Raw genomic sequence first — 72,089 nt, forward strand, 5'->3', positions numbered from 1 at the left:
ATATAACTCAATAAAAGATAGATTTGACAAACTGGAAAAAGAAAAAAAAACTTACAGAAAAATGGAATTTGTGAAATGGGAAAAAAACTCCATAGAACAAAACAACTCATTCAAAAATTTAATTGAACAAATACAAAAAAGAAATTAAAAAAAAGTAAATGAAGAAAATAATTCACTAAAATTCAGAACTGAACAAATGGAAACAAATGACTCAACAAATCAACAAGAATCACTCAAGCAAAACCAAAAAATAAATTTTAAATAGAAAAAAAAATTAAAATACCTAATGGGGAAAACAACTGTCCTGGAAAATAGATCTAGGAGAGACAATCTAAGGATTATTGGACTCCCTGAAATAAATGATTGAAAAAAAGAGCCTAGACACTATTTTTCAGGAAATCATCAAAGAAAACTGCCCAGATGTCATTGAAAGAATTCATGGATCACCTACTGAAAGAGATCCCAAAATTAAAACTCAAAAAAATATTGTGGCTAAATTCCAGAACCATCAGACCAAGTAAAAAATATTACAACCATCCAGAATAAAACAATTCAAATACCGAGGAGCCACAATAAGGATCACTCAGGATCTAGCAGCTTCCACATTGAAGGATCAAATGGTCTGGAATCTGATATTCTGAAAGGCAAAGGAACTTGATATACAGTGAAGAATAACTTACACATACAAACAGAACATTTACTTCCAGGGAATATGGACATTCAATAAAATAGGTGAATTCCAATTATTTCTCACAAAAAATCCAGAGCTAAACATAAAGTTTGACCTCCAAATATAGGACTCAAGAGAAGCATAAAATAGTAAAAAGAACTCTGAGAACTGTAGTTCTATTATGAGTATACATAAAGAGCGCATGTATAATTTGGTTTACTGTTATAATATAAAAAATAAAATAGAGTTGGAAAGGAAATTGTACCAGAAAAAGGAAAAAGTGGAGGCAAAAGAGGGGAAACTACATCCCATGAAGAGGCAAAAGAAACCTATTATATCTGAGGAAAGGAAGGGAGAGGGATGATCATAGTGTGAATCTTACTCTCATCAGAATTGGCTCAAAGAAAAAATATTAGGCATATTCAGTTTACAGAGAAACTTCTCCCCTATCATTGAAGTGGAAAAGGGAAAAGGGAAGGGGAAAAAGGAAAAGGGAAGGAGTAGAATAAATAGAAGGGAATACAGAAAGGGAAATATTTAAGGAAAGGGGAGGGACTCTAAGAGGGAGGGAGGGATCCTAAAGTGGAGGGCTATGTGAGGCAAGTGGTGCTCATAACTTTAATACTGGGGAAAGGGGTAAGGGGAAAAGGAAAGAGAAAACCATTTTAACCATAAAAATGAATGGATAAACTCCCCCATAAACAAAGGCATAGTACAGACTGGATTAAAAGTCAGAATCCTACAATATGCTGTTTACAGGAAACACACTTGAAGCAGTACAATACATACAAAGTAAAGGTGAAAGGCTGGAGCAGAATCTACTATGCTTCAGGTGAAGTAAAAAAAAAAAAAAAAAAAAAAAAAAAAAACAGGGGTAGCCATCCTGATCTCAGATCAAGCAAAAGTTAAAATTGAGCTAATTAAAAGAGACAGGGAAGGACACTATAATCTTGCTAAAGGGCAATATAGATAATGAAGCAATATCAATACTAAACATATATGTACCAAGTGGCATAGCATCCAAATTCCTAAAGGAGAAGTTAAGAGAGCTGCAAGAAGAAATAGATAGCAAAACTATAATAATGGGAAATCTCAACCTTACATTCTCAGAACTAGATAAATCAAACCACAAAATAAATAAGAAAGAAGTTAAAGAGGTAAATAGTACACTAGATAAGTTAGGTATGATAGAGCTTTAGAGAAAACAAAATGGAAAAAGAAAGGAGTATACTTTCTTCACGGCAGTCCATGGAACTTATACAAAAACTGACCATATATTACCACATAAAGACCTCAAATTCAAATGCAGAAAGGCAGAAATATTAAATGCATCCTTCTCAGATCACAATGCAATGGAAATTACACTCAATAAAAAGCCAGGGGGGAAAATAGACCAAAAGGTAATTGGAAATGAAATAATATCTTCCTAAAGAAAGAATGGGTGAAACAGTAAATTATAGATCACAATTAGTAATTTCACCCAAGAGAATGACAATAATGAGATGACAGCCAATATACCAAAATGCGTGTGATGAGGTCAAAGTGGTAATAGGGGGAAATTTTATATCTCTAGAAGCCTACTTGCATAAAATAGAGAAAGAGAAAATCTGTGAATTAAGTTTGCAACTAAAAAATCTAGAAAAAAAGCAAATTAAAACCCCCCAATCAAACATTAAAATTGAAATTCTAAAAATAAAAGGAAAAATTCATAAACTTGAAAGTAAAAAAAAACTATTGAATTAATAAATAATACTAAAATTTGGTTCTATTAAAAAATAGATAAACCCTTGGTAAATTTGATTAGGAAAAGGAAAGAGGAAAATCAAAAAGTAGAATTTTCCACTAATGAAGAGGAAAATAGAGCAATAATTATGAGTTGCTTTGCCCACCTTTATGCCAATAAATTTGATAACTTAAATGAAATGAATACCTTCAAAAATATAGATTGCCCAGATTAACAGAAGAAGAAGTAAATGGGTTAACTATTCCCATTCAGAAAAAGAAATAGAACAAGCTGTTAATCACTTCCTAAGAAAAAATCCTCAGGAACAGATGTATTTACATGTGGATTCTACCAAACATTTAAAGAACAATTAACTCCAATGATATATAAATTATTTGAAAAAAATAGGGATTGAAGGAGTCCTAGCAAATTTCTTTTATGACACAGACATGGTACTGATACCTAAACTAGGTAAGACAAAAACAGAAAAAGAAAATTATGGACCAATCTCCCTAATGAACATTGATGCAAAAATCAGCAAAAACTTTGAACAAAGGATTTTGCAAGAATAAAAGTTGAAAACTCTCTTTACATGTATTTTGAAAATTAAAAGTCAGAAGTCGGGGGGCGGAGCCAAGATGGCGGAGAAGAAACACGCCACTGTGTAAGCTCCTTTCTTCCCTGACAACCAACTAGATTTAATCAGCCTCAGAAATAGGATTGGACTGATAGAATCCACAAGTACTGGAAGCACGACTTACCAGCTGAAGAGAATCTGGAGTTTCAGCAGGAAAGGTCAGCTCCCAGGGGAGGAAGAAGAGAGGCCAGCGCAGACAGTGGGGTAGTGGCACACTGCGCCAGTCGCGCTGGGGAGGGCTCTGGGATCAGAGAATCTACTGACATAAAAGAATCTGGCACAGGCTGTTAGCTCTTCTCTGCTTATAGTGCAGCAGTTCAGAAGAGAAATATAAGCCACTTTAAAATTTAAAACTAAATTGGATCTTCCCGGATCCGGGGGGTGACTCAGCAGATCGCGGCACCGGGGGTGTGGCCGATATAGGCAATCCAGGCTTTTACCTCTGGGTATTTAAGAGATTGAAGAGTGGGCGGGGCAGTAACTCATAGTGCCTGGCTCGGCTGGCTGGAGGCTGTGGAACGGAAGTCCCAGAGAAGCGGAACCTTTGAACTAGGGACCTCGGTTCCTGGCAGACACTTCCAGTTTGAGCGCAGGGGCTTTTCACATCACCTGCTGCAGACATCCATGCCCCACCGGGACGCATAGGCTAGGCTTTGAGTCACCTTTACTGTTCAGTCTCAACCTCAGGGAAACTGCTAAAACACAGTGCCCTCAGGGCACAGCAGTGCTGATCACCTCTGGAGCACTTCCAGGGAGGGGGTGGGGAACTCTCTCCCAGAGCTCTCTCTTAGCTCAGGCTCAGGGGCCGCTGCATCCATCCAGTCTGGGAGGAAACTGGTAAAGAAATAAATAAATAATTTCCTACCCCAGGGACAGACCCCAAAAGATTTTTTAAGTATGAGCAAGAAGCCCAAAAAACCCATAGATTCCTTTTACACAGAGAAAGAGCGGGTATCCAACCCCGAGGAAGTTAACAGCAGAGAGTCAGCAGATAACAACCTAAAGGGGAACGATTCCTGCCCCCCATCACATAACTCTCTCCATGAAGAGACTATTAAAAAGTTAAGAGAGTTTGAAGAAAAATGGGGAAAGGAAAGAGAAGCTATGATAGAGAATAACAACGTTCTGAAATTGGAGTTGGAAAAAATAAAGAATTCACAGGAGATTCAGGGAAACAAAATTAGTGAATTAGAAAAGGTAAAAAAATCACAGGAAAGTAGGATTTCTGAATTGGAGAAGATAAAAAAGTCCCAAGAAAATAGGATTTCTGAATTGGAAAAAGAAAATAATTCTCAAAAAAAAAATTAGGGAAATGGAAAAAAATTCAATAGAGCAAAATAATTCATTTAAAATCGAAATTGGGCATTTACAAAAAGAACTAAAAACTGTGAAAGAAGAAAATAACTCCTTAAAAGTCAGGATGGAACAAATAGAAATGAATGATTCACAGAGAACCCAAGAATCAGTCAAAGAAAACAAAAAAAAAAATGAGAAGTTGGAGAACAACGTCAAATACTTACTGGGAAAATCTATAGACCTGGAAAATAGATCTAGGAGAGATAATCTGCGGATCATTGGACTTCCCGAAAACTATGACCAAAAAAAGAGCCTAGATTCTATTTTACAGGAAATTATCAAAGAGAACTGTCCAGAGATAATAGAAACAGAGGGGAAAGTAGATGTTGAAAGAATTCATCGAACTCCTTCTGAAATAGACCCTAAAAAAAGAACACCACGGAATATTGTGGCTAAGCTGCAGAATTACCACACAAAGGAGAAAATCCTGCAAGCAGCTAGAAAAAAACAATTTAAATACCAAGGTGCCACAATAAGGGTCACCCAAGATCTGGCTGCCTCCACATTAAAAGATAGAAGGGCCTGGAACCTGATATTCCATAAGGCAAAAGATCAAGGATTGCAACCAAGAATAAACTACCCAGCTAAGTTTAGCATCTTTTTCCATGGAAGAAGATGGTCATTCAATGAAATAGAGGAATTCCATATGTTTCTAAGAAAAAAACCAGACTTAAACAAAAAATTTGATCTACATCCACAAGACTGAAGAGAAACAGAAAAAGGTACACCGAACCCGTGAGAACTATATCTCTGTTGTGGGTATATAGAAAGTACGCATGGATAATTTGATTTTACTGATATAAAAGAAAAGAAAAAGGAAGGGGTGTAGTAAAGGGAAGGGGGTAGTATCAGAAAAAGGGGAGGGTGTGATAAAAGAGGGAAACTACATCCCAGGAAGAGGCATAGAAAAATACACCATATCTGAGGGAATTTAGAGAGGAGGAGAATCATTGTGTAAATCTTACTCTCATCAGAAGAGGCTCAAAGAGTAAATAATTGTCATATTTGTTTTTCAGAGAATTCTCTCTCACCTCATTAAAAGGGGGGAGAGGAAAAGGGAAAAGGAAAAGGAGAATAAGGGAAGGGACGTGGAGAGAGGGGGAAGGGATACTAAAAAAAAAAAAGGGAGGGCTGTGCGTCACAAGGGGGGGTCTATAAATTAAATATTGGGGAAGGGGTTCAGGGGGTCAAGGGAAAAAGCACAATCTGGGGATAATATGATGGCAGGAAATACAGAATTAGTAATTTTAACTGTAAATGTGAATGGGATGAACGCTCCCATCAAACAGAGACGGATAGCAGACTGGATCAAAAATCAGAACCCTACAATATGTTGTTTACAGGAAACACACTTAAAGCAGGGAGGTACATATAGAGTAAAGGTAAAAGGTTGGAGCAGAATCTATTATGCTTCAGGTAAAGCCAAAAAAGCAGGGGTAGCTATCCTTATCTCAGATCAAGCAAAAGCAGAAGTTGATCTAATTAAAAGAGAAAAACTAGATATGATAGACCTTTGGAGAAAAATGAATGGCAATAGAAAGGAATATACTTTCTTCTCAGCAGTTCATGGATCCTATACAAAAATTGACCATATATTAGGACATAAAGATCTCAAAATTAAATGTAGGCAGAAATAATAAATGCCTTCTTCTCAGACCACAATGCAATAAAAGCTACATTCAGTAAAAAGTTAGGGATAAATAGACCAAAAAGTAATTGGAAACTGAATAATCTCATCTTAAAGAATGACTGGGTGAAAGAGCAAATTATAGAAACAATTATTAATTTCACCCAAGATAATGACAATGATGAGACATACCAAAATCTGTGGGATGCAGCTAAAGCAGTAATAAGGGGAAATTTTATATCTTTAGAGGCTTATTTGAAGAAAATAGAGAAAGAGAAGATTAACGAATTGAGCTTGCAACTTAAAAGGATAGAAAAAGACCAAATTAAAAACCCCCAACCAAATACTAAACTTGAAATACAAAAATTAAAAGGAGAAATCAATAATATTGAAAGTAAAAAAACTATTGAATTAATAAATAAAACCAAGAGTTGGTTTTATGAAAAAGCCAATAAAATAGATAAACCTTTGGTAAATCTGATCAGAAAAAAGAAAGAGGAAAATCAAATTGTTAGTCTTATAAATGAAAAGGGGGATCTTTCCACCAATGAAGAGGAAATTAGAGAAATAATAAGGAGTTACTTTGCCCAACTTTATGCCAATAAATTTGATAACTTAAGTGAAATGGATGACTTCCTCCAAAAATATAGGCTTCCTAGATTAACAGAGGAGGAAATAAATTGCTTAAATAGTCCCATTTCAGAAAAAGAAATAGAACAAGCTATTAATCAACTCCCCAGGAAAAAATCCCCAGGACCAGATGGATTCACATGTGAATTCTACCAAACATTTAAAGAACAATTAGCCCCAATGCTATATAAACTATTTGAAAAAATAGGGAATGAAGGAGTCCTACCAAACTCCTTTTATGACACAGACATGGTACTGATACCTAAACCAGGTCGATCAAAAACTGAGAAAGCAAATTATAGACCAATTTCCTTAATGAATATTGATGCTAAAATCTTAAATAAGATATTAGCAAAAAGACTTCAGAAAATCATGCCCAGGATAATACACTATGATCAAGTAGGATTCATACCAGGAATGCAGGGCTGGTTTAATATTAGGAAAACTATTAGTATAATTGACCATATTAATAATCAAATTAATAAAAACCATATGATCATCTCAATAGATGCAGAAAAAGCATTTGACAAAATCCAACATCCATTCCTTCTAAAAACTCTTGAGAGTATAGGAATAAATGGATTATTTCTTAGAATAATCAGGAGCATATATTAAGACCTTTAGTAAGCATAATATGCAACAGAAATAAACTGCAACCTTTCCCAGTAAGATCAGGAGTGAAACAAGGTTGCCCACTATCACCATTACTATTCAATATAGTACTAGAAACGCTAGCCTCAGCAATAAGAGCTGAGAAAGAGATTCAAGGAATTAGAGTAGGAAAAGATGAAATCAAACTATCACTCTTTGCAGATGACATGATGGTATACTTAGAGAACCCCAAAGACTCTGCTAAAAAGCTATTAGAAATAATTCAGAATTTTAGCAAAGTGGCAGGATACATAATAAATCCACATGAATCCTCAGCATTCTTATATATCACCAACAAAATGCAACAGCAAGAGATACAAAGAGAAATTCCATTCCAAACAAATGTTGACAGCATAAAATATTTGGGAATCTGTCTACCAATGAAAAGTCAGGAATTATATGAGCAAAATTACGAAACACTTGCCACAACAATAAAGTCAGATTTAAATAATTGGAAAGACATTCAGTGCTCTTGGATAGGCCAAGCAAATATAATAAAGATGACAATACTCCCCAAACTAATCTATTTATTTAATGCTATACCAATCAGACTCCCAAGAAACTATTTTAATGACCTAGAAAAAATAATAACAAAATTCATATGGAAGAATAAAAGGTCGAGAATTGCAAGGGAACTAATGAAAAAAAGTCAGATGAAGGTGGTCTAGGTGTACCTGATCTAAAGCTATATTATATAGCAGCAATCACCAAAAACATTTGGTATTGGTTAAGAAATAGAATGGTAGATCAGTGGAACAGATTAGATATGAAGGACAAAAAAGGGTACATCTACAGCAATCTAATCTTTGACAAACCCAAAGATACCAACATTAGGGACAAAAATTCATTATTTGGAAGAAACTGTTGGGAAAACTGGAAATTAGTATGGCAGAAATTAGATATGGATCCACACTTAACACCATATACCAAGATAAGATCAAAATGAATCCATGATTTAGGCATAAAGAATGACATCATAAACAGATTAGAGAAACAAAGAATAGTCTACCTCTCAGACCTGTGGAGGAGGAAGGATTTTATGACCAGAGGAAAATTAGAGATCATTATTGATCACAAAATAGAAGATTTTGATTACATCAAACTAAAAAGTTTCTGTACAAACAATACTAATGCAAACAAGATTTGAAGGGAAGTAACAAATTGGGAAAATATTTTTAAAAGGAAAGGTTCTGACAAAAGTCTCATTTCCAAAATATATAGAGAACTGACTCTAATTTATAAGAAATTAAACCATTCTCCAATTGATAAATGGTCAAAGGATATGAACAGACAATTCTCAGATGATGAAATTGAAACTATTTCCACTCATATGAAAGAGTGTTCCAAATCACTATGGATCAGAGAAATGCAAATTAAGACAACTCTGAGATACCACTATACACCTGTCAGATTAGCTATAATGACAGGAACAAATAATGATGAATGTTGGAGGGGATGTGGGAAAACTGGGACACTGATACATTGTTGGTGGAGTTGTGAAAGAATCCAGCCATTCTGGAGAGCAATTTGGAACTATGCCCAAAAAGTTGTCAAACTGTGCATACCCTTTGACCCAGCATTGCTGTTATTAGGATTATATCCTAAAGAAATACTAAAGAGGGGAAAGGGACCTGTATGTGCCAAAATGTTTGTGGCAGCTCTTTTTGTTGTAGCTAGAAACTTGAAGTTGAATGGATGTCCATCAATTGGAGAATGGTTGGGTAAATTGTGGTATATGAAGGTTATGGAATATTATTGCTCTGTAAGAAATGACCAGCAGGAGGAATACAGAGAGGCTTGGAGAGACTTACATCAACTGTTGCTGAGTGAAATGAGCAGAACCAGAAGATCACTATACACTTCAACAACAATACTGTATGAGGATGTATTCTGATGGAAGTGGAAATCTTCAACATAAAGAAGATCCAACTCACTTCCAGTTGATCAATGATGGACAGAAATAACTATACCCAGAGAAGGAACACTGGGAAGCGAATGTAAATTGTTAGTACTACTGTCTATCTACCCAGGTTACTTATACCTTCGGAAGCTAATAATTAATGTGCAACAAGAAAATGGTATTTACACACATATATTGTATCTAGGTTATATTTTAACTCATGTAAAATGTATGGGATTACCTGCCATCGGGGGGAGGGAGTGGAGGGAGGGAGGGGATAATTTGGAAAAATGAATAAAAAATAAAAAAAAGAAAATTAAAAGTTATTATTTAAAAATAAAGAAACTTAAAATTTAAAAATAAAATAAAATAAAATAACTGTAGACAATATAAAACTCTTGGGAATCTAATTGCTGTGGTAAACTCAGGAACTATGTGAACACAATTATAAAACACTTTCCACACTAATAAATTCATATTATTGTAACAATTGGAAAAACAATTGTTCTTGTGTGGATCAAGCTAATATAATAAAAAAAAATTCTACCTCAGTTTATTACTTATTCTATGCCATAGAAAGCAAACTACCAAAATTATTTTATAGACCTATAAAAGTAACATTTTTTTTGTTTTTGAAGTTTTAAAAGTAAATAACAAAATTCATCAAGAAGTTCAAAAATTCAAGATTATCAAAATAATTAATGAAAAAAGATAGGGAAAAGCGGTCAAGCTGTATTATAAAGCAGCAATAACCAAAACTACTTGATACTGGCAAAGAAACAAGTGATCTTCCGAATCTAATACTTAATGTGCAACAAGAAAATGATATTTACACACATATATTGTATCTAGGTTATATTGTAACACATGTAAAATGTATGGGATTGCCTGTCATCTAGGGGAGGGAGTAAAGAGAGGAAGGGGATAATTTGGAAAAATGAATACAAGGGATAATGTTATAAAAAAATTACTCATGCATATATACTGTCAAAATTTATTAAAAAAAAAAAGAAAAGAAACAGTGGTGGTCCAGCAAAATAGATTCAGTACCCAGGATGCACTAGTAAATGACGACAGCAATCTACTGTTTGATAAACCCAAAGATTCCATATTTTAGGGGAAGAGCTCACTGTTTGGTAAATATTTTAGAAATTGCCAGGAAAATGGGAAAACACTATGGCAAAAACTAGGTATAGAATAACATTTTAATTTATACCACTATAAAGTCAAAATTGGCACATGGTTTAGATATAAAGAGCAATATCATAAACAAATTAGGAACTCAAGGAATACTTCAGTTGTCAGATATCTGGATAAGGAAAAACCTATGACCACAGAAGAAATAGAGAACATTATAGGATAAAAATTGATAATTTTGATTATTTTAAATTAAATAATTTTACAAATAAAACCAATACAAAAAAGATTAGAAGAAAAGCAGAAATCAAGGACCCAATTTTTATTGAAAAAGTTTGTGATAAAAGCTTCATTTCTCAAATATATGGAGAGCTGAGGCAAATTTATGAGAACACAAATCATTCCCCACTTAATAAATGATAAAAGAATATGAATAAACAGTTTCCAGATAAAGATACCAAAGTTAAGCATAGTCATATGAAAAAATGCTCTAATTCACTAATAATTAAAGAAATGTAAATTAACACAACTGGGAGGAACTACCTCATACCTAACAGCTTTATGAATATGGCAGAAAAAGAAAAATAAGTGATTGAGGGGATGTGGAAAAGTTGGGACATTAATCAATTGTTGCTGGAGTTTTGAAATAATAAAACTATTCTGGAAAGAAATTTGAAACTGTTCCCAAAGGCTCATATAAAATGTTAACAAACTGTTTGAATACTACCATTACCAAATCTGTATCCAAAGAGATTCCTTTAAAGGAGAAAGAGTAAAAGAACCTATTCATAGAAAACATTTATAGTAACTCTTTTTTAGTGACAAAGGATTGGAAAATAAGGATCTATTCATTAGTTAAGGAATGGTTGAATATGTGGCAAAACATGATTTTGATGTAGTGCTATTGTGCTATAGAAATGATGAGCATTATGATTTTTTGAAAACCTGGATAAACACAAACTGATATAAAGTGAAGGTGAGCAAAACCAGGAAGACATTGAACAAAGTAAGAAATAATGTACAATGATCAACTGTGAATGTCTTAACTATTCCTAGCAATACAAAAATCAAAGACAATTTTAAAGAATTCATGGTGAACAATATTACCAACTTCCAATATTACCACAAAGAATTGAGAGTCTCAATGCAGATGGAAGAATACTATTTTTTACTTGTTTTCATTTTTGTATGACTAATATAGAAATATATTTTGCATAACAACTTATATAACCTATTCAAATTGTTTAACATCTCAGAAAGAGAATAAGTGAGGCACAAAGGGAATAAAAAATGTAGATCTAAACTTTTCAAAAATTAATGTTAATATATTGGATTACTTGCTCTTTAGGGAGGGGAATGGGAGGAAAGGAAGAAAGTTTTGTATGGGTGAACGTTGAAAACTACATTTGCATGTATTTTGATTTCTAATTTTATTCTTTGTGATAACTATATTAGCCATTGAGACAACACTGGCACTTGAGTTAGTACTCAGTAAAAAAAACATTAAAAAAAAATTTAAATCTCTCATTTATTGAATTACCAGCGTTATTGTGACAATTCTCCATGACCATATCATAATTATTGAGGATTTGTATATATACCTCCAAATAAAATTGCTAAGTATTTCAAATTCTAGGACTTGAGGATTAGATAATAAGATTTCCAATTTGATGTCCTTTAATTGTGTGTTTATTATCAGAAAGAACTATTAGGCTAATTTCTTCATTTTTTTCAATGAAATAGCATGTTTGTAGGAGGACAACTCATAAGACTTCTGAGGGACTGAGGTCAAAACTATTTTTTTTCTTTTTTTCTTTTTGCTAAGATAATTGTGGTTAAGTGACTTGCCAGGATCACACAGCTAGAATGCGTTAAGTATCTGAGACCAGATTTAAACCCAGGTTTAACTGACTTCAGCAGTGGTACTCCATCATCAAAACTAGCTAATAATAGTTAACAATTTTTATAAAACCTCCTATGTGTTAGGCACTCTGCTGAGCACTTTAAAATTATTTATCCTCAAAACAAATCTAGGAGGTGAGAGGCATTATTATCCCCATTTTACAGACTAACTAAATGAGGCAAACAGTGGTTATGTGAACTGTCCAGGATCACATAGCCTGTAAGTTTCCACAGTTAGATTTGAACTAAGATTTTCCTGACTGTAGAATTGGTGTTCTGTCTTCTAAATTAGCCCACTAACCATCTAAAATCAGGGTCATAATAATCAAAAGCTAACCAACTTTCTCAAAAGCAATAACACCAGGGAAAAAAAGATTGTATAAATCATTCTGGCTGGTATAGTGCCTGGGTGTATTATCATTCAATTCAGCATTTTAATTTTTGATCACCTACTATTCATCTGGGACTGTGCTGAGTGCCAGAAATGGACAGAAAATGATAAGGAAAGGGAATAGACCTTTAAAGAGAATCTATTAAATGCCAAACATTGTACTAAATGATTTACAAATATCTCATTTGATCTTTACAACAACCCTGGGACATAGGTGATATTACTATTCTCATTTTACAGTTGAGGAAATTGAGGCAGCTATTAAACTACTGGTCTTGGGTCACTGAGCTCCTCAAAATTAGTGAGCCTTAACAAAATGAATGTATTTAGTACAGAGTTACTCTTCATTTTCAAATGATAAACTTCAAGCATCCTACTAGTTGCAGTAGAGTAGATAATCTGAAAGAAATCATGAATATCCTTGTGTACATGGAATTAGAGAAAGAATACTATATGTCATAAAATTATGCTTTTGATTGAAAGTTTTAAAGACTCAGTACAAAAATGAAACCTTCCCCAAATCTCCAAATCTTCACAAGTTTTAGGTGTTGGGATCAAGAATAACTATGTACTAATACACAGTGCAATGGTATAAGAGTGTTATCACTGATTCATGTCATACAATACAAGGCTGAGTGCCCAGAGGCCACTTAAACTTATTTCACTCAAAGAGCATGGTTGAATCACTATGAAAGAAATGTTCAAATAGGGCCATAATCCACATAATTACAAGCCACTATTGACATGAAGCATGCATATGTGCACACATGCACACACATACATCATTGTGAATGAAGCCAAGGGATTTTTTTTTTTAAAGCTTCTGGAGCATTCCTTAGGCCATCTTGTTTCTACAATATGTGTTTTATTAGGCAATTAAAAAGGAGAAAATTCAGTCACTGTAAACATTTAATATATGTAGAAAGCAAAACATAACATCAGTCAACACATCTTTATAAGAATTTATTTATATATTTTGCTTTTATATTGCTTAGATTCCTACAAATATTCTTCTCCTCATAACCCCATTTCTTCCTGCAACCATCATTTAAATTTTAAAATTGGTGGAAAAAAGAAATAAAATGTTCTACATGTTGAAAATACAACTTCTATGTGATTCTAAATTTTTCTTATTCAATACATACTTTATGGCTCATGGTCATTCCATTTACTGCACTTGTTCCCCCCCTACCTCCCAATGGTCGTATATTCTATTTTAAATTTTATCCTGGATTTGTGACCCAGAACTTGATAGTTGCCAATTAACACCTTTTATGATCTTGTATATTATCAGACTTTTCTGTATGAATCTGGGACTTCTTCTTGATCAGTGCACAGCTTCAGCTCTTGTCTCCGTGGTTAAACTCAAGAAGGTAATTTCTTCCCTGTCCAATCCCTGGCTACCCATCAGCAAACCAGGATATTTCCCAGTTCTGATCACCTAGAAGAGCTACTCACTGTGATTTTTTCAAATGTCCTGATCAGAGAACTAAATCCAGTATATTCTAAATACATGTGAAGGAATTGTGGAGTAGATAAATTTTAATGGGTAATCTTGTCAAGGGCATGTCACACTTTGTTGAAAGAACATAATCTATAATTGAAGACAGTTTTCACTGGTATAGCAACAAAGATCTAGCCTGCATCCACAAGTGTATTGTCATCCATTTTTTTTTGTTTTTTGTTCATTTTTAATTTATTGTATTTGAAAAAACATAATAAGAGAAAAAGAAAAATAGAAAAGGAATACAAAACAAAATAAAGCAAGGCAAAAGAGAACATTGTCATGTGCCCAGCAGAACATCAGGGAAGATTCAAAACATAACAACAAATTACCAGATCAAGAAAGAAAGTGTATGTATATGTGTGTATGTGTGTGTGTGTGTGTGTGTGTGTGTGTGTGTGTGTGTGTGTGTATATATATATATATATATATATATATATATATATATATATATATATATATATATATATATATATATATATATATATATATATATATATATGTATTAGTAGAAGAAATAATATTCATGAATGTCCAGTTGTTCTTTACTTCTTTGTAGCTATTCTTTTGTTCTGTGCTGTGCATTTTATTTACTTTATTATTTTCCCCTTTTCATTCCCCTATCATCCCAAGCAAGCTATTGTTAAGATATATTTATGTATATGTAGATATATACACATATACACACATATACCGCATATACAAACATACATATCTTTCCTATTCCTGCTGACTTCCCTAATTTTCCTTGCTATTTCCTAAACATCCTTCACTCAAAGATCCTTCCCTTATCTTCTTCCCTCACCGTTGCTTCTCATCTGCCCATCCCTCTTCCTTTATTATTTTATAGATTTTGTAGGGTACTATACCCATCATGGTATATATATAGAATTACCTATTTAATCCATTCCTGATGTGAGTAAGTTTTCAGAACTCTGAGCCCTCCTCCCCCGCCTAATGCATCTGTATCTAATCATTCTCTGCAGCTCATTTGTATAATATTATCATTTTATCTTTAATCTGACAATATTTCTCTTGAGCTACCCTATTGTTGATGTGAATCTTAATAATATGGTATACATTTCCTATGTAAAAAAACCAAACAATTTGTCCATGTTGATTTCCTTCAAATTGATCTTTCATATTAACTTTTATATGTTAAATTTTCTATTAAGTTTGGGTTTAGTCAATAGAAAGTCCTGAAAATCTGCAAATTCATTGTATGTCCATTTTTTTCTCATTCAATTATAGATAATTTTGCTGGGTATGACTTTTTTGGCTGCAGGCTAGTTCTTTTGATTGTGAGTAAATAAGATTCCAGGACCTGTGTTCATTTATTGTAGCTGCCAAGTTCTGTACAATTCTAATGGTAGCTCCAGCATATTTGAATTTTTTTTTTTTGTTTCTTGAAAATTTTTTCCTTTGATTTGGGGGCTTCAAAATTCGGCAGTAATATTTTTATGTATTTTTCAGGTGGTGATTGATGGATGTTTTTCTATTAGTTCTTTCCCTTCATGTTCTATCACTCCAGGACAATTTTCTTAAACTATTTCTTGCATTATTTTGTCAAAGTTCTCTTTCTGGACACAACTTTCAGGCAGTCCAAATTATTCTTATATTTTATCTTCTTGATGTGTCCTATAGATTTGTTGTTGTTTTGATGAGGTGTTTCATATTCTGTTCTATTTTCTCATTCTTTATAAAGTATTTTTTAAATTGCTTCATCTTTCTGGCTTAACTGGCTTATCCTTGCTTAATTCTAATTTTCAAATAATCATTTTCATCTTTGAGACTGTATCTCCTTCCTAGTTGGTTAACTTTTTTTATATTATTGTATTTCTTGGATGATTTTAATGTTGTATTAGTTTATCCTCAATATCTCTCATTTGCTTTTTAAATTCTTTTTTGAATTCCTCTATAAATTCTTTCTAAACAGGGAACCATTTCATATCACTTTTTGGGATAGAACCTTTTTTATTTCAGTGTCTTCTTCTGAAGATGAACTTGGTCTTCCCTGTTTCCATAGTAAGTTTCTATGGTGGGGTTCTTTCTTCTTTGCTGATACATTTTTTTTTCCTTTTTAATGAGAAATATTAGTGTAAGCACCTCTAACCATGGGATAGGAGCTTCTTTACTCAAGCTTCCTTTCAGCTTTCCACTCTAACTAGGAACCCCAAACCAAGAACTCCACCCTCCTGCAAGTGCCCTCATCTAGTAGCATTACAGTCCCACTACTTCTGCACTCAGCAGGTGTATTGGTTTCTTCTTGCTGAGGGCCATGTCTCAGCAACAAAACTGGGCCTCACATTCCCAATCAATTGAGGTTAACTTTGACTTCCTGGATTCAAACACCAAATCCACAAACAATCTAGGAAGTGAAAGTCTCTGTGGTTCCTGGGGAGGTTCCAGCCACACCTAGCTAGCCCAAGGGGTCCCCACTTGGTGTTTCTGCAGAGTTAGCTAGAAGGTATTTGCACTACACATGCATATTCTGCCCTAAATCTTGATTTTTCACCAGTCTATGTTCACCCTGAGGCACAAATTTGTTCTATGTGTGAGGGAAATCTGGAGATGTTGGTAAAATTTACCAACATACTTTGCCATCTTCCAAGATTCCTCTCCTTATCATCCATTTTTTTAAAAAATTACAGACTCTAAATGTTTACAGGGTAATGTTGTGTATACTTGACAATATTTTAAATCCAGAAAATATCATCACTTAGCCATTAGATTGATTATCTAGAAATAAAATATGTACACCTTATCTTGGAAGAATAGAAACAAGAACACTACTATGTATCAGTCATATTCCAAGTACTTTATAATGTTACCTTATTTGGATACTCATAATAACAATTGGGTAGGTCCTGTTATTATCTCCATTTTACAATTGAAGAAATTGAAGTCAAATCAGTTGTTTAAGGTCACACAGTATCTGAGGTCTTTTTGACATTAGGACCTCTGCTCTATCCACTGTGGTACTACCTACCTGCCTACTGGCATTAAAAGACCATCACACTCTGATGTCCTAATGTTTAAATACTCCAACTCTGAGCAATGAATTAAGAGAAATAAGGATTTCAATTCATCAAGACACATTTGAGCTCCCCAGTTAACTGAGAATCAGAGAAACTATGTTAAAGACTAGAACATAACTCTGAAAGGTTATGCTTTATTCAGCAGGAATCTATCAATCCACAAGTATCTATGAAATATCTACTAACTGCCAAGTACCATGGTAGTCACTAAGGACACAATTATAATGAACAAAAGAAAACCTATTCTCAAGAAATATATTGTCTAAAAAGGAAACAGTCTATTAAAATATTGATATAGAAACACCACCTGTGATTTCTTGAATAGAGAGAATTTGAAGAAAAAGAAACTTCCAGTACCTTTGCAAGCTAAAACTTATTCTGAAATTTGGAGTTTTAAAATATTGCTCAGAGAACTTGAGGTCAAGTAACTTAGCTAATATCATACAATTAGTGAATGTCAAAAGTAGTCCTTGGAGCCCACACTTCTTTGCTTTGAAACTAGTTCTATATTCTTTATTCTATGTTGCTTCTGATACTTCTTTACTAGTAAATAAAAATAAATGTGAATAAATACTAGTACAACAGAGTTATGGAGGCAAGCGGGGCACTAGCAATTAATTAGTAGGCTCAAGGAAGGCTTTAAGTAGAAGTTAGCATGTAAGCTGAGACTTAAGGAAAGAGAAGGTACTGGCAAACAGTGAGTACATCCTGTGTCTAGGGGAACAAAACTGATGAAAAAACTAGTAATCTCTTTATATAAAACATATTAATAAGTGAGAAAAAGTAGGCATATGAGGGAAAATGATAGTGGAGAACACCTAAGTCAGAATCATTCACAGAAAAAATAAAGTGTCATTGCCATGTGGATATAAGGCAGATAAAAGTGAAAAGGAGAAATTGGATAAAGAGTCTAGAAAGTAGATCATAGCCCTGGTAAAGAGGTGTATTATTATAATGATAAATAAACTCAAATATCTAAACTTCTTCTGGAGATCCCCCTCTACCAAAATTGAAGTATCTGACAAATTTGTGACTTGTCTTATTGATAATTTAATCTTTCAAATAGCAGAAGAAATAACATAAGTAGCTGCTATTTGGATCCTGATTCTGAACAATATGGAGTGGCTGAAGTAGAGATGACAGATCCTTGAAAGAAATGGCAATGTCTTACTTTCCTATAATCATTTATGTGTTTCTCTTTTCATTTTGAGCAATAGGGTGGCAAAAGGCAATGTGCTGAATTTGGAACCATAATGTCCTGAATTCAAATTCTAACTATGCAAGTGACTATTTTTATAAGATTGGATAGATCTGTTTACTTCAATGAACTTCATAATCCTCATTTTGAAATGAAGAGGTTCAACTAAACAATTTCTAAAATACATTTTACTTTAACTCTATGGTGTAAAAAGCCTACTGTTTCTTGTCCCTTTAGATGAAGAAAATGTCAGAAAAAAAACTATTTTAAATAGCTTCTGAATCTACCTACAGAATAGAGAAGCATAAATAGTAGAGGAAAACTGGGCTTTAATCCTAGTATTTTAAGGGATATATTTTTTCCTTACTTTCTTCTCTTATTTATGTTTGATACTCTCCAACTGGCTTTATGCCATAGCTCACCCAATACTCAGAGTGCAGTTAAGTTTCTTTAGTTTGCTATTTTGCAAGTGTGCTGGTAAATAATTAGCAATTAACCCTGATGTTTGGGGAAATTATATACAAAACACATTTTTATGTTTAATCTACATTATTAAAATTTTCCCATCTCTTTTGCAAATCTAGATAATCAACCAAACAGTGAATAAAACCTAATTTAAAGATTTTGCTGATTTTCTAGGCATAAATCCTTAGACTAAATATTTAACAATCAGCTCTTGCCAGCCATTTTGAGCTGATTCTACCATGCAACTAGGATCCAATATCTTATCACCACATCTTCCACATATTCCAAAGGCAGTAAAACTTATTTGACAGGGGGGGAAATGGAGGAGGATTCTAAGAACCCAGGTCCAAATCACAGCTCTACCAATTATATGGACAAGTCATTCTTATAGTGCTAATGTCATTTAAATCCCAAGACAAAACAAAGTGACTATCAAAATGCTTTGCCCTTTGTCCATGCCTCAGGTTTTGTGGCACTACAGGAGTGTGATTGTACCTACCGAGCTAAGCATGAATAGAAACCCAAATTCCTTGTAGAAAGGATTGCTATGGAATAGTAATGAAAATGAAGGCTACTGTGAATGGCCTAAGGTGGACTCTTGGGCCTCTCTGCTCTGGTCTCATACTGATCTTTCCTTGGCAAAAACTCCCAAACAACAACCTGACAGTCTTTTGACAGAAATATCACCATTCTTTTTGTTTCCCCTTGCTATTTACCTCAACTTCTAAAATTCCTAGTTAGGGCCTTAGTATGACGGTTTTATCATTTAATAACCTATCATCTATCTATCTATGATAGATAGATAGATAGATAGATAGATAGATAGATAGATAAATAGAGATAGATGATAGATGATAGATAAATTGTACATAAAAATAGATATGCATGATAGATGATACACAGATGCTTTATAGGTGGTGTATTGATTAAATGATAAATAGATGACGAAGTTAGAAGATGGGAAGATAAATAGATGATAGACTGACAAATAATAAATAGATAAATAGATGGACATGGACATGGATCCAGTAACAACAATGTTTTTTGACACACATGTGTCTGTCTATTTGTGTCTAATGGTAACCATGTCTAGGATAGGAAGGGAGAGATAAGAAAAAATGGGGGGGGGAAGGAAGTTACATAATAACTTTGTTGTGAATTTAAAAGAAATAGCAGATTTTAAATGATAGATTTGAATTGTAATGTGCAATCATCTTCTTTTCTATTCTACCATGTTATGGAATGCTTGTTTTATTTCTTAACCTCAAAATAAAATACATTTTTTAAAAAGAGATAAATAGGTATCATTGTTGAAACAGGTCAAGTGAAACAAAGCACACTCTTGTGTATAACTAGTAAAAAAATGAGATTTGTATAGTTCCAAGTGTTGAAGCAAACCATAAGTAGATATTTCAAAAATGCGTCAAGAAGTGTTTGTCAAAATAGAATTTATTCCTGGAGCATCTTCCAAAATGCATGGAAAACATTTTAAATCTAGAGAGACTTTATTAGCAAGATCAATACACACACACACACACATACACACACACACACACTTGATAATTCTACATTATTAAATTAAAAAGCATCATCTCATAAGAATCACAACTATATATTATTCATAATATATGTGTATATATGTGTATATATTGTATATGTATATATATATGTATATGTATACACATACACAATTCATTCACATATATAGATAATTGTGTACATAAATTTTGCTTCTATAAATTATATACACACATTTTTTATGTTTCTAGGAATGCTTTTAGGTAAAATTATATACATATATGTATGTGTGTGTTTATAAATAAGTTTCCAGGCTCATATGCAAGAACAATCTGACCCATATGCCTCCAAAGTCATCCATGCCCTCTAAATTTCCAAGCTTTTAAAGGAGTTATCATACAATAAGCATGATTGATATACATGTGTTGATATGCTATGCATATTGTTATTTGGATATTGTTTCCTCTTTTAGAATGTGAGCTCACTGAGAACAGGGACTGTCATTTTTAAAAAGGGAAAAAAAAACATGTCTTATTTAAACCAGTAACTGACAAATAGTAAGAGTCAGCTAACTGCTTATTGATTGACTTACTAATGATCCTGCATTTATGGATAAAGTGAACAAAAGATGAAGATGGGAGTAGAAATCAAGATGTTCATTTCTTAAAGGGAATATATATTCTATTTTTATTTGGAAGAAGATTTTAAAAATTATTTTTATGTTTTTCATTTCTGAACCATTGGGAATGATTAATAAGAAGAAATCCACTAGTCTATTTCTAAAGATATTCTGAAATGTTTCATGGTTTCCTGTTTTCTCAGCATATATTAATCCTCACATCTTTCAATCTATTTTGTCCACCCTGTTTCATAAGTTTTCCCAAACTACAAATGCTGAGCTCTATAACTGGGAAATTTCCCTTATCATTAATGATTACTGTCTAATAAAAACTAAGAATCCTTAGTGACATTCATACTGGTATGCTGCAAGGTTGGGAAGGGATTCTGGAGTCTGAATTTTGTAACATCAATCTCTGTCCAAATATGGTCTTTGGAATTAGTCATAGCAAGAAAGTTGGATGATACTTTGACTCTGGTTGGTATGCCTTCATTGATTTCCTTTTTCTCTTGAGTGATCTGGCTCTGACACAATTTGACTATATTTTTGTTTTATGTTCCCTTCATTTTCAAATATAATTTACTCCATGCATAGTAACACAGAGCTGTTTATACCTTGGAAAAAATGTAGCAAAAAAGTAAATGTTCTATATCAGAATAAATGAATATATAGAGCAAATAATATATGAAATATTCTATTCCCGTTTAACATCACATCTTTACAAAGACAGGACAGATATATAATTTTTTCCTCTTTTCTTCATGTTCAGTCTTGGCCATTATAAGTACATTGCTAGTTAGAAACTATTTCATAGTGGATAACTATTACACGTCCCCCCAGGGGGCAATTGGCGTTAAGTGACTTGCCCAGTTTCACACAGCTAGAAAGTATTAAGTTTCTGAGACCAGCTAGTGCTCTATCTATTGCACCACTTTTCTGTCCCTATATAAGTGGTTTTAAGAAATATAAAACACAGCAAAACAGATAGATAATAAATTCGGGGTACTTAATATTCTCAAGAGACAGTAATAGTTGATTATAAAAAAGTTGATGTCATAGTAAAATATATGACTGCTAGATTCATTATAGACTTTAAAGGAAAATTAGAATAGATTGAGTATATTATCAAAATTTTCATCTTTATAGGGTTGAAGAAAGAAATATCCTGCTCTAAAATATCACTGTACCATTGACAATGGACTTTATTACCAACTAACATATTTTTATGCCTATGATTCTCCCATCCTTAAAATTCTCCCTTCACCTTATGTTTTCATGTTATTATTTTAATCTCATTTCTTTTTTATATCCATACTCCAAGGACAAGCTATTTACACTCCCTGTCTTCTTTTCCTCTTGTTTTTTTTCAACTTCTCAACACTTTGCATCTAGAATCTAAAGTCATCACTGAACTAAATAAAATTGTTCCCTCTAAAGTTACCATTGACTTATCAATTACTAAGTCTGAGACCTTTTCTAAAACTTCACCATTCTTTATGTGTCTGTTGCATAACATTGTTAACCATCCGATCTGTCCAGTTTATCTCTTTTTGACTGCTTCTTAGTTTTCTTTGCTGATTGGTTCACTCAACTAAAACTTATCACTCAACTTAAAATATCCCAAATCCATTGGATATGAGGAAAATTAGGATGGGTTCAAAATATTACAAACCTTTTGTAGTTTGCCACATGAAGGACAATTCAGCTTTTCCCTGAATGCTCTAAATGTTCTTTGGTACCAGAGATACTATAGCATTAATGTGGCATACCATTCATTTCTTATAGTTTTGTTTTCTACTTCTACTTTAAACTTACTCTTCTTCATAGGTTCAACAATCAATTTTGTTGAATTTACATAACTTTTATTACTTTAAAATTATGTAAAAGGACAAAACAAATACAATATATGGTTCAAATGCTGCTACAATGTTTTTATTAATTAGCTATAATTTGTTTATTCAGAAAGATATACAAAAATCTTATGCCAGTGGATTTATAACTATAATGATTGTGGCCTCCTGTTAGTATTGCCTTCTTGAAATTTGTCTGCATCCTTTGTATGAGTTGAAGTCAAATGACCCTGAAATTCTTTCCTCTGGACAGTTCAGCATGACTCAGTAACAAACAGCTACTATATCATTCTGTTTAAGCCTATATATAGAAAGCCTCTATCCCACCTCTTATCCTCTTTTTGACACATGCAGAATTCAATGGATAGCCTCTATTTTTGAAGAATTCTCCAAGAATTACAGAATTCATTTATTTCTCCTGTTGATAATAAAATTGTCAACCAGTTGTGTTTTAGGTTACAACAAAAGAAAATAAGATTTGAGGATGTAGAATAGAATAAGAAGTTAGAAATCACCTAGTCAAGGAAAATTTTTCAATTCAAAACTCCAAAATTGAATTAAATTTCAATTATTTCTTCATTTAAATGAAAAATATTCCAAAACAGACACAGAACCAAAAAAAATCCAAAATATTAATGATAGATGGTTTTGTGAGTAAAACATCTGTCTGTTCAAAATAGAAATATTTATAAATGAATTAAAATAATAATAGCTATTCTTAGAAGAAAGTTATCTTGGTTGTGATGTAAAACCTTTCGTTAACAGGAGGATTATTTTATAGTTTTCAGTCTTTGGCTGCCTGATGAAGTCTATGGAGAATTTCTCCTAATAATAATATTTTAAATAATTGAATTTAATTAGAAATTGGTGAAAATAAAATTTTACTTTATTTCCATACTTCCATCCAAAGTCATGGACTCCTCTGAAATCTATCCATAATTTCCTCAGAGATCTGTGGACTCCATGCAAAGAATCCTAGAGGGTAGGCCTAGAACTGATGTGCCTGTTCCTCAATCTAATCATTGCAGCCTTCATCTCCTGATTCCTCAGACTGTAGATAACTGGATTTAATAGAGGAGTGATAACAGAGAAAAACACTGAGAGAAATTTGTCCAACTCATAGCTACTAACTGGCCAAGCATATATTAAAATACTTGGCCCAAAAAAAAGAATCACCACTGTAATGTGAGCAGATAATGTGGACAGAGCCTTAGAAAGACCACTTGGGGAACGACGATGGACAGTGACCAAGATAACAATATAAGAGATAAGTAAAAGAACAAAGGAGATCAATGAGAGCAGCCCACTGTCAGCAATGACAAGAAGGTCTAGGATATAGGTATCAGTACAAGCAAGGCTCATCACCAGAGGAAGGTCACAAAAAACATCATCAATCACATTAGGACCACAGAAAGGCAAGGTTACAGCAAAGGCCATTTGGCTCATGGTGTGCACAAAACCAACAACCCATGAAAGCAAGACACTTCTTAATAAGATTCTCCAGTTCATGATAGTTGTATAGTGGAGGGGTTTACAAATTGCAACATAACGATCAACAGCCATGACTATGAGAAGAGCCATCTCACCACCCCCTAAGAGATGAACTAAAAATATCTGTGCCATGCAGCCCCATAAGGAGATGGTTTTTCTCTTCCTGAAGAAGTCTGTGATCATCTTGGGGACAGTAACAGTGGAAAGGGTCATGTCAAAAAAAGAAAGATTGGCAAGAAGAAAGTACATGGGGGTGGAATTCAAACGAGAGTCAAAGGTAACGATCAATATAATGAGACTGTTTCCAATCAAAATTGATGTATAGGCCAGGAAGAATATCACAAAGAAAAAAATTTCGAGTTCCCAAGAACTGGTGAGTCCTAACAAAATAAATTCATTTAATACAGAGTGATTCTTCAAATCCATCTAGTTGATTAAATGTCAATAATGCAGATCTCTGTAAAGATAAAAATCTAAATAAAGTCACAATTTTGGATGAATATTCTTGAATACATGATAATATGGAAAATATGCATATTAAAGAAAATATTAGAGGTTGAAATTTTTGAAACATCTCCAAACTGAATTAATTTAAGAAATTTTTAAAGGCAACATTAAAGAAATTAATTTAGCCTAAAAACAGAGAATTAAATTAAAATGCAATTTGAAGTCAAACCATGCTGTGATATCGTTGTGGATGAATAGAATAATCATAAATTATCTGCTCACTCTTCACTTCCAACTCACTCTCAGAACCAACATCCTACCCCCATTGGTCTATTGTACCTCCACAAAGGTGTTTTGTGTCTCCTTCTCCCCCCACCTTGAATGAGTATTGTCCTTCCTGTCTTCTCCTTTTTCATCTCTCACTTACGTTTTGTCTTCTCCTATTAGAATGTATGATCCTTGAGAGTATTTTCTTGGGGTTTTTTAAATCCCTAAGATTAAATACAATGCCTGAAACATAGTAAGCACCTTCAAAATACTCTATTATCAAATCCTGCTCCAAATACTTACCAGCAATGTTACTGTGGCCAAATCACTTAATTCAGCCTCAGTTTTCTCTTTAAAAATGGAAATAATCACTCTCTCTGTTATTATTTCCTTGCATTTTGTTTCTTTTTTCTCAGTTTTTCTTTTTCTTCCTTCTTGATCTGATTTTTCTTGCGCAACTGGATGGCTGTGTGAACACACATATTGGATCTGGTATGTATTTCAGCATATTTGGCATGTATTGGACTGCCTGCTGGGTGGGGGAAGGAATGGGAGGAAGAAGGGTAAATTTTGGGGCAAGGGGTTATGCAGGGATCAATGGTGGAAAAATTACCCATGCATATGCTTTGTGGATAAAAAGCTTTAATAAAAAAAATTAAAATGGAAATAATAATCCCTACCTCCCAGGATTTTCATGAAGATTAAATGAAGAAATATTGGTAAAACATTTCACAAACCTGACAGCATGTAAATTATAACTATGAGCTATCATTTTTAATATTTGTTCATTGGAGTTGTTCATCTTCTGTAAAAATGAGGGGGTGGCATGAAATAGCCTTGAATGTAGCATCTAGTTCCACCCCCATGATCCTAATTATTCTCTAAAGTTAACTGTTTTTTCAATTACATATTAAACCTAAACAGTTGTTCAGTAAAAATAACCAAACTAGTTTGAGACCTAGATTAGCAAATGTCTTAGACCAGTAGTTCTTAGCCTAGGAACTCAAGGCAATTGAGGTCCTAGATTATTGTTTCAGAACATTCATATAAATATAACAATCACCTTGATCTTCATTTTGCTCTGATGTGGGCTTTGAGAAATTTTATTTTTAATGTTCAGAAAGTATTTTCATACTTTAAAAGTTTGGGCATCTGTTTTTTTATATATTTTATAGGTATTTAGAATGGAGGTCTTCAACTATAAAGACTGCTGTGTAAATCAAGTTGATATGCAGAAAATAATGATTATAAATCCTAGTGATTATTGATTATCTAACTGGTATTCATTACGTTGTGTTTACTCTCTACAAATAGTATACCTATTTGTCTGTGCACATGTTTATGTTTTGTCTCAGAATCTCATCACTTAGAGTCCAAGAATCAAACTTAGCTTAGCAAAAAAAAGTGCAACAAATTTAATAAAATTCACAGAGGTGAATGTAGTAGTATAACTGATACAACTTTCTATTCAGATCTAGTTGCTATCAATAAAAAAGGCATATTTTTGTCTTGTTTATGATTTTATGTTGTTCCCAGCTTAGAATTGTACTTATATTAATTCACCAAGCACTTTTGCAAATTGTGTAAATAACAAAGCATTTCATCAAGAAATTAATAGATTAGGCTATGTTTTACTTCCACACCAACACCGTCCCCTTACATCCCATTATGCGGCAAATCCAAAATCTAACTTTTTCATGCACTTCTGACTTTGAATGGTAATTCTATTTGCAATTGGAAAGACTCATCTTCAGCGATCTCTATAAGCACATGAAAACATATCATGAAAAAAATCAAAAAATACAAAATCAAAAAGATGTTTATTGAACAATGTCCCAAAGTTAGCACTAAGCTACTTTAGTACCAATGTAATCTGGGTAGAGAGATGTGGCTAAAAATTGAAAAAAAAAATAAATATTCTATAGATACTATTACTCTGATCAATAGGAACTAACACATCAGGAATGAGATTGACTAGTATAGGAGAACTTGAAAAAAAAAGCAGGCAACTAAAAAGTTCAATAAACAGTATATTATCAGAATTAAATTATCTATATGACAATTTAAAAGATATAAATCATATTTAGTGAAACAACAAAAATTATCATTGGTTTTCTTCCTAATTACAGTTTTTTTGTATAATTTTGAATTAGAACTTGGCATGTGATATCCAATATTTTCAAAGAAAATCCTGTTTTCTCTTCTTTAACAACACTCAATACTTTCTTAGATTTCCATTTCTCTTTTGGAGTTTTCCTTTAAAATATTTTATGTATATTTTTGTTACTATGTGTTACTCTAAATGTTTAGCTGTCCCTTTTTCTATACATTTCCTTGAAAATTCTTAATTCTTCTATCTTCCAAATATTTCTTGAATCTATTTACTTTCATTCAGACTCTCATTGCCTCTTTCACTGAAACATATTTGCTGAATTGAAATGAATTTTACTATTTTAATAGAGATATAACTTCTTAAACTAATTCTAGTATTTCTTCTTAGGTAATAGGTTTGATGATTTGACTCCCTGGGTCAACACTCTCAAGTGACTTCCTATTGCAAAGAGAATAAAATGTTTTATATTCTGTGCATTAGTCTAACATAGTGTGATTTATTAATAGTCTCTGAAATGGTAGATTTGTTCTGTCATATTGACAATATTATCACCCAAATACATATATATATATATATGTTATATCTATATCCACCCACAATCTTTCCCCTTGGCTTTAATCCTAAATTTCTATCACCAGATTTATTGTCGCTACCTGAATTATTAGCCAGTCACATGAACCTTGAACTGTCCAAAGACATTCCCATAAATCAATTTCTATCACTTGTCTTCTGGTTTGATGTAGTGTTTTAAATCAAGTCAAAATAATCTTCCTAAATGATGGGTCTAGGAAGGTAATTCACTTGGTAATATTTTCTGATGTCTTTCTGTTGCAAATATAATGAAATGCAAAATTCAACATATGGTACTAAAGTTCATTCTTATATAAACCCCATTGTCTCTTTCCAGTGATAACCAATACTCTCTTGAATTCCCATTTCACTTTGAAATTTTCCTTTATAATGTTTAAAATTTTTTTTGGTCCTAAGTGTTGTCCTAAGGCTTACCTCATTACAAGTTAGAATGAGTTTAATAAATTGTTGCAGAACTGAAAGGCAATTTGTTTATTTGATCAGGAAAATTATGGATAACCTAATTAGATATTCCTATTTGATAATATCTGGGAATAGTCACTCAGGCCCTGGATGATAATGAATCACAGGAAAATTAACAAAGAATTAGAAAGGAGGGATTTCAGAAGCCATATAGTTCTATCTACTCATTTTAAAGATGAAGAAACTAAGGCACGGGAAAGTTAATTTATATTTATCCTTTAAAGTGAAAGAGTATATATTTACTGTTCATTTACCTATATATATACATATATATATATATATGTAGATAGATAGATAGATAGATAGATAGATAGATAGATAGATAGATAGATATCCATTATGTGGTTATTACATGAGTATCCCAATATATTAGTATTAGTCATCTAACCTACCAACTCCAGACAGACTTCAAGTAGCAGTCTCTTCAATGAGAAAGTCACTTTCAGATTATGACTCTCTTGATTATTTTCCTGTTACTCTAAGAGCAAAGTCTTATATAAGCTAACTCTCATGAAAAGAAGACAAGAAAAACCTTAATTTGATAACAATCATGAAGTTAGAAGAGCAAATCCCCATGGGAGTTATTAGAGAACCTTGCCAATTTTCTCTAGACTTCAAAAGGATTTTTCTTTTGTAATCAAAGGGAAAATTTCATCAAAATAGCAGTCATTAATCATCTGAACCTATTTATAATAGGTTAATTACATAGTAAAGGGCAACTTCTTATCTACTATTTAGAGCCCCAAACTGATGATATCAGCAAAAGTTATGCTCTACTCTCTTAGCTAATCTACTGTCAGTGTTTGATGAGAAACAACAAAATAAAGTGAATCTTTGGTCATCCAAGGCTAGTATGCAATTCCATACCCAGTCTTTTGATTCTGAATTTGTTCTCACATTTTAGAGAAAGGTGATTAATCTGGAGGAGGCTCCAGCTTTGCAAATTTCAAGCAGTCAGGAGATCTATCTAGGGAAACCTAGCATCTGGTAGTACAGGAGTCTAGTATTATGGAAGCCCAAGCATCCAAAAATCTAGTCCATTTTGGGCTTTCCAATCTGACCAATGAGAAGGAATCTCTGAGATCCAACTCAAGATAATTGATATAATAACTCATTATTTATAAAATCATATTTGGTAATTAACTTGGTGGGACCAATGATGTGTAGAAACTGCTAAATTTGAGATCTTTCTATTCAGAGAAGACATCTTTATAGGAGAAAAAACTATGTTCCCAACATATAAGGTGAAAATATTTGTGATTCTATTCTTTATCTTTTTTTGTTTGTTTTTGCTGAGGTAATTGGGTTAAAGTAACTTGCCCAGGGTCACACAGCTAGGAAGTGACAAGTGTCTGAGATGAGATGTGAACTGATGTCTTCCTAACTTCAAGACTGGTGCTCTATACACTGTGCCACCTACTGCTGCCTTATTTTATCATTTAATTAAATGCCTCTTTATAAAATCTAATTGTACTTAATTGTTTAAATGGAACTGGGTCATTAGTCAGTAATTTGTAAGTAATGCCACACTATGAATGAGAAGCATTAGAGAAAAATATCCAGGACATTCAGTCAAATTTACAAGAATAATAATCATTTTCTAATTGACAAATAGTCAAAGGATACAAATAGGCAGTTTTCAGAGAAAGAAATCTGAACTATCAATAGCCATACAAAAAAAAAAAAAAAAACTATTATGTTGCTGTTCAGTCATTTCAGTTGTACACCATTCTTTATGATCTCATGTGGGTTTGGGGGATTTTTCTGATAAAAAAGAAAACCAAATTACTAGTATCAAAAAAGAAAAGATAAACTTATCACCAAAATAAAAGAAATTTTAAAAATTATTAGGAAGTATTTTGTCCAATTATGTGCCAATAGATCTCATAATCTAAGAAAACCAATGAATATGTACAAAAATATATCCTAAAGCATTAAAAATAAGAGAAATGCAAAATAAAACAACTCTGGGGTACTACCTTATATTCATCAGATTGTCTAAGATGATAGACAAGGAAAATGTCAAAAGCTGGAGGTGACTGATAAAAGAATTTGTTTTCTATAACTCTACATAATTGAAATTCTTTTAACCTTCTTAATTAGTAGGAAGAACTAGAAGAGAAAGAGAGAAAATTTAGGACTGAAAATAAAATAAAATTTAATTTTACAAAAGTGAAACATAACCCAAACTTTCCAAGTTACTTATAAAACCAAAAGTGGAAGATATAACCAGCCTGGCTCTGAGATAATGAGCCATATGTTACATGTCACAGTTATTTTATTGATAATTTAATCTTTCAAGATAAAAGAGTAAAGAAATGACATACATGCTCAATACATGTATAGAATTTTATCTTACCCTGCAGAAAAATAGAAGGGAGATTGAATATGGGAAAGGAGAAGGGTGATAAAAGAGAAGGCATATTGGGAGAGGGAGTGGTCAATAGCAAAACACTTTTGAGGAGAGACAGAGTGAAAGGAAAGAAAAAATAAGTGAGTGAAAAATACAATTAGCAATAGTAATTATAAAAAAAAATTGAAGCAAGTCTTTCTGAAGTAATATTATTATTCTCTGGGAAATGATGAGCAGGATGCTCTCAGGAAAAAAAAAAACAAACTTGTCAAGTCCTCCATGAACAAAATGAAATATACTGTATGCAATGTAATGGCAATGTTCTGAGATGACTAGTTGTAAATGACTGTTTATGTTCAGTAGTACAATCATCCATAACTCTGTTGGACTTAAGATGGAAAATCTTATCCATATCCAGAGGAGGAACTGATAGTTTCTGAATACTGAAGGATTCTCTCTTCCTCTCTCTTTCTTTTTTAATTAAATTTTCTTGAGAGTTTTTATTTTCATTAGAGTGGAAGAGCAATGTTTCCTTCCACACTTGAATTTCTTGGAAATGTTTTGTGTAATTTCACATGTGGTTTCTTAATTGCGAGTGGGGCTAAAAGACAGAACCTAGAAATCAAAAATTTTTAGAGCAAATGCAACAAAACTGTTTTAATGTTTAAATTGGGGGAAATATAAAATAACAATTTATATATTTCAGAAGTAATTTTCAAACATCACATTCTATCTCCTTGCCCTCCTCCTGATAGCCTCCTGAGCAAAGACAGTTTCTATTTTCCTTAATCTCATGACCACTTCAGCTTCCAAGTGCATGGGTAGGAAATCTATGATTTGTTTCACAATTTGACTTTTATGGAAATTTTTATGTAACTTCATATATGGTTTCTTCATTGTGGATGGGGATAAGGTAGTGAACATAGAACTCAAAAATCTTAAAAACAAAAGTAAAAAATGTTTTGAATATTACTGGTTGGGGGAGTCAAGATGGTGGAGAGCAGACACTGCTTTCTGTGACCTCCTCTGAAATTCTCTAAAACCAAAAGCAGATTAAGCCTCTGAATTGATTTTGGAGTGACAGAACCCACAAATATTTTTAGTACAACACATTTCCAGAAGAAATTACTTTGGAAGAAATTCAGAACAGATCTGTTTCAGTTGGGCAGGGGGACAGTCTACCTAGCCCAGATTTCATCAATAAGATACTAGGGAAAGGAGCTGGAGTGGGGAGCCAGAGCACTGTGGTATCTGTGCACTGGAGAATTTTCTGTGAGACACTTAAACTACTCTGTGTGATTGTAAACAGGTGGTTTAGCAGTTTTCCTGTAAAACACTCAAAAGCAAATACAAAAGGCAAATTGTATGCCCCTGAGCCCCAGAAGAACTCTGGACCTGTCTACAATTACACAACACTGGAAATCAGTGAGAAACACCAGTCCCAGGGCAAACTAAAACAACCGTTGACCTTTTGGCATAAAAGCAGACCTCAACCTTTAAAAATATGATCAAAAAAGCAAAAAGAACTCTGACCATAGATAGTTTTTATGTAGAGAATTAGCAAACCTCAAACCTTGAGGTTCCAAAAGGCAAATCAACTCCAGATGAAGCTCAACAGGAAGATATGAGAGTTTCCTTATGTTCTTGGAAGATTTCAAAAAGGATTTTAAAAGAGAGTTAGAAGAAAAATGGGGAAAGGAAATGACATCTTTGAAAGAGGGTATAGAAAAGTAAAAACAGAAAATATCTGAAAAAACTCCTTAAAATGTAAATATGGTGAAATGGGAAAAGCATATAATTCCACACAAAATAGATATGAAAAAACAAACCAATTCACTGAAAAACAGAATTTGTGAAATGGAAAAACATGTGATGAAGAAAACAATTCATTTAAAAATACAATTGGCAAAATACAAAAGGAGCTAAAAAAGGTAACTGAAGAAAATGATAAATTAAAAATTAGAATTGAACAAATGAAAGTGAATGACTGAATGAGGCATCAATTATCAGTCAAACAAAACCAAAAATGAAAAAATAGAAGAAAATATAAAATACCTCATTGGAAAAACAACTGACCTGGAAAATAGATCTAGGAGAGACAATATAAGGATTATTGGACTTCCTGAAAGCCATGATAAAAAAAAAGAGTTTAGAGATCATCCTTCAGGAAATCATCAAAGAAAATTGCCCTGATGACCCAGAACCAGATGGTAAAGTAGCCATTGAAAGAATTCACCAATCAACTCCTGAAAGAGACTCCAAAATGAAAACTCCAAGGAACATAGCAGATGAATTTCAGAGGTCTTCTTTGACTCTTCATGAGATGTAATTTCCCTCTTTTACCTCCACTTTCCTTTTTCTAGTACAATACTATTTCTACCTTTAGTTTCTTTTTCAGATTATCGCAATAAAATCAAATTATACCCACACTCTCTAAGTATACTCATAACAGAAATATAGTTCTCAAAACTTCTTTCCTTTTTACCTTTTTTATGCTTCTCTTGGGTTCTGTTTTTGGGTATCATTTTTTTTTTGCTTTGGATTTGGTCTTTTTCATCAGAAATAGATGAAATTCATCTCTATCATTGAATGTCAATCTTCTTCCCTGGAGGATAATGCTCATTTTAGCTGGATAGCTTATTCTTGACTGTAATCCATTTTCCTTTGCTTTTCAGAATATCAGATTCCAGGCCCTTTGATCCTTTTAGGTAGAAGCAGCTAGGTCTTGGGTAATCCTGATTGTAGCTTGTCAATATTGAATTGTTTCTTTCTGGCTGCCTGCAATATTTTTTTTGATCTGAAAATTCTGAAATTTAGCTACTATGTTACATGGAGTTTTCATTTTTTCATTATATGAAAGGGTAAGTAGAAGGGAAAACAGAAGTAGTAGGGGAAAGGTATAAGAAAAGGGGAGGGGCTGTAAAGGAAAAGAGTCTTTGAGGAAGGTAGTGGTTAGAAGGAAAATACTGAGGAGAAGAGAAGGGGGAAAGAAAAGACAAAAGCATAACGGGGTTAATAAGATAGCAAAAAATGCAGAATTAGTCATTTTAACTGTGAATGTGAATGGGACGAACTCTCCCATAAAATGGAAGTGGATAGCAGACTGGATTAAAAGAATCCTACAATATGTTGTTTACAAGAAATACATTTAAAGCAGTGGTTGGTACATATAGAGTAAAGGTAAAAGGCTGGAGCAGAATCTATTATATTTCAGATGAAGTAAAACAAAGCAAGGATAGTGATGCTTATCTCAGATCAAGTAAAAGCAAAAATGGATCTAATTAACAGAGAGAAGGAAAGAAATTATATCTTGCTAAAGGATACCATAGATAATGAAAAAATATCAATATTAAACATATATGCACCAAATTCCTAAAGGAGAAGTTAAGAAAGCTTCAGGAAGAAACAGACAGCAAAACTATACTAGTGGTCTATGTCAAAATTGCTTTCTCAGAACTAGATGAATTGAACCTCAAAATAAATATAAAAGAAATTAAGGAGGTGAATAAAATGTTAGAAAATTTAGGTATTATAGATTCTTATAAAAATCGAATTAAGTCAGAAAGAAGTATATATTTTTTTCTAGTTGGTTCATGGAACCTATACAAAAATTGACCATGTATTAGAGCATAAAAACCTCAAAATCGAATGAAGAAATGCAGAAAAAGTAAATGTATTTTTTCCATATCATGATGTAATAAAAAACACATGCAATAAAAGCCCTGGGGAAAATAGACCAAAAATTAATTGGAAACTAAATAATCTAATTCTAAAGAATGAATGGGTGAAACAACAAATCATAGACATAATCAATAACTTCATCCAAGAGAATGACAATAATGAGTCATCATACAAAAATTAGTGGTATGCAGGCAAAATGGTTATTAGGGAAAATTGTATATCTCTAGATACTTACTTGCATAAAATAGAGAAAGAGAAGATCAATGAATTGGGCTTACAACTAAAAAAGCTAGAAAAATTGAAAAAATTAAAACCCTCAATTAAATACCAATTTTGAAACTCTGAAAATGAAAAGACTGATAAAATTGAAAGTAAGAAAACTATTTAATTGATAAATAAAATGAAGAAAATTTCTTTCATGAAAAAACCAACAAAATAGATAAATCTTTAGTTAATTTGATTAGAAAAAAGGAAAGAGGATAATTAAATTATTAGTCTCAAAAATGAAAACAGGGAATTTTCCACCACTGAAGAGGAAATTAGGGCAATAATTAGGAGTTATTTTGCCCAACTATATGCCAATAACTTTGATAATCTAAGTGAAATGGAGGAATATCTACAAAAATATAGATTACCCATATTAACAGAAGAAGAAATAAATTATTTAACTAATCCCATTTTAGAAAAAAAGAATTGAACAAGCTATTAATCAGTTCCTTAAGAAAACTTCTCTAGGGCCAGATGGATTTATATGTGAATCCTACCAAACATTAAAAGTATTTATTATTAGTAGTATTTATTCTAATACTATATAAACTATTTGAAAAAATAGGGAAAGGAGCCCTACCAAATTCCTTTTGTGACACAGGCATGGTGCTGGTACATAAACCAGGTAGGAAGAAAACAGAGAATGAAAATTATTGACCAATTTCCATACTGAATTTATTGATCCAAAAATCTTAAATAAAATATTAGCAAAGAGATTACAGAAAGTCCTTCCCAGGATAATATATTATTACCATGTAGTATTTATGCCAGAAATACAGAGGTGGTTCAATATTAAGAAAACTACTATCATAATTTACTATATCAATAACCAAACTAAAAAAATCATATGATTATCTCAATAGATGAAGAAAAAATATTTCATAAAACCCAACACTCACTACTATTAAAAATACTAGAGAGTATAGGAATAAATGGACTTTTCCTTAAAATGATAAACATTATCTATTTAAAACCATCAGCAAGCATTTTATGTAATGGGGACAAACCAGAACCATTCCCAATAAGATCAGAGGTGAAACACGGTTGCCCACCATAGAGGGCCATAGATAGTGGGGGAACTCTGAGTGATGTATAAGACCCTTCATTCCAGAGGAAACCTGCTAAAAATATCTGGCATGGCTCCCCATTTTCTCTATGGAATTTCTCACCTCCCTCCCTAAGAAGTCCCTGCCTTCTACTTGAAGCAAGGATATTTACAGCAGGGTGCTTATAGTAAACACATAATCAGTGTAATTGATGAGATAGTGGTGCTCTAGTTTACATATACATAGTGTGATATAATGATATAATCACTCTAGTTGGCATATATTTAGTGTGATGTAATGATGTGATCAGACTGAGGTATTTAAGGACTGAGAGGACTAGAGAGGAAAGAGTTCAAGCTCTATCTCAGACTCAGACACAGAGGAAACACAGAGAGAAGATACTCAGACACAGAGGACAAAGACAGAAAAAGAGATCCTTCTGGCAGCTTTTCTGCCTTCATCACTCCTCCACCTAAGACCAAGGCTCGTCTAGAGATTCCCCAGAGAGCTACTCCAAATATTACAGCCCACTATCACCATTACTATTCAATATTGTATTAGAAATGTTAGCTTTGGCAATAAGAGAAGAAAAAGAGATTAAAGTAATTAGAGTAAAGAAGAAACCAAATTATGACTCTTTGAAGATGATATGATGATATTCTTAGAAAACCCTAGAAAATCAACTAAAAACTACTAGAAACAATTCACAACTTTAGCAAAGGTCCAAGATACAAAATAAATCCACATCAATCATCAGCAATTTTATACTATACCAAAAGAGTCTATCAGCAATAGATACAAAATTACATTAAAAATAACTCTTGAAAAATTCATATGGAAGAATAAAAGGTTGAGAATTGCAAGGGAACTAATGGAAAAAAAAAACTCAGAGGAAGGTGGTCTAAGTGTACCTGATCTAAACCTATATTATATAGCAGCAGTCACCAAAACCATTTGGTATTGGCTAAGAAATAGACCGGTAGATCAGTAGAACAGATTAGATACAAAGGACAAAAAAGGGTACATCTATAACAATCTAATCTTTGACAAACCCAAAGATACCAGCATTAAGGATAAAAATTCATTATTTGGAAAAAACTGTTGGGAAAACTGGAAATTAATATGGCAGAAATTAGATATGGATCCACACTTAACACCATATACCAAGATAAGATCAAAATGGGTCCATGATTTAAGCATAAAGAATGAGATAATAAATAGATTAGAGGAACAGAGAATAGTCTACCTCTCAGACCTGTGGAGGAGGAAGGAATTTATGACCAGAGGAGAATTAGAGATCATTATTGATCACAAAATAGAAGATTTTGATTACATCAAACTAAAAAGTTTCTGTACAAACAATACTAATGCAAACAAGATTAGAAGGGAAGTAACAAATTGGGAAAATATTTTTAAAAGCAAAGGTTCTGACAAAGGTCTCATTTCCAAAATATATAGAGAACTGACCCTAATTTATAAGAAACCAAACCATTCTCCAATTGATAAATGGTCAAAGGATATGAACAGACAATTCTCAGATGATGAAATTGAAACTATATCCACTCATATGAAAGAGTGTTCCAAATCACTACTGATTAGAGAAATGCAAATTAAGACAACTCTGAGATACCACTACACACCTGTCAGATTGGCTAAGATAACAGGAACAAATAATGATGAATGTTGGAGGGGATGTGGGAAAACTGGGACACTAATACATTGCTGGTGGAGTTGTGAAAGAATCCAGCCATTCTGGAGAGCAGTTTGGAACTATGCCCAAAAAGTTATCAAACTGTGCATACCCTTTGACCCAGCAGTACTACTACTGGGCTTATATCCCAAAGAAATACTAAAGAGCGGAAAGAGACCTGTATGTGCCAAAGTGTTTGTGGCAGCTCTTTTTGTTGTAGCTAGAAACTGGAAGTTGAATGGATGTCCATCAATTGGAGAATGGTTGGGTAAATTATGGTATATGAAGGTTATGGAATATTATTGCTCTGTAAGAAATGACCAGCAGGAGGAATACAGAGAGGCCTGGAGAGACTTACATCAACTGATGCTGAGTGAAATGAGCAGAACCAGAAGATCACTATACACTTCAACAACAATACTGTATGAGGATGTATTCTGATGGAAGTGGAAATCTTCAACATAAAGAAGATCCAACTCACTTCCAGTTGATCAATGATGGACAGAGGTAGCTACACCCAGAGAAGGAACACTGGGAAGTGAATGTAAATTGTTAGCACTAATGTCTGTCTGCCCAGGTTACATGTACCTTTGGAATTTAATGCTTATTGTGCAACAAGAAAATGGTATTTACACACATGTATTGTATCTGGGTTATATTGTAACACATGTAAAATATATGGGATTGCCTGTCATCGGGGGGAGGGAGTAGAGGGAGGGGGGGATAATTTGGAAAAATGAATACAAGGGATAATATTATAAAAATATATAATAAATAATAATAATAATAAAAAAGAATAGATACAAAAAAACCTGTTGATAGTATAAAATATTTGGGAATCTGTTTTCCAAAGGAAAGTCAGGAACTCTATAAACACAACTACAAAACTTTCTACACAAATAAAGTCAGATCTAATCAGTTGGGAAAAATATCATGTGCTCATGGGCAGGCCAAGTGAATATAATAAAAATTACAATATTGTTTAAATTAATGTACTTATTTAGTGTCATACCAATCAAAGTTCCAAAATATTATTTTGCAGATCTTGTGAAAAATCATATCAAAGTTCATCTGAAGAACAAAAGATTGAGAATGTCAAGGGAATTAATGAAAAAAAAATGCCAATAAAGTTGACCTAACTGCCAGACCTAAAACTATATTATAAAGCAGTGGTCACCAAAACCATTTGGTACTGGATAAGAAATAGAGTAGCCGATCAGTAGAATAGGTTAGATTCACAGGGCAAAATAACCAATGACTAAAGCAAACTAGTATTTCACAAACCCAAAGACCTCAGATTTTGGGATAAGAACTTACTATCTGACAAAAACCTTGGAAAAATTGGAAATTTGCATGACAAAAACTAGGCATTGACCCATACCTAACACCACATACCAACATAAGGTCAAAATTGGTTCATGATTTGGACATAAAAAGTGATATTATAATGAAATTAGAAGAACATAGAATAATTTACCTCCCAGATCTATGGAGAAGGAAGGAAATTGTGACCAAATAAAAACTGGAATTCATTATTGAACATCAAATTGATGATCTTGATTATCTTAAGTTTAAAAGATTTGAAAAAATAAAACTAATGCAGACAAGATTAAAAGGAAACTTGGAAAATATTTATATGCAAGGGTTTTGATAAAGCCTTCATTTCTAAAATATATAAAGGACTGACTCAAATTTATAAGAATGCAAGCCATTCGGGGGCGGAGCCAAGATGGCGGAGAAGAAACACACGTCTCTGTGAACGTCCTCACTCCCTCACAACCAATTAGATAAATTAAGTCTCAGAATTAGCTCAGGACTGATAGATACCATAAGTACTGGAAGCACGACTTACCAGCTGAAGAGAATCTGGAGTTTCAACAGGAAAGGTCAGTTCTCAGGGGAGGAATAAGAGAGACCAGCACAGACGGTGGGGTAGTGGCACACTGCACCCATTGCGCTGGGAAGGGCTCTGGGATCAGAGAAGCCACTGAGGTAAAGGAATCTGGCACAGGCTGTTAGCTCTTCTCTGCTAATTATTTAGCAGTTCAGAAGAGAAAGCCAAAATATTTTAAAACTCAGATTAGATTTTCCCCAGACCCTGGAGGTGACTCAGCAGATCTCGGCACCAGGGGGTGTGGCCTCAGCTACCACCTGAGAATAGTTAAGAGATTGACAAGTGGGTGGATACGGCCCAAGGCAACACACACTGCCTAGCTTAGCTGGAGGGAGTGGAACTCAGCTCCAGGAAGTCCCAGAGAAGCGGAACCTTTGAACTAGGAACCGTGGTTTCTGGCAGACACTTCCAGTTTGAGCACAGGGGCTTTTCACGTCACCTGCTGCAGACATCCACTCCCCACCCGGACACATAGGCTGGGCTTTGTGCTGTCTTTACTATTCTACGCCCTCGAAGCACAGTAGTGCTAATCACCTCTGAGGCACCTCCAGGGAGGGGGTGGGGAACTCTCTCCCAGAGCTCTATCTTAGTTCAGGCTCAGGAGCCGCTGCATCCATCCGGTCTGGGAGGAAGCTGGTAAAGAAGTAAATAAATAATTTCCTACCCCAGGGACAGACCCCAAAAGATTTTTTTAAATATGAGCAAAAAAGCTAGAAAAACCATAGATTCCTTCTATACAGAGAAAGAGCGGGTATCCAACCCCGAGGAAGTTCACAGCAGAGAGTCAGCAGATAACAACCCAAAGGGGAATGATCCCTGTCCCCCATCACATAACTCTCTCCTAGAAGAAACTCTTAAAAAATTGAGGGAGATTGAAGAAAAATGGGGAAAGGAAAGGGAAGCTATGATAGACAATAACAATGTCCTGAAATTGGAGTTGGAAAAAATAAAGAATTCACAGGAGATGCAGGGAAACAAAATTTATGAATTAGAAAAGGTTAAAAAAAACACAGGAAAGTAGGATTTCTGAATTGGAAAAGATAAAAAAGTCTCAAGAAAATAGAATTTCTGAATTGGAAAAAGAAAATAATTCTCAAAAAAAAAAATTAGGGAAATGGAAGAAAATTCAATAGAGCAAAATAATTCATTTAAAAACGAAATTGGGAATTTACAAAAAGAACTAAAAACTGTGAAAGAAGAAAATAACTCCTTAAAAGTCAGGATGGAACAAATAGAAATGAATGATTCACAGAGAACCCAAGAATCAGTCAAACAAAACAAAAAAAAATGAGAAGCTGGAGAACAACGTCAAATACTTACTGGGAAAATCTATAGACCTGGAAAATAGATCTAGGAGAGATAATCTGCGGATTATTGGACTTCCAGAAAACTATGACCAAAAAAAAGAGCCTAGATTCTATTTTACAGGAAATTATCAAAGAGAACTGTCCAGAGATAATAGAAACAGAAGGGAAAGTAGATGTGGAAAGAATTCATCGAACTCCTTCTGAAATAGACCCTAAAAAAAGAACACCACGGAATATAGTGGTTAAGCTGCAGAATTACCACACAAAGGAGAAAATCCTGCAAGCAGCTAGAAAAAAACAATTTAAATACCAAGGTGCCACAATAAGGGTCACCCAAGATCTGGCTGCCTCCACATTAAAAGATAGAAGGGCCTGGAACCTGATATTCCATAAGGCAAAAGATCAAGGACTGCAACCAAGAATGAACTAGCCAGCTAAGTTTAGCATCTTTTTCCATGGAAGAAGATGGTCATTCAATGAAACAGAGGAATTCTATATGTTTCTAAGAAAAAAACCAGACTTAAACAAAAAATTTGATCTACATCCACAAGACTGAAGAGAAACAGAAAAAGGTACACAGAACCCTTGAGAACTGTAACTCTGTTGTGGGTATATAAAAAATACTCAAGGATAATTTGATTTTACTGATATAAAAGAAAAAAAGGGGGGTGTAGTAAAGGGAAGGAGGTCGGTTCAGAAAAAGGGGAAGGAGTGATAAAAAGAGGGAAACTACATCCCAGGAAGAGGCATAGAAAATACACCATATCTGAGGGAACTTAGTGAGGGGGAGAATTATTGTGTGAATCTTACTCTCATCAGGAGAAGCTCAAAGAGTAAATAATTAGCATATTTGTTTTTCAGAGAATTTTCTCTCACCTCATTAAAAGGGGGGAGAGGAAAAGGGAAAAGGAAAAGGAGAATAAGTGAAGGGACTTGGAGGGCGGGGGGAGGGATCCTAAAAAAAAAAAAAAAAAAAAGAGGGAGGGTTGCGCGTCACAAGGGGCGTCTGTAAATTAAATATCGGGGAGGGGGATCAGGGGGGTCAAGGGAAAAAAGCATAATCTGGGGATAATATGATGGCAGGAAATACAGAATTAGTAATTTTAACTGTAAATGTAAATGGGATGAACGATCCCATCAAACGGAGACGGATAGCAGATTGGATCAAAAAGCAGAACCCTACAATATGTTGCCTACAGGAAACACACTTAAAGCAGGGAGATACATACAGAATAAAGGTAAAAGGTTGGAACAGAGCCTATTATGCTTCAGGTAAAGCCAAAAAAGCAAGGGTAGCTATCCTTATCTCAGATCAAGCAAAAGCAGAAGTAGATCTCGTTAAAAAAGATAAGGAAGGAAACTATATCCTGCTGAAAGGTAGCATAAATAATGAAGCCATATCAATACTAAACATATATGCACCAAGTGGTATAGCATCTAACTTTCTAAAGGAAAAGTTAAGAGAACTGCAAGAAGAAATAGACAGTAAAACTATAATAGTGGGAGATCTCAACCTTGCACTCTCAGATTTAGACAAATCAAACCACAAAACAAACAAGAAAGAAATTAAAAAAGTAAATAGAATATTAGAAAAACTAGGTATAATAGACCTTTGGAGAAAACTGAATGGCAATGGAAAGGAATATACTTTCTTCTCAGCAGTTCATGGATCCTATACAAAAATTGACCATATATTAGGACATAAAGATCTCAAAATTAAATGTAGGAAGGCAGAAATAATAAATGCCTTCTTCTCAGATCACAATGCAATAAAAGCTACATTCAGTAAAAAGTTAGGGGTAAATAGACCAAAAAGTAATTGGAAACTGAATAATCTCATCTTAAAGAATGACTGGGTGAAAGAGCAAATTATAGAAACAATTAACAATTTCACCCAAGATAATGACAATGATGAGACATCATATCAAAATCTTTGGGATGCAGCTAAAGCAGTAATAAGGGGAAATTTTATATCTTTAGAGGCTTATTTGAAGAAAATTGAGAAAGAGAAGATTAACGAATTGGGCTTACAACTTAAAAGGCTAGAAAAAGACCAAATTATAAACCCCCAACCAAAAATTAAACTTGAAATACAAAAATTAAAAGGAGAAATCAATAAAATTGAAAGTAAAAAAACTATTGAATTAATAAATAAAACCAAGAGTTGGTTTTATGAAAAAGCCAATAAAATAGATAAACCTTTGGTAAATTTGATCAAAAAAAAGAAAGAGGAAAATCAAATTGATAGTCTTACAAATGAAAAGGGGGATCTTTCCACCAATGAAGAGGAAATTAGAGAAATAATAAGGAGTTACTTTGCCCAACTTTATGCCAATAAATTTGATAACTTAAGTGAAATGGATGACTTCCTCCAAAAATATAGGCTCCCTAGATTAACAGAGGAGGAGATAAATTGCTTAAATAGTCCCATTTCAGAAAAAGAAATAGAACAAGCTATTAATCAACTCCCCAGGAAAAAATCCCCAGGGCCAGATGGATTCACATGTGAATTCTACCAAACATTTAAAGAACAATTAGCCCCAATGTTATATAAATTATTTGAAAAAATAGGGGATGAAGGAGTCCTACCAAACTCCTTTTATGACACAGACATGGTACTGATACCTAAACCAGGTAGATCGAAAACTGAGAAAGAAAATTATAGACCAATCTCCTTAATGAATATTGATGCTAAAATCTTAAATAAGATATTAGCAAAAAGACTTCAGAAAATCATCTCCAAGATAATACACTATGATCAAGTAGGATTTATTCCAGGAATGCAGGGCTGGTTTAATATTAGAAAAACTATTAATATAATTGACCATATTAATAATCAAATTAATAAGAACCATATGATCATCTCAATAGATGCAGAAAAAGCATTTGACAAAATCCAACATCCATTCCTACTAAAAACTCTTGAGAGTATAGGAATAAATGGACTATTCCTCAGAATAATCAGGAGCATATATTTAAGACCTTCAGTAAGCATAATATGCAATAGAAATAAACTGCAACCTTTCCCAGTAAGATCAGGAGTGAAACAAGGTTGCCCACTATCACCATTACTATTCAATATAGTACTAGAAATGCTAGCCTCGGCAATAAGAGCCGAGAAAGAGATTCAAGGAATTAGAGCAGGAAATGAGGAAATTAAACTATCACTTTTTGCAGATGACATGATGGTATACTTAGAGAACCCCAAAGACTCTGCTAAAAAGCTACTAGAAATAATTCAAAATTTCAGCAAAGTGGCAGGAAAAAAAATAAATCCACATAAATCCTCGGCATTTTTATATATCACTAACAAAATGCAACAGCAAGAGATACAAAAAGAAATTCCATTCCAAACAAATGTTGAGAGTATAAAATATTTGGGAATCCATCTACCAAAGAAAAGTCAGGAATTATATGAGAAAAATTACAAAACACTTGCCACAAAAATAAAATCAGATTTAAATAATTGGAAAGACATTCAGTGCTCTTGGATAGGCCGAGCAAATATAATAAAGATGACAATACTCCCCAAACTAATCTATTTATTTAGTGCTATACCAATCAGACTCCCAAGAAACTATTTTAATGACCTAGAAAAAATAACAACAAAATTCATATGGAAGAATAAAAGGTCGAGAATTGCAAGGGAACTAATGAAAAAAAAACTCAGAGGAAGGTGGTCTAAGTGTACCTGATCTAAAGCTATATTATATAGCAGCAGTCACCAAAACCATTTGGTATTGGCTAAGAAATAGAATGGTAGATCAGTGGAACAGATTAGATACAAAGGACAAAAAAGGGTACATCTATAGCAATCTAATCTTTGACAAACCCAAAGATTCCAACATTAGGGATAAAAATTCATTATTCGGAAAAAACTGTTGGGAAAACTGGAAATTAGTATGGCAGAAATTAGATATGGATCCACACTTAACACCATATACCAAGATAAGATCAAAATGGGTCCATGATTTAGGCATAAAGAGGGAGATAATAAATAGATTAGAGGAACAGAGGATAATCTACCTCTCAGACTTGTGGAGGAGGAAGGAATTTATGACCAGAGGAGAACTAGAGATCATTATTGATCACAAAATAGAAGATTTTGATTACATCAAACTAAAAAGTTTCTGTACAAATGATACTAATGCAAACAAGATTAGAAGAGAAGTAACAAATTGGGAAAATATTTTTAAAAACAAAGGTTCTGACAAAGGTCTCATTTCCAAAATATATAGAGAACTGACCATAATTTATAAGAAACCGAACCATTCTCCAATTGATAAATGGTCAAAGGATATGAACAGACAATTCTCAGAGGAAGAAATTGAAACTATATCCACTCACATGAAAGAGTGTTCCAAATCACTACTGATCAGAGAAATGCAAATTAAGACCACTCTGAGATACCACTACACACCTGTCAGATTGGCTAAGATGACAGGAACAAATAATGATGAATGTTGGAGGGGATGTGGGAAAACTGGGACACTAATACATTGCTGGTGGAGTTGTGAAAGAATCCAGCCATTCTGGAGAGCAATCTGGAATTATGCCCAAAAAGTTATCAAACTGTGCATACCCTTTGACCCAGCAGCGCTACTACTGGGATTATATCCCAAAGAAATACTAAAGAGCGGAAAGAGACATATATGTGCCAAAATGTTTGTGGCAGCTCTTTTTGTTGTAGCTAGAAACTGGAAGATGAATGGATGTCCATCAGTTGGAGAATGGTTGGGTAAATTGTGGTATATGAAGGTTATGGAATATTATTGCTCTGTAAGAAATGACCAGCAGGAGGAATATAGAGAGGCCTGGAGAGACTTAAATCAACTGATGCTGAGTGAAATGAGCAGAACCAGAAGATCACTGTACACTTCAACAACAATACTGTATGAGGATGTATTCTGATGGAAGTGGAAATCTTCAACATAAAGAAGATCCAACTCACTTCCAGTTGATCAATGATGGACAGAGGTAGCTACACCCAGAGAAGAAACACTGGGAGGGGAATGAAAATTGTTAGCACTAATATCTGTCTGCCCAGGTTGCATGTACCTTCGGATTCTAATGTTTATTGTGCAACAAGAAAATGATATTCACACACATGTATTGTACCTAGACTATATTGTAACACATGTAAAATGTATGGGATTGCCTGTCGTCGGGGGGAGGGAATAGAGGGAGGGGGGGTAATTTGCAAAAATGAATACAAGGGATAATATTATAAAATATATATATATAATAAAAAAAAATAACTATGTAATAAATACTTACAAAAGCTAAATATATATATATATATATATATATATATATATATATATATATATATATAATAATAATAAAAAAAAGAATGCAAGCCATTCTGCAGTTGATAAATGGTCAAAGGGTATTTCTAGTCATATGAAAAGGTGCTCTAAATCTCTATTGATCAGATAAATGAAGATTAAGACAACTTTGAGATATTGCTAAATACCTCTTAGATTGGCAAAAATGATAGGAAAAATATAAACAAATGTTGGAGGGGATGTGGGAAAACTGGTATACTAATACACTGTTGGTGGAACTGTGAATGTATCAGGCTATTCTGGAGAGTGATTTTGAACGATGCTCAAAAAGTTATCAAATTCTCCATATGCTTTAATCCAGCACTGTTTCTACTGGATTTATATCCCAAAGAGATGTTAAAGGAAGGAAGGAAAGAGATCCACATGTGCAAAAATGTTTGTGGCAGCCCTATTTGTAGTGTCAAGAAACTGGAAACTGAGTGGATACCCATTAGTTGCAAAATGGCTGAATAAGTTATGGTATATGAATTTTGTGGAATTTTATTGTTCTACAAGAAACAATTGGCAGAATGATTTTAGAGAGAACTGGAGAGACTTAGGTTAACTGATTTTAAGTGAAATGACCAGAACCAGGAGGTCATTGTACACAGCAACAAAATTATGATGATCAATTCTGATGGATATAACTCTTTCCAACAATGAGATGATTCAGGCCAGTTCTAATGATCTTGTGATGAAGAAAGCCATCTACGCCCAGAGAGAGAACTATGGGAACTTTATATGCATTACAACATAGCTTTTTCACTCTTTTTGTTGTTGTTTGCTTGCATTTTGTTTTCTTTCCCATTTTTTCCCTTTTTGATCTGATTTTTCTTGTACAGCAAGATAATTTTATAATTATGCATGCATATATTGGAATTAACACATATTTTAACATGTTCAACATAGATTACTTGTCATTTAGGAGGAAGGAGGATAAAATTTGGAAAACTACATTTTGTAAGGGTCAGTGTTGAAAAATTATCCATGCATATGTTTTGAAAATAAAAAGCTTTAACAAAAAATGAATTGGAAAATAAATGGGAAAAGAGAATATTACTGGGGAAAATATTAAATAAATATTTTAAGAAACAAATTTACATATATAACCAAAAATAAAATAAAATTTAAAAAATTAGTGGCTCCCCTCAAAAAAAAGAAAAGAAGAACAAGAGGATTGATATTTGGACACTGGTTTCACCCAACAAGTAATTACTAGTTTTTGAAGTAAAAATGATAAGGACCTTGGTAGGAAAGTGAACATTATCTGACTCTATGAGAAGGTATCATATTCCCATGACAATCTCTCTTCTGTTTGTTTTTTTTTTCACTGTAAACATAATTTGCAATATACACATTTAGTTAGAAGACTTGAATTTAAATTGTGAATCCACAAGTTTTATGACCTTGAGTAAGTCAACTTATTTTTATATGCATCTCATTTTTAAAATGAAAGATTGTAATAAATCATTTCAAAAGTCTCTTCCAGACTTCTATTTATAACTTTATGAGTCTACCCTCCAGATGTCTCTTGACCTCCCAAATAATGGAGATACCTGAAAAGGGAGTTTCTGAATTTACTTATTGAATGGTGTGTGTAGGTTTCATGTCAATGGATGCTTCTAATTGTGGGAATTATAGCCCCTGTGCTTCTCAGCTCTGTAACAAGTAATATAAGTCAGAGGCCTTTAGTATTAAACAATCATTCTGACTGGCATTTAATGAGCATTATTCATTATTATAACCAAAGAAAAATAAAAACAGAAGTTAATCTAGAAGAGAGATTATAGTTCAAGATAGTCATGGAGAATTTCTTATATGCAAATTATTTTGCTAAATTTAAAATTTTTAAAATTTAATTTAATTATAGTTAATAGATTATTTTATTCTGATAAGCACAAACACATGCACATATGCAATCAATCATACTACCAAAACTCATTCCCAACATATTAATGACAGTTTTGTAAATATAATTTAATTTTCTTTGTGAAAGTAAATATATTTTAAAATGAATTCAAATAACAAATAGTCATTCAGAGGAGGAATTTATCTTGGTTGTATAGTAAAAATTTTCATCATTATGAGCATTATCTAGAAAATTGGCCTGGAACTTATGTGCTGGTTTCTCAGTCTAATCATAGCTGATTTCATCTCCTGGTTCCTTAAACTATAAATAATTGGGTTCAGGAGAGGAGTAATAACAGAGAAAAATACTGAGAGGAACTTGTCCAATGCATAACTACTAACTGGCCAGGCATAGATTAAGATAATGGGTCCAAAGAAGAGAGTAACAACTGTGATATGAGCAGACAGTGTAGATAGAGCCTTAGACAGCCCACCAGAGGAGCGACGGTGGACAGTGAGCAAGATGATAGAATAGGAGACAAGCAAGAGAATAAAACAGATCAATGAGAGAAGTCCACTATCAGCAATTACAAGGAGGTCCAGAATATAGGTGTCAGTACAAGCAAGGCTCATCACCAGGGGAAGGTCACAAAAAACATCATCAATCACATTGGGACCACAGAAAGGCAGGCTCACCACAAAAGCCATTTGGCTCATGGTGTGCACAAAGCCAACAACCCAAGAGAGAAATACACTTCCTAACAGAATTCGTCGGTTCATAATTGTGGTGTAATGGAGGGGTTTACATATTGCAACATATCGATCAATAGCCATCACTACAAGTAGACTCATCTCACTGCCTCCTAAAAGATGAACTAAAAACATCTGTGCCATACAACCCCATAACGAGATGGTTTTCTTCTCCCTGAAGAAGTCTGTGATCATCTTGGGAACAGTAACAGTAGAAAGGGTCATGTCAAGAAAGGAGAGGTTAGCCAGGAGGAAATACATGGGAGTAGAGTGCAAGTGAGAGTCAAAGATCACCATCAGTATAATTAGACTGTTTCCAACCATAATTGAGGTATAGGCCAAGAAGAAGATCACAAAAAAGAAAAGTTCAAGCTCCCAAGAATTGGTGAGTCCCAATAAAATAAATTCATTTAATATAGAGCTATTCTTCATCTTCACCTATTTGATATATTTCAAACATTCAGATGTTCTCTAAAGGGAAGAATCTGAAAAAGAAACATTTTAGGTGAGTATTATTGAATATTATCGAGAATTATAGAAATTATATTTTTATTTAAGACAGAAAATACTGAATATTAAAAACAATTTGCATTGCACATGTTTAACCTATATTGGATTGCTTGCTGTCTAGGGTTTAGAGGACAAAAGGGGACAAAAGGGAGAAAATTTTGAAACACAAGAAAATATAAAACAACTTGCAAAGGTGAATATTGAAAACTATCTTTGAATGGATTTGGAAAAATAAAAAGCTATTTAAAATGAAAAAAAGAAAAAATTTTGGAATATATGTCTGGACCTTCATTAATACCAAAAATATTTAAGATGGTGTATTGTGTAATAAAAAAGTTAGGCATAAAAAATCAATGACAGAGTAACTTAAACTTGGTTGAAAAGCAGACTATGTCCTACAACACTAATTGTTTTGGTAGAATGATAACAAGTAATTTATTAACCGGGCCTCAGTTTTCTTGCCATTAGACATGAGGAGCTATACCACATGGCTTTTAAGTTTGCTTTCATAGGCAGAGCTATAATTCTATCTTCCCAAATAATTACCTATAAGCTGTTCAAATTAGTTCACTTAGATAGACTTCCTGACCAATGACTCCCCTATGTAGATTATGTTGCCCTTTTGGAATTATTATTCAACATTTTCAAATGAATTTGGATTGGACATCAGAATGAACTTAATTCTAATAAGTAAATTTTGAATAATTGCTGCATATTAAGAAAATATATTCATGTTTTGATAAGTTTAAGAATCACTGTTCCATAACCGAATATTCAAGGTGCAAATGCTTAGTCATCATTTACTCTTATTATTACCATTATTAATAATTTAATTGTTATATATGATTAAATAACCAAGTGTTTATTACTTTGTATTTACTGTGTATACTATATATAAACACAAACATAAATATATATATTGACTTTATCAGTTCTCATTACAAAGACTATTTTTCTATTGTGTATAGAGGTTAAGATATGAGATATTGAAAATAACAAGATAATTTATACATATTTTGTATGTTAATATCAGAGTCTAATCATCTCTTTCTTTTGGAAAGAATAGGAAAGAGTAGAACCTGGCATGAATCTTCTCTCCGGGGACTGAACTTGGAAACATGAGCAAAGAGAAAAAAAAAAATCTAACACAATGAAGAAATACCATGAGTTATAACTTTTAAAAGTAAATAGAAAAGAAACAACCCAAAATTAAGTACAATTGAACCCTGGGAAAAAATAACTTTTCCTCAAGGATTCCCAGAGTGCATAGAAGAAGTTACTCAAAAGATAAAATGAAATTAGAAATATTGAGGAAAACATTTTAAGAAAAATGCATAGCTTAGAACAGAAAATCAAAAATATGATTTAAGTAAAAGATGCCCTGAAAAAAACCCTGAACATTCAGAGTAAGAAAAATAGAAATATTAGGACAAATTTAAAAATATGGAAAAGTTGTATGATGTATCTACTAGAAAAATGTTGGACATGGAAAAAAAAAAAAAAAACAAGAGAAGTCATTTAAGAATCATTGGGTTCCCTGACAAAAATTGAATAAACAAAATACCTAGTCACAAAAGTTCAAGAAATAATGAAATACACTAGAATTATTAAAACAAGAGGAAAAATTAAATTGGGAAAAATCTATCAATTAACTCTCTAAAGAAATCATACTGATGCTGCATAATTGAAATCCAGAAGAAAAAACATATTGCAGAATTTTAAAAATACAAAATGGATTCAAACACTAAGAAACCACAGACAAGGTCACACAATATTATGCCATAATTATTATAAAAGAAAGTAAATATTGAAATAAGGCATACCAAAAAGCAATAAAAATTTTTTCTACACAAGTGTAACATCCTGCAAAATAGCATAATTCTACAAGGCAAAAATAGATCTTTGATACAGATAGCCCTCTACCAAAGCAAACCAAAATCCTCTTTCAGATGCAATGTATTAGAGAAGTACCTGGACCATTGATTGGTTGCAATTTGGACAAAGTCACAAAGTTCATGTACATTCAAAATAGGACTGAATTCCACTTTTCCTGTATCTAGAATCAGCTGTGTAGTCTGTACAGCATGATGTATTGAAATTTTTTAAAAGTTTGAATCATGACCAAGTGCTTATTATTTAATACAAGAGAAGAGAAACCTAAAGTATTAAATGATCAATGAAAAAGTGAAGACAAGCAGAATTGATTATTTTATGTTTTGTTTGTTTTAAAGTGAAGAAAAGGAAAAGGGAGGAAGAATACACAAGGGGAAAATAGAAAGAAGAGGAACTTAAGAATTTTTCAAAATTAGAGTAAAGTAGAAGAAAAATTTATTAACATATAGATGAATGTTGAGGGAGATGAACATCTCTGGAACCAGGCAAAGGAGGTGCACACACACACACACACACACACACACACACATACACACACAGAGTGACAGACATACATGGAATTTGAAATATAAATTTATTAAATTAAACAAAGATTGGAGGCACAAGGAGACAGAAAATAGAATAGACTGAGATTAAAACCAAAGGGTAGAGTTGAGAAGGGAATAGTTAAGCAAAGCAAACTTCAATTACAGAGAGCAGTTCAGAAATGGAAGATGAAACAAAAAGATATAAAAGGAACTAGGGATCTAAATGTAAATTTGATAAAGGGAGGAAGGCTAGGGAGAGGATCGGACAAGTTCCATTTAAAATAATTAATGTTTGTCCTATTTATTTCTCTACCTCATTTTTTTTTGAAGAGAACAAGAGATAGGACTGGGAATGAAGAACAGAAAATTTATAAGAGCATATGACTAAGGGGAAACACAATTATAATCAGAACTCTGAGTGTGAATAGGATGCACTTAGCTGAGAAAGAAACAAAGAAAGAAAAAAAAACAAGAAAAAGGAAAAAAGAAGGAAGAAAGATGTAAGGAAGTAAGGGAAGGGGAGAAACAAAGAAAGAAGGGAAAGTGGGAAAAGGAAAAGAAAGGGAAGGGAAGGAAAAGAAAGGAAAGATCTGTTGAGAACTTTAGGAAAGTCTCTTTAGAAGTTGTGTGAACTATAGTTGGAAATAGATTCAAGGGATATTTTAGAGGTAACATGGAAATTATTTGTCTACTGATTAGATATGAGTGGGAGAAGGAGAGGACTAATTTCCAAAAAAGTAACTTTTCTAGTTTTAGTTACTGTGTGACTGAGAAAATGATATCAGTAATCAATATGAGGAGTTGCAAGTAAGGACAAGTCAAACATGGAAGGTAACTTATGGAAAAGAATAAATTCAAGAAAATAAGTGATAAGACTGGAAAACATGAAATATTTTTATTGTCATTTTTCTTCCTAAACCTGCCCAATGTCCAGCTTATCTCAATTATCCAACCTAGAAAAGTAGAGTTATTTTGGACTCTTCCTTACCAAAACAGATAATTATAAGTCCTTCCAAGTCTACTACTCCAATATGACTCAAATCTTTCCCTTAGTCTCCATTCATACAGATAACTTAGTTCAGGTTTTCATTGATTTTTACCTAGAAATTTATTGGGTGAATTTGAAAAAGTGAATTAAGCTGTTTTAATAACTTTTCCTTTCTTCCATTCTCTATCATTTCTTATTCAGAAATTTTTCATCTTTTTTTTTTTTTTGCTGCATATCATGGATTCTTTTGTCAATATAAAGAAATCTATAAACTTGGAATATTTGTAAATGCATTAAATAAAATTAACAGATTGATAAAAGAAATTAATTATATTAAAATAAAATTATCAAAATTCATTTTTAGAAAAACAAGTTCACATGCTCCAAGTTAAAGTTCCATGTTCTAATTTATTCTTTACATAGCTGGAAAAATAGATTCTTGAGTAATAATTTAGTACTCATCTCAAAACTCATCAGTGGTTTCTTACTGACAATAAAATAAAATATAGACCTTTTTGTATTGCTTTGAGGTGGTTAATGGTCTCAGTGTTACAGAACAGAGTAATTGCATATTTCCTCATCTCATTTTGTTCTTCCCTGCATTTATATAATGGCACAGGTTTCTGCCATGAATAGAAAATCCTTATTCATCATTTCCATTCATCAGCTCTAGTGCCCTTTATTCTATTAAGCCTTCTAATCCATTCCAATAAAAATGGCCACTTTCTGTTTGATTTTTCATGTTATCTATTTTGTTCTTATCACATTTTGTCTTCTATACTGGTCTGATATTTATGTGAGCATGAGAAGCAGAATGGAATAGTGCCAGATAATGCTAGACTTACAGGCAGAAGAAAAGTGGGTTCCAATTATGTTTGACCATAAGCAAATTACTTAACTTCCCACAATGTATTTCCTCCACTGTACAATTAGAATGGAAGATGCATGACTTCCTTCATAGTATTGTTATATTCAACAACAAAATAGTGCATTTAGATTCTGTGTAATAATATAGAAGGCAGTATTAGAATACTTATTAGAATACTTTATTAGAATATTATCAATAATTAATTAATAATAATAATATTAGAATACTTATTTGCAGGTATATAATACTTTTAAATTTTGAAAGATTTTTATATATTACTTTGTTCAAATCACTTATTTCATTTAAAATAGTGCATATAAAATTCTAAACAAACATAAAACATCCATTAGTATGTGTCATCCATTATTGCCAATATTATTGCTTGAACTAGCCAAATACCCAATGTAACATAGATTTAGAAGTGGAAAGGTAACTAAGAAATTGAATACAACCTGGTAGTTCGTTAATAAATGTTTATAGATTTGAATTTAAGTGAAGCTTTGATTCAGAAGAATGACAAAATTTTGGTTCTTTTAAATCAATAGAATCTAGAAATAATTATCCAGATGATACTTGAGGATGAATGTGTCTTCAATATCCTTCATTAGAAAAATCCATCTTTGCTATTCAGTTACCAAGTCTATATAGAAATGTTATTTGACTGTAATACAAAAATCCCTGTATACCATAATATTGGCCATTTGACCTACCACCCCTAGATGAAGACATCAAGGAACAAGCTCTTCAAAGAGACAGAAACACAATGAAAATGATGGCTTTCTTGAGGCTCCAAGAAGACAAACATATATGTCTTGCCAAGCAGGCAGGAAAAAAATGGAAACATTTTTAGATAATAATGAGCATAGACAACTGAAGAGCAAATTCTCATGGGAATTATTAGAGAGCCATGAAGGTTTTCCCTAGGCTTCAATGGAGAGATTTGTTCTTTGATCATTAAAGTATAAGGAATTTTACCAAAGGGATCATATTTGTCTGAATTTGCTCCAGAAAAGGGTTCATCTCACACCTAAAGCAGGGTAATACTTATAGAGTAAAGGTAATAAGTTGGAGCAGAATCTACTATGCTTCAGGTGAAGTAAAAAGAAGCAGGGGTAGCCATCCTGATCTTAGATCAAGCAAAAGCAAAAATTTATCTAATTAAAAGAGATAAGGAAGGGCAATATATTTTGCTAAAGGGTAGCACAGATAATGAAGCAATATCAATATTAAACATATACACACCAACTGGTGTAGCATTTAAATTCTTAAAAGAGAAATTAAGAGAGCTGCAAGAAGAAATAGACAGTAAAACTACAATAATGGGAGATCTCAACCTTGCACTCTCAGAATTAGATAAATCAAACTACAAAATAAATAAGAAAGAAGTTAAAGAGGTAAATAGAATACTAGAAAAATTAGATATGATAGATCTTTAGAGAAAATTAAATGGAGACAGAAAGGAGTACACTTTCTTCTCAGCAATTCATGGAATATATATAAAAATTGACAATATTAGGACATAAAAACCTCAAACTCAAATTCAATAAGGCAGAAATAGTAAAAGCAACCTTTTCAGACTATGATGCAATGAAAACTACATTCAATAAATGTAAGAGCCCTTTAAATGGGCAGCACCACAGCGCCTCGGGAGATTGAGGCCCAGAAGTAATTTATATGGATATTAAAACTGCCTTGTAGGTGGGATCTTGGCCACGATGAGATAGCTTCGTAATGGATGACTCTCTCGCTGATTGGCTGTGTGTGTGACCTCAGGCAGCAGTTGCTCTCTTTAACCTGGCGCTCTTCACCCTGGCTCCCTAGCCTGGGTGGCCAAGCCAAGATGCATAGCCAAAAGAGGTAAGGATTTTGGTAATGAACACGTGGGTCTTCTGACCAGGTGTTCACTCGGGAACCAACAAGTCAGGGCATCAGTCAGGGCATTATGTGAATAGGTATAATAAAGGCTTTTAAGATTACAGGTGGCTGTTCTTGAGCGCACTACCAGTTATTAAACTATAGATTCAAGAGATCGTGGCCAGAGACCTTTGAAGGCCTAAAGAGGAGGCAAGCCAGGTAGAGTTGATACTGCAAAGGTCAGTGGTCAAAGGTACTCTGTTGGGCCTAGGGCAGACTAGTAATTGTAACTGCCAGGAGAGCACGTTACAAATAAAAATGGAAAATGGAACAAAAATAATTGGAAACTAAATAATCTCATACTAAAGAACAATTGGGTGAAACAGCAAATCATAGACATAATTAATAACTTCATTGAATATGGCAATAATGAAATGTCATACCAAAATGTGTGGGATGCAGCCAAAGTGGTAATAAGGGGAAATGTCATATCTCTAGAGGCCTACTTGCATAAAATAGAGAAAAAGAAGATTAATGAATTGGGCTTGCAACTAAAAATGCTAGAAAAAGAACAAATTAAAAACCCCCAAACACTAAACTTGAAACTCTAAAAATAAAAGGAGAGATCAATAAAATTGAAAAAAAAAAACTATTGAATTAATTAATAAAACTAAGAGTTGGTTCTATGAAAAAAACCACAAAATAGACAAACCCTTAGTAAATTTGACTAAAAAAAAAAAGGAAAGAGGAAAATCAAATTGTTAGTCTTAAAAATGAAAAAGGAGACTCTCCACTAATGAAAAGGAAATTAGAGCAATAATTAGGAGTTACTTTGCCCAACTTTATGCCAATATATTTGATAACTTAAATGAAATGGAAGAATACCTTCAAAAATATAGCTTGCCCAGATTAACAGAAAAGGGTTCATCTAGGTAACACAATCAAGGACAAAAGGGAATGTTTATAGAAAAAAGATTAGAATGAAGGCTTTATTATGTAGGCATAGAACTCTAACATTTGAAATTTTACCATTTTTCTGGTCATCCAAGATCCAAATTTTGTAGGTATCTTTGATTACTACCTCTATCTTACTCTCCAAGATAATTCCATTTCAATATCTGCTTCCTCCAATTTTCCTTTGCTATTATCTTAATAATATCATGACCCTAATTCAACAAAAGTATTTTAATAATGTCTTAATCTCCCTGCTTCCTTCAATTCTCTTTGCGCCCTGGTCCATCCTCCACACTGACACCAAAACAATTTTCTTATGTAATATCCCAGAAACAAAATTCAGAGTTAGTAAATTATAATCAGCTTAGAAAGATAGGCTGAAAAGCTGGCAAAAATAATAAAACTTGAAAATGGACATTTTTTAAGAAAGTCTGGGAGAGCAGGTACACTAATCCTCTGTTGGCAAAAATGTCAATTTCTCAAACCATTCTGAAAAACATTTTAGAACTTTATCTTAAATGTCATTAAACAATATAAGCCCTTTAACCCTCCATTTCAATTACCATCATGTACTCCCAAGAGCTAAAAACACAGGAAAAAGACTTACTCATATGTAAAACCAAACTTTTTATTATAAAGAACTAAAACAACATAAATGCTCTTCAATTGGAAAAGGATTGAACAAAACTTGACAAAAGTATGATGGATTATGATTCTATTATAGGAAATTATAAATATGAAAAACTCAAAGGAACTTGATAAATCTTTAATAAACTTATGCAAAGTAAAATGAGTAGAATCAGGACAATGATTTCCTGGCTCTATATGCTTCACTCAGTATAAGTTCATATAAATTTTCCAGGCTTTTCTAAGATCAGCCTTTTCACCATTTTTATAGAGTTGCAATATTCCATCAAATTCATATATCATAACTTATTCAGCTATTATTATTCAGCAAAATAATCCTTTTATGTTCAGTAGTGGCACATATGCATAGTTTTATAGCTGTGCATAGTTTCAAATTGCTCTCTAGAATGGAAATCAGATCGCTTCACAACTCCACTGGCAGTGTATTATTGTCCTGGTTTTTACACATCCCCTCCTACATTTATCACTATATTTTTTCTGTCATCTTAGCCAATCCGAGAGGAGTGTAGTTGTACCACAGAGTTCTTGTAATTTGTATTTCTTAAATCAATAGTGATTTAAAGCATTTTTTCATATTACTTTGGCTTTCATTTTTTTAACTGAAAACTGTCTGTTCATATCCCCTTTGATTACTTATCAATTGGAGGAATTACTTGTATTCTTATAAATTTCCATCCATTATCTATGTATTTTAGAAATGAGACCTTTATCAGAAACTGTGGCTGTAAATATTTTTTTCTAACTTTCTGTGTCCCTTCTAAACTTGAGTGCATTGGTTTTGTTTGTGCAAAAACATTTTTTTTAAATTTAATATAATCAAAATTATCCATTTTGCATTTTATAATGTTCTCTAATTCTTTGGCCATAAACTTCTCCCTTCTCCAAAGAACTGACAATTAAACTATGTCTTGCTCTATTCATTTACTTATAGTATCACTCTTTACATAAAAATCATGTACCCATTTTTACCTTATTTTGGTATGGGATGTGAGATAAAGGTTCATGTTAAGTGTGTGAAATACTGTTCCTAGCAATTTTTGTAAAATACGGCATTCAGCTGGAGTCTTTGGGTTTATCAAATACTAAATTACTATAAACTGTGATTACTGTGTCATGAGTATTTAATCTATTCCAGTGATCTACTATTCTATTTCTTAGCCAATACCATATGTTTTTGATGACATCTGTTTTATAATAGTTTTAGGTATGGTACTTCTAGGCTACAGTCCTTTGTTTTGTTTTGTTTTGTTTTTTTCCATGAATTCCCTTGATGATATTATCTTCTTTCTAGATGAATTTTGTTATTATTTTTCTAGCTATATAAAATAATTTTGAAAGTTTAATGACTATCAACATATATTTTTAAAGGTAAAGTAAATAAAAAATCTAAAGGTAGTGTCAAATATAGTTTTCACCCATCTTGCCATTATTTAGTATAACAAACTTATTTAGAAAAAATGTTAAAAATATGAAAGGATTGAGTATCAGCCTTCCCGAAATACTTCTTTAATATTATATCATTTTTTCTATAAAAACTGAGCAAAGTCTCACTTTTTATGATTTGGGGATCTCATTTTAATTCTGGGATTCTGAGAATCACTTCTTTCTTATTGTCTGTTACACCTGAGCTTTCCCTATTAGATTAAGTTTTTCCAATAGAATGTGGGTTCCTTGAAAACATGGACTGTGTTAGTATCATCAGACTTTATATAGTACCTGGCACATGGTAGATGCTTAATGTATATTTATTGATTGATATACTGACTTACTGCAAATCATCATCCTTACAGGATACAAATGTTCATTCCTTTCTCAGATTCTTCTGTGACATTTCTCCTGGGAAATATGTGTGATCAGGCAACTGTCATGTATGTGGGGAATTGGGGGTATGACACTTGGTTATTCAACTGTTTTTTTTTAATATGCTATTTTTCACCTCTTAGCCTAGAAGAATTTTTTATCTTTTTTATTTTTTTATTTTGTTTTTATTAATTTTTATAATTATAACATTTTCTTTGACAGTACATATACATAGGTACTAGAAGAATTTTTTTAAAATGTTGTTACCTGAGTATCAGAATATCTGCCTCTTCTTGCTTCTCTCATTAATTTTCCATCAGTTCACATTTTATTCTTGCTTTCCTATCTATATCACATTTAAATTTGTCTTTTCAAAAATTGCTCTTGAAATGATATTTTTCAGTTGCTTTCCCAATATGGGATGCTGGTAAGAAGCTCAGTGGATAGGTACTGTATCTGGTGTCAGGAAGACCAGCCACTTACTATGTGACACTGGATAACAGACTTAACCTATGTTTTACTTGATCCGCTAGAGAAGGAAGTGGTGAAGCACTCCACTACTTTTGCCAAAAAACAAAACAAAACAAAACAAAAAACAAAAAAAAACCCTTAGTAACATGATGTAGTCCATAGGGGCACAAAGGGTTGAACATGACTGAAAAACTAAACAACAACGTCCTAATACTTGGGGCAGCTAGGTGGTGCAATGGATAAAACACAAGCACTGAAGTCAGGAGGACCTGAGTTCAAATGTGACCTCAGACACTTAACCGTCCTTGCTGTGTGACCCTGGGCAAGTCACTTAACTTCAGTTGCCTTAGCCAAAAAGTTATGAAGAAAGAAAATACTCATCACTTGGATATATCCTAGGTCTAGGCTTTAAGTTTCATATCATGGAAAAGAACTTTGCTCTGCTATACAATGTTCCATATCACCATTAACAATGGAACATGAATTTGATATACAAGAGCATTATTTATGACCATAACTTTAATGTCCTTTAGGATTTGTGTATGTTAAGTAAAAGTTTGGTTGGCTGAACTTTCTTTTTTATCACTGGTATGACAAAATATACCTCTACTCTTATGGAAAAATGTTGATTTTAGGAGTTTCGGTTTCATTCAGAAGGATGGGAGGTAGGGGTGTTTGTGTGTGTGTGTGTGTGTGTGTGTGTGTGTGTGTGTGTGTGTGTTCTGTATGTGTATTTCATGATATAGTATGTTTTCACTTTCTTCTTTATAGCTAGATGGTGCAGTAAATAGAGTGTTGTACCAAGAGGAGTGAATGCCTAAGTTTAGCTCAAAATTCAAGATATTTATTAGCTCTGTGACCATAGGCAAATTCTAAATCTCTATCTATTTCAATTTTTTCATTCTTAAAATGGAAATATTAATAGTACCAATCTCTCAGTATGACTGTGAAGATCAAGCAAAATTTACATACACACACAGTATATATATATATATATATATATATATATATATATATATATATATATATATATATGACACTTTTCACACCTAAAAAATTATGTAAAAGGTAACGATTTTTACTCTGTGTGGAACTACATGGTATGCATTATACCTTTCCATTTTTTCATTCTTAAAATGGAAATAATAATAGTACCAATCTCTCAGTATGACTGTGAAGATCAAGCAAAATTTACATACACACACACACACACACACACACACATATATATATATATATATATATATATATATATATATATATATATATATATATATATGACACTTTTCACACATAAAAAAGTATGTAAAAGGTAACGATTTCCATTCCATTCAGTATACAGAGTTAAAGAACTCTTACTCTGTGTGGAACTACATGGTATGCATTATACCTTTCCATATCTCCATGTATATACTTGTACTATATGGTGGAGTGATTCCAAACTTGCACTCAGATTCTCTAAATAGCTCTATAATTCCACTCCTAATGATGGTGGGTGACATTTATGTAGTGTTTCTTTAGTGTTGTCAATGTGCTTTATATATGTTATTTCATTTTATTCTCACAACAACTCTGATAGAAAAAAGCTATTATTAGATTTTTATTATCCCTATTTTATAGGTAAGGAAAATTATGCTCACAGCAATTGAACTGTTATCTAGTCACATAGTAAGGGAGAATTGATCAGGTTATAATCCATCAATATTTCATGATATCACAAAAATTCAGGGGATCAAAGAACTTTAGAAGGAGTTCTAGAAAAGGAGTTCTTGGAGAAGGAAAAAAAACTTTAGGAATCATCAAGTTCACATATTTTTTCTATCTAATTATTTCTTGAGTTTCAGCATATTTTATCATTGAAAAAGTAAATTAAGCTCAATCATTTGGTCCTTTGATTTAAAGAATCATAAAAACACACATACTCCTAAAATACAGACATAGGATAGCAATGATGGACCACATTATAAATATACATTATCTTTATTAGTAAAAGTTTATATATTTGTGAAAAAGTTAATATATTTGTGAAGAGCAATAAGTCCTTCTGAGATAGGATTGATGTTGGTTGAATTCTAACATTATTGTTATCACAAACTTCACCTACAAAGTCTGTCTAGAGCCAACATGTCGGTTCCTCAGTCTTATCATAGCCGCCTTCATCTCCTGATTTCTCAAAGTGTAGATGATTGGATTCAGGAAAGGAGTGATGACTGAGTAAAACACTGAGAGAAATTTGTCCACTGAAAAACTACTAAATGGTGAGGCATATATAAAAATGCATGGCCCAAAGAATAGAGTTACCACTGTGATGTGAGCAGACAAAGTTGATATAGCCTTGGAGAGACCACCAGAAGAGCGCTGGTGGACAGTGATCAAGATGACAGTGTAGGAGACAAACAAGAGGATGAAACAAATTAGTGAGAGCAGGCCACTGTCAGCAATAACAAGCAAGTCCAGGACATAGGTGTCGGTGCAGGCAAGCTTGATCACCAAAGGGAGATCACAAAAAACATTGTCAACCACATTGGGGCCACAAAAGGGCAGGTTTATGGTAAAGGCCATTTGGCTCACAGTGTGTACAAAACCCACAGCCCAGGAAAGCAACACAAAACCAATCAGTGTTCGATGGCTCATGATGGTTGTATAATGGAGGGGTTTACATATTGCAACATAACGATCAACTGCCATGAATATAAGAAGAGTCATCTCGCTACCCCCCAAAAAATGGAGAAAAAACATTTGGGTCATGCAGCCCCATAAGGAAATGATTTTTTGTTCACTAAGGCAATCTGTGATCATCTTAGGAACAGTAATTGTAGAAATAGTCATATCCAAAAAGGAAAGGTTGGCCAGAAGGAAATACATGGGGGTGGAGTGGAGGTGGGAGTCAAAGATCACCATAATTATAATAAGAATGTTTCCTGTCATGATTGATGCATAGGCCAAAAAGAAGATGACAAAAAAGAAAATCTCAAGTTCCCAAATACTGGTAAGTCCTAACAAGACAAATTCAGATATCACAGAGTCATTCTTCATATCCATCTATTCTGCTCCAAACTTCCAAAATTTTTCTGAAGATAAAACAAGGAATAAAAAGCCAGTTTGAGTTGAATATTCATGATCATTATATGGACATATATAAAGTAGGGGGAAAAATCAGTCTTAATTACTACTAGGAATGTTGAATTAATTTATTTCTCCAAACCAGGCATTAGAACATATGAAATAATTAAAACAAATGCTGAAAATGCCATTTTGTATGATTTGGTATATTCACATTACACTTTGGTTTTAACACTTTAAAGTGATCAGACCCTAACCAATTATATGCTATATTATTCACTAACTGATTTTGCATGTTAATAAACAATTAATTAAAAGCTTCAACTGATTAATGAATTCAGTTGCAATGACTAATCTAAGTTTAAGATGCAGATAAAACACATTTTTAATTTCAGGTAGATAGGACATGAATCTTTAGTTATGAAACAATAAATAGCCTAAAACTATAAATTCTCATGTTTATAATAATAGTTTTTTTTCTGTAATTCTTCCGCTCTAGACACTTGTGATTACTAATTTATTTTGACTTTAAATTGTAATGCAGAATTGTAATTGTCTTCCTCCTTCAGCAAGAAAATTGTAAGACATTCCCTGTCTAACAAAAGAAATTGATTTCATTATGAGGGATATTTTTGTGACTACCACCCAGACTACATTTCGTAATTCTTGTTCACAACAGTAGAGATTTCCCAAATGGGTACCTGAATACCTAAATCTCCTACTACTTAAACAATTAAGCAGGGCTGTACTATACATTACTTTCAGTTCTTATTAAATTTCTGATGCTTATATGCTTTTCTATGTAGTTACTAAAACTACTACTACTACTACTACTACTACTACTACTACTACTACTACTACTACTACTACTACTACTACTACCATTACAAATATTTGAGTTTCTTTAAGTTATGGTTGCCTATCTAGATAAATAGATTTTTAAATCTTTCAAAAATTTTATCTTTATAATGTCATTATTATATAAAAGTCTCATGTTTATCTAAAACTATTCTTTTCAAAATTTATTTGAAGATATGCCATTATATTTCTTTGTCAAAATTTGATCAATTCCTCAATTTTTGGATTTTCTCTCACTCCTCATCTTAATAAAATTCACAATTATATATTTTAAGGTAAATTTCTTTGAATTTGAGAGATCATAGATCTATATATGGTAGACAACTCAAAGATCCATCAAATACAATAACCTCATTTTACAAACAAGGAAATGGAGCCTTAGGGATTGTTTGACACCAATCATAGTCATCAGAAACTAATAATATTTTACTAAGCAAAATTATACACATTTAACTCACCGAAAATGAAAGTACAGATGATTTCTTGTTGTATTTCACTTTAGTAACATCCTTCCTTGGTATTAAGTCAGCATGTTCATACTCCACTTATCCCATTTTTTTTCTTTTCAGTTAATAGTTCAATACACGGGATTCAGTACAAATCACTTAACTTGCAACTAAAATAGAGTTTACATCAGTTCTTAGAAGAATAAAAATCATATATCTTAAAAGAATAAGAGATCAGTATACTCAGGAGAAAAAGTGAATAACTGATACAAGTCAAGTATAGCATTTAAGTAATTTCTACCAATATCTCTGCCAAATAAAAAATATTTGAGAAAACAGAATTAGAAAAAAATTAAACATGCTTACCAAATGGCACCCAGAAAATAACTAACATAATGCTTCTATGTACTTATATATTCACTGCAATATGTTAGAATATAAAAAATTTTCTCTGACACAAAATATATAAACCAAAATTTGACAAGGATAAGCCAGTTGGTGACTTCTCATTTTTCTACAACCTCTCTGCTCCCTCTCAAATGAACTACATTTTAGTGCTGCTTCAAAATGCATAATATATGAAAAAATTCACTTAATTCAAAGTTAGTGATAGAATTGATGTAAATGGAAGACATTTTCAAACTTTTTATGAAAAAAAATTATTCTTTTTGATTAATCAGTTAGGGCAATTTCCTTTTTTTTTTTTTTTCTTTTAAAAATTCTTTTTGTTCAATGAGATGAACCAAATCAGTTCCATTTGTTCAATAATGAATAGAACCAACCACACCCAGTGAAAGAACTCTGGGAAATGAGTGTGAACCATTACATAGCATTTCTAATCTCTCTGTTTTTATCTGTTTGAATTTTTGATTTCCTTCACAGGTTAATTGTACATTATTTCAAAGTCCAATTCTTTTTGTACAGCAAAATAACTGTATGGACATGTGTGTGTGTGTGTGTGTGTGTGTGTGTGTGTGTGTATATATATATATATATATATATATATATATATATATATATATACATGCATATTGTATTTAACATATACTTTAACATATTTAACATGTTTTGGTCTACCTGCCATCTGAGGGAGGGAGTGGGGGAAAGGAGAGGAAAAACTGGAACAACTACAAACAGATTTTGTAGTTGTCAATGCTGAAAAATTACCCCTGCATTTATCTTGTAAATAAAAAGCTATAATAAAAACAAATAAGAATACTGTTTGTTAAATGAAATAGTTCTCTGAGATGGGAAAAAAGAAGAGATATTGATTGAAACTACAATGATGTTATTTTTAACATACATCAATAAAAACATTTTAAAAATGAATGGTATGGCAACAAGAAGATTATATAATGATAAGTTCTGATGGAGGTGGCTCTTTTCAACAATGGGATGATTCAGGCCAGTTCCAATGATCTTGTGATAATGAGAGCCATCTACACACAGAGAGATGGCTTTGGGAACTGAGAGTGGATTACAACATAGCATTCTCACTCTCTTTACTGTGGTTTGCTTGGATTTTATTTTATTTTATTTTTGCTGAGGCAATTGGGGTTAAGTGACTTGCCCAGGGTCACACAACTAAGAAAGTATTAAGTGTCTGAGACCAGATTTGAACTCAGGTCGTCCTGACTTCAAGGCTGGTATTTTATCCACTGCACCACCTAGCTGCCCCTTGAATTTTATTTTCTTTCTCATTTTTTTTCCTTTTTAAACTGATTTTTCTTGTGCAGCAAAACAACTGTACAAATATGCATGCCTATATTGGATTTAACATATTTTTACCATGTTTGGCATATATTGAATTACTTGCCATCTAGAAGAGGAGTATGGAAAATGGGAATAAATTGGAATACAAGGTTTTGCAAAGGTCAATGTTGAAAAGTTACCCTTGCATATCTTTAAAAAAAAAAACAACTTCAATAAAAATAAATAAGTGAATGAAAATGAGTGATAGATAAATTCTATTGAATTATATTAAAATCTTAGCATAAGAATTAAAGTAATGCACAAAGAAATTTCAATGTGATAAAAGTATCTCAAAGAGCATAAGAGATTAGGAGATAATAGGGATAAAAAATGATTGCCTAATTCTCACTATGATCATCATTAAAACAGTTACCTTTAAAGTTTGCTGCATAGTCCTTTGTACTGGATGCCAAAATTGTATGGTTCCTGTCTTTAAGGAAATTTTATTATATAATAGCAATAGTATTTAAAAGAAAATCCTTTTTTTCAATAGAAATTTAACCTAGAAATCAGGCTGTAGAAATAAAGTGACATTCTTATTTGAGAAGTATTTTTTTCTTTTTGAAAATTATTCTTTAAAAAGAGAAGAATAAAGATAAAGTTATATCTAATGAAACCAAAAGGAAAAAAAGACAAATCCCAAAAATATTTGTGTCTTTGATGCACAAGATCTAAATATTTAGAAATAGTCATCACAATTTTTTAAAAATTTCATTCAGATGTATGATGCTACCAAAACCCAACAGAAAAGTTGAAAGGGAAAAAAGGATAAACTCTTTATTTTTTTCTGTTCCATATGTCTTTTTATTATTATTATTATTATTATTATTATTATTATTATAGCTTTTAAAAGATATTCACCCTTAAAGACAATCACTAGTTTCGGTTTCATTTTTCTAGGTTTAAAAGTGGATCTCCAAATTAAAAAATAATAATAATTTTAGGTATTGAGAAAGAGTAGTTTTCCCAGGTCTCCAAGGTAAGATGTGATGGCATATAGTTATATAGATGTTGAATTTTCTTTTTTTCCTAAAAAGGAAAAAGAATAGCTCTTTTGGCTCAATCCTAACACTTCCTTTCCATATGACTGAAAGGAGGAAATGATAAGACTTTCTCTCCTGGGATTGTGTATCATGAAGGTTAAATGTTAAATGATACATTAAATACTCATTTCCAAGAACATTTCCACAAATTATAAGCTTCAACAGAAAATTACCACAACTACAATAATGATGACGATTTCAACACTATTACACTGATAACAACCATTACTATTACTAATTAACATTTCAAAGCACTTTATACGTAATATGTCATTTGATTTTCTCAGTAATACTATGAAGTGGATGATAGTTATCCTAATAATACAGAAGAAATTAAAATAAAAGAAACAAAATAACTTGCCCAAGATCTCTAAGCTTGAATTCACATCTCCTAACCTCAAACTCTGCGTTCTATATTCTGCTTACTTTTAAAGTGGAAGTTCATGTGTGAAAGTGTGATGTAAACTTTTCTCTAGGGGACAACTATTGCTGAAATTATTTTTACTGTAATTAACATCTTATTAACTGATTATTTCTTCATATATTTTAACAAAACCTAAGAAAACAGTCTCCGTTAATTACACATAATTGTATTACTGACATTAATAAAATAAGAGGAAATGTTCTGTAATGAGTAAATTAAAAGTCTTCTTGGATTCTGTTTGCTTCTGATATTTATTGATTCTTAACATATCATTTAACTTCTCAGTGGCCCATGAAAACTTTCTAAAACCATAAACTGGTATCCATTTGCATTGTTAGAGATAGTTTCACATGAGGAGTTTCCTATGCTCTTCAAACATAGATATGGGCCAGAAATAACAATAATAACAAAAAAAAAATAACACTAAAGACCATTGTGCACATGACAGAGCAATTTGTGCCACTGTTACATTCTATACATGATTTTACCATGGCTTTTAAATGACAAAGGTTTAGAACTGTGCAACCATCATTTGCACAAACATGTGCTGTTTAACTAGCAACAGAATAATTGATTTTAAATCACATAATAGAAATTTAATAAATGCTAATAGCCTGGAAAAAGCATGTTGTCTTTTGCTATTGTTTTGGTGAAGAGGAGGGTTGACCTGGAAAGAGGAGAAAAAGGGGGTGAAAGTGAAATACCTTGTAGAAAGGTGAACAGTTTGATTCTTTTTTATTCCCAATTGAACTGACAGATTTGACTGTATGGTTTGGGATGGATGCAGCCCAATCTCAATAATTATATTGAAATTTTTGCTTTGTATCTATGATTTTATTGATGTCATTCCATTGTGACAACTCCCTCTACTAATTCCAATCATCAAGTACTTGTAACTGATAATTTCAGAAAGTTGTTGTTGGCACTGAGAGATTGAACAATTTTACATACAGCTATTTTGTGCCAGATTCAGGATTTTAACTTGGGCCATTTTAACTCCAAGGCCCTGACCTAATACAGTCTCCAGTCTTCAACCACATCTGGAATGGGGATGTTATCTGACCAATAAATCAATTTATTAAATATTATTTAGTATTTTCATATGTTTAAGTAAAATATAATTCTAAATACAATAAGACAACAGAGAAATAATTAATATGAAATAAGCTTCTTAATCTTGAATATTTTGACCTGCTTGAGGATTTAAGGCTCTAGTATACAATTACAATATAAGTATAATAATAGAATATTATAATAGTAATAATAGAATTATAATGGAAAAATTAAACATTGAATAGTGTTCCACTCAAACTATAATATCTCTTTTACTTCCTATGTCCTAATAAAATACATGCAATAATCAAAAGTCTTCCATTCATAATATAAAACTGTAATGTTTTGGAATAGATCTCCTAGTTTTCATAGTTTCAAGAATTCCAAGTAAGCAGCTGACCATAACTATGGTCTTATGTTTATTTCCAGTTGGGAAAGTTTTCCATCTTTTTCATACAGTTATCAAATCTAAATAGAAATCAATGTGTCTAATGTTGAAAATATAAGATTCTCAGTATTTTGGTGTTGCTCATTTAACTTACCAGACTTAAATAACACCTTGAGAATCAACTTCTTCAATGAGACAAGGACATAGCAAGATTCCTGCCATAGTGATTGTTTTGTTGTGGCCCCACTAATAAAGACCTATATATGAAGTTATTTTCAGACAGAAAAAAAGACATTATCTTTGGATAATGAGCCTAAGAAACTGGAGAGCAAATCCCAATGAGAATTATTAAAGAATCTTGCTAGCTTTTCCCAGGCTTCAAAGCAAAGTATTGTCCAGTCATTAAAGTAGACAGTGAGTTGTATCAAAAGGACAGATATATTTTTCCATTCGGAAGTGTTAGAGATACAAAGAAAGGTAAAAGCATAAGTATCTGCTTTCAAGGTGTTTATATTATAATAGCTATAACAACATGAAAATAATTAGATGTATAAAAAAGATAAATGGGAAGTAATCCAAAACAAAAATGCATAAGCAGCTAAGGAACAAAATCTTCTGAAGAAAGTAATATCTGTAATTGGACTTGAAGAAACTGAGGGGAACTAAAAACTTTCAGTGAAAGAACAGAGAATTCCAGGCATGAAGAGAAGCCATGTTAATGTGAAAGAACAGAGATGGGCTATGCAGTTTTATATATGAAGAAGAATTGCAAGCAAGCCTAGATTACTGGATCTTTCCTTGACTGAGTGAAGGAGAGTAAGGCTGGGAAAGACTGGAATGGTTAAAAAATAAAAAAATAAAATAAAAAAGAGGACACAATTGTGAAGATATTTAAATACTAAACAGAGGAAACCATAGGAATCCCTGGACAGAGGCAGAATGTTATGAGAGTAGGGGAGAGGGATTGGGGGTAGGAAGAGAGTGACCTGATCAGAATGGAATTAGCATGGGGAATGAGCAGTGTAAACAAAAGGCTGTTTCAGTAGTGCAGACAAGAAGTGAAGATGGTTTTACTAGATTATGTGAGTGGAATGAAGTAGACCTATAAAAAGGATGTTGTGAAGATAGAAATGACAAGATCTTTCAAACTTCTCTTCCCTCCTGAACATTCTCCCCTATTTATTTCCACCTCTTCATTGCTCTCAGCTATTGATATTTGCATATTTTGATATCATTTCCTACCCTCCTCTTCAATTTCTAATAATGAGATAGCTAGCCCTTCTCTCTGCCCAAGCCAATCTCTCTACATGTGCACTTGATTCCATCTCTTACTTTCTTCTACAGTAGATTGCATCCTCAATCATCTTCCCTTCAGTTCTTCAACTCCTATTTCAACCAATTCATTCTCTGTCTTCAAACATTCCCATCTCCTTCATCCTAAAAATCAATACAAAAAAACTCTCCATTAACATTTACCATTCCTTTTTGTCTCTCCTCCCTTTTTCAGCCAAATATATTGAAAAAAATTTCAATACATGCTGCTTCCAGTTCATTTCCCTTAACCTCAAATCTTGACACTATGACTTCTGACTTCATAATTCAAATGAACTACACTTTCCAAAGTTACCAATAATTACCCAACTGCCAAATCTGATTATCTTTTATCAGTCTTAATTTTTTTAATCTTGTAAAGGGCTAGAACTGAGCAGATGCACTTAACCTAGATAACTGAGCACTTGAGGCTAATTACCAATTGGACAATACTATATTAACATATGCTTGGAGGATGACCCTACTCAACTATTCTGTGCTGGCTTGATCTGTGGGTGTGGACAGAGAAGGGGAGAGAGATCAGAAGGTAGAGTAGGATAACCAAGATCATCTTTGGCTGCAGAGAAAGAGAGAAAGGAGGTGTGGATATTCCTATATCTAATCCCCTGACAGGGACCCCAAAAGAACAAGAATAAAGACCTTTGCTTATCCTGAGTCAGGTTGATTCTGAGATATCCAGGGTACTAATGCAGTCACAACATAATCTAGCTTTGGATTTGATGCATTCTTTTCTGTACTCTTGCTTCTCTGTTTTTTTGTTGTTGTTGTTTGTTTGTTTTTTGTTTGTTTTTTTTTTGGTTGTTGTTGTTGTTGTTGTTGTTGTTGTTTGTACTCAATTGACCACTAATGAGTATTTGTTGATTTACAAGTTGATTCATCTACATTTGTGATGTTGACACAAAAGCAGAGTGGAAAGGGGAAAAACAGACACTTTAAAGATTTAGATTCAAAGAGAATGATTTAATTCATTCATATTCTATTCAACAAATTAATTTATATGCTTTTAATCAAATAATATATTATGCAATTGTAATTAATTTTTCTTCAAATGTCTTGATGACAAGGAAGAAGAAAGTGTCATATGTATGTTATCAAATAGACTTTATAGTGATTTTTCTCTAAGATCATAGTGGAGAAAAGTTACTCCAAAGCTCAGCATAACAAATTTATTTTTATATGACTGGAGGGAGAAAATAATTAGTCCTCTTAAACAAGGGTTGTATATAAGGCAAAAGAAAATATCTAGAAAGACTACCACTACATATTTAATGACATAATCATTCCTAAACAATTTCTACAAAATTCCAGGTACAGCAATCAAATTGATGTGAAAGGCACTTGGAAAGTTTTACTTTTTATGATATTGTTGGTCTTTTTTTTTTTTTTAACCAAGTGGCATATATGGAGAGAAGCATGTTAAAATAGTTATGTCATCTTAGAGACTCATGATTTGTATTCAGGTCTAACCTATATTGAATATGTAACACTGTGCATGCAAGTCAATATTCTAATCAGTGCCCAAAGCAACTTTCTATTAAAAACAAAAAACAAGAAGATGGGAGAGAGTAGCCAGGAATTTACCTGAGTTCTCCCTGGTTTCCTTGGAAACAATTTTAAATTAAGCATCTAAATGGATTAAGGAGTGACAGGATCTACAAAAAATCAGAGTGAAGCAATTTTCCAGTTTAGAATGACTTAGAAGCACTTCAGAAAAGGTTTGTTTCACTTAGGCAAAGGGGAAATACAGCCCATTTCAGACTGTCTAAGCAAGCCAGCAAAATGCTCTTAGCCACAACACAGATCAGCAACCAAAACTTCTAAGTTCTGATTCAGCAGTCCAGTAGCCCAGCAGGCCATCTATGAGGCCTTCAGGTCCAGCACAGAAGACAAATTTACAACCACAGGCTTAGGCCACCCCAGAGTTATGAACAATTCTCCAACACCTGAGGCTCCACTGCACAAAGTCTGTGACAAGGCTCCTACTCCTCAGCACAAGAAGCTTTAGACAATGTCACCTAAGGCCCAGCAACAGAATTGAACTGTAGAAGCCATGAAATAAGCCAAAAAATGAGCAAGAAACAAAAATAAAAATAAAAAATCCTTGATTATAAAAAGCTGTTATAGCTATAGTAGAGATCAAAACCCAAACTGAGAACACAACATTGTTAAAATGCCGACATACAAAACCTCAAAAGAGAATATGAATTGGTCTCAAGCCCAAAACACCTTCGGGGAAAAGCTCAAAAAGAATTTTAAAAATCAAATTAAAGTGGCAGAAGAAAAATTGGGGGAAAAAAATCAGAGATATGCAAGAGAGAGCCAACAGCTTGGAAAAGGAAGGACAAAAACTGAATTAAAAAAAAATAACTTCTTTAAAAAATACAATTGGTCAAATAAAAAATTCCCAAATGAAAACTCCAAGGAATGTTTAGCCAAATATAGGATTATAAGGTCAAGAAAATAATACTGCAAGCATTAAGAAAGAAACAATTCATATATCACAGAGCCAGAGTTGGGATTATCCAGAATTTAGCAGCTTCTATTATGAATGATAGAGGTCTTGATATTCTGGAAGGCAAAGGAGTTTGGATTACAACTAAGTAGCAACTACCTAGAAGAAATGAGCATAATCAATCATTCAAAGAAAAAGGTAGAAATTCAGTGAAATAGGGGACTTTCAATTATTTCTGATGAAAAAATCTGTACTCAACAGAAGTTTTGATCATCAAATAAAAAACTCAAGAGAAGCATAAAAAGGTAAACAGGAAAGAAAAAATATTCTAACTCAATAAACTGATTGTATCCCTTTAGGGATATAATGGGAAGATGATACTTGGAATCTTTGAGAAATGCACCCTTAATAGGCT

The 72,089-nt window shown here is 32.8% G+C and overlaps 3 protein-coding genes across 3 annotated transcripts; all 3 read right to left on the minus strand.

Annotated features, from left to right (window-relative positions):
• Positions 1-23,791: 23,791 nt before the first annotated feature.
• LOC141553426 (olfactory receptor 4K13-like) lies at positions 23,792-30,785 on the minus strand. The gene is made up of 2 exons (XM_074285091.1): positions 30,775-30,785; positions 23,792-24,746 (listed from the first exon to the last, which is right to left on the minus strand). The coding sequence occupies exon 2, from the start codon at positions 24,731-24,733 to the stop codon at positions 23,792-23,794; it is 942 nt and encodes a 313-aa protein (XP_074141192.1). The 5' UTR covers positions 24,734-24,746; positions 30,775-30,785.
• A 17,061-nt stretch (positions 30,786-47,846) lies between these two features.
• LOC141553427 (olfactory receptor 4K13-like) lies at positions 47,847-48,782 on the minus strand. Its single transcript, XM_074285092.1, has one exon. It carries the CDS (start codon positions 48,780-48,782, stop codon positions 47,847-47,849), a length of 936 nt encoding a protein of 311 aa, XP_074141193.1.
• A 12,181-nt stretch (positions 48,783-60,963) lies between these two features.
• LOC141553428 (olfactory receptor 4K14-like) lies at positions 60,964-61,905 on the minus strand. Its single transcript, XM_074285093.1, has one exon. It carries the CDS (start codon positions 61,903-61,905, stop codon positions 60,964-60,966), a length of 942 nt encoding a protein of 313 aa, XP_074141194.1.
• Positions 61,906-72,089: the final 10,184 nt, after the last annotated feature.

This window comes from Sminthopsis crassicaudata, chromosome 2 (assembly GCF_048593235.1).
Source record: "Sminthopsis crassicaudata isolate SCR6 chromosome 2, ASM4859323v1, whole genome shotgun sequence".
Lineage (NCBI taxonomy): Eukaryota > Metazoa > Chordata > Mammalia > Dasyuromorphia > Dasyuridae > Sminthopsis > Sminthopsis crassicaudata.

What these genes read in the sequence shown, in the direction of transcription:
- LOC141553426 (XM_074285091.1), bottom strand. Translation starts at nt 24,733, where the DNA reads ATGGATTTGAAGAATCACTCTGTATTAAATGAATTTATTTTGTTAGGA.
- LOC141553427 (XM_074285092.1), bottom strand. Translation starts at nt 48,782, where the DNA reads ATGAAGAATAGCTCTATATTAAATGAATTTATTTTATTGGGACTCACC.
- LOC141553428 (XM_074285093.1), bottom strand. Translation starts at nt 61,905, where the DNA reads ATGGATATGAAGAATGACTCTGTGATATCTGAATTTGTCTTGTTAGGA.